Raw genomic sequence first — 72,089 nt, 5'->3', positions numbered from 1 at the left:
GAATTTCTAACTTGACTTAGATTTAGGGCTCTCCTTAGATCCCACATCACTTATAATATGCCTCGTACACTTATTATCATATTTAATTGATATCCATCGAATGAATAGTCCTCGTTTGCATACAAAATAATATAATTAGCGCACATTAACTTTCTTAATAACGCTTAAGTACTTCGAAATTTTTCGGATTTCGGAGTGCTACATTCTCCCCCACTTAAGGATATTCGTCCTCGAATGTTTTACAAGTCACTTCTAAGAATAGAGTTACCATCCTTTTACCTCCAACCATTATGCATAGGCACTTATGACTATATGGGTCTTATACTTTCTTTCCAAAATCTCAACTTACTTACGACTCTCAAAATTTGGCTATATTTACAAATTCTTAAATGTTTCGGTAGAGTTTTTCCTATAACTAGGACTATCCAAAAACATTAACCTATCCAAAATAAGCCCCCATACGGGCACCAATAACAATATAGCTCAACAACTAGAATTATAGAACATGATGAACTCTTTAGGCCCCACACGACCTTACATATACCATAAGTGCATAAAATATATACTTTTATACTTTGAGTATTTACATACCTGCATACTACTGAATATTAATCATAGCCACTCGACATAGTACCCATATCACTACTGAACATATCTGAAGTCCTTCATCTTGAAGATGTCAACTTGTACCTGAAAAGTATCTTCAAGTAAACTAAAATCTCTCTATGATTGGAACTTTTACAAATTTCATAATGTTGAATGGCACATTTCCATGCTGCCTAAATTCTCAACTTCCTCGAAGCTATGGCTCATGCTTGCTGAGAGCAAAATTATATTACCCACTTGGTACCTGTAAACTTATCCATTCCGACTCATAGTCTCGAAATTTTCTTATAACCAATACTTTCAAATTAGTCTGTTGCCCTTTTTGAGTCTTATCTCCAGGAAAAGTTTTCCCACTTAAGACTTTTAATATTCTCTAATTATCAAAACTATTTTGGAATGTTCTTTTATTACTTCCAAAAATTAGTAAGATATTTGTCTCAGATTTATCCATCATATGATAATTTCATACCCCCACTTTCGCTCATACCTTTAGAGCTCATGTTAGATTCATAATTTGATAACTATTGTTACCAACAAGTTTGCTCTAAAAATAATTCAACTCACTTCTTTTGAGTTCATGACACTAGTTTGCCACCTACTCGCGGGCATCCGTCTTCTAGTTTTATTTCTTAACTTTTACCAATTTCTTGACACCGTTGTGTATCTTGTGATATTTTTCTACCAAAAAATTGAGATTGCATTTATTTACATGCACACCATAGACATGCTACCGTAGCCCATAAACTTTCAACAGTCAAGAGTCATCGTTACCACGATGGTACTTGCACCCTTTTAATATTAGTGCTCTTCTTTGAATCGGTGCTTTTTACTGACATACTTTATTTTTGTATAGAAGTCTCTTCTCATTTAAGAATAAGCATTGCATTACCACTTTCTATTTTATTCCGTGCAAAGTGTGCATATATTAAATTTTTGGTCGTGAAAATTTTGATATCGGGGTTGGAAACCAATTCCAGAAGTTGGAGTAGGTTCGTAGTGTTGAATATGACTTGTGTGCAAAATTTAGGGTCAATCGGACGTGGTTTGGTTGGTTTCGGCATCGGTTGTCGGATTTGAAAGTTTCAAGTTCTTAAAGTTTGAATCGGAGGATGATTTGTGATTTTAGCATTGTTTGATGTGATTTGTGGGTTCGACTAAGTTCGTATGGTGTTTTAGGACTTGTTGGTATATTTGATTGAGAACCCGGGGGCCTCGGGTGTGTTTCGGATGCTCAACGGGTCATTTTTGGACTTAGAGAAGTAGCAGATTTTTCTAGTTTTTGTTGCAGAAGTTTGTTCTTCGCTTTCGCGAAGAAGAGCTCGCGTTCGCGAAAGTGTGGATAGTGGAAGCATCACAAACGCGAGGAGTAGGACGCATTCGCGAAGAGTGTTTTCTGAGTGTGAGGTTTTGTTCTTCGCGTTCGTGAAGGGGAGGACGGGAACGTGAAAGTATGGTCTATGTGTGCATCGCGAACGCATGAGTGGTGTCGCGTTTGCGAAGAGGAGTGAAGCTATTGGGGACACCAGGTCCTTGTTCTACGTGTTCGCGAGGTAGTGGTCGCGTTCACGAAGGTCTGAGCTGGTAAATCTTCACATTAGAGAAGCCGTGGTTGCGTTCGCAAAGGGTTAAATTTGTGGGCAGTCGAGTTGTACTTCGCGAACGCGAGGGACCTATCGCGTTCGCGAAGAAGAGAGGTCTGGATAGAAAGTTTAAGTTCAGAAAATGGGACTTCGTCCCATTTTTTATTTTTAATGATTTGGATCTCGGATTGAGCCGTTTGTTGGGAGATTTTCAGAGAAAACAATGGGGTAAGTGTTCTTAACTCAATATTGGTTAAATTACCTGAATCCATGGTTGTTTGTATCATTTAATTGGTGAATTAAGTTGGAAAAGTTTGAAAACCCTCTTGGATTAATTTGAGGATTTGACTGCCGAATTGTTATCGGAATTTAGTAATTTTGGTATGGTTAGACTCGTGGTGGAATGGGCATTCCTATTTTGTAACTTTTACCCGATTCCGAGACGTGGGTCCCACTGGCAATTTTTGAGTTAATTTCGGAATTTTTGTTAAAGTGTTGATTTAATTAATTAGATGTGTCTATTTTGGTTGTATTTATGATATGTAATTGCTTTTGGCTAGATTTGGTCCATTCGAAGACGAATATTCGTGGGAAAGGCATTGCGACCGATTGATTGAGCTTGGTTCGAGGTAAGTGGCTTGCCTAACTTCGTGTGGGGAAAATCCCCTTAACATTTGGAACTATTGTGTATGTGAGCGCCGTGTATGTGAGGTGACGAGTACGTACACGGGCTAGTCGTGGAAAACCCGATTTTTCTTACTGAGCAGCAATATATTTTCCTGTTACTTTGAGTTATACCATTTTAATGAGTACTAATCTATTTTCATTCTTAATTGAGTTATTCCAATATGTGTAGCTATCATGTTTAATCTAATACAACATGTCTATGTGCCTTAATTGTTTATGTGAATTATGTGCAACATGCTTAATGAATTTCCTGCTTCTTCCCTGACTGGTACCTAGTCTAAATTGTAAGAATTTCGTGATGTTGTTGTATTTCTATCGTTCGCGCTGCATATTTACTTTGGGACTATGGAACGGTATTCCGGGAGATCCCCATGTACTGCATATTTACTTTGGGACTACGGAACGGTATTCCGAGAGATCCTCTTGTACTGCATATTTACTTTGGGACTACGGAACGGTATTCCGGGAGATCCCCCCTGTCTTGCATATTTACTTTGGGACTACGGAATGGTATTTCGGGAGATCCCCCTGCACATTTACGTTTGGGACTACGAGATGGTATCTCGGGAGATCCCATGTTGTGATTTCTTTGTACTGAGCTGTTACCTTCTATGATTTCATTGTTGTTAAATTTCAGCCTTTGTTTTATTGCGGTATTACACTCTATATTATTTTTATTATATATTTTCCAGTACGGCCCTGACTTGACCTCGTCAATACTCGACCGAGGTTAGGCTTGGCACTTACTGGGTACCGATTGTGGTGTACTCATGCTACTCTCTGCATATGTTTTTCATGTGCAGATCCAGGTGCACCTTATCAGTCGCACTATCAGTGAACCGGGACAGCTTTGGAGACTTCAAGGTATATCTGTCGCGTCCGCAGGCCTCTGAGTCCCCTTCTACCCTTTCTTATGTCCATTATCTTTTGTATTTTCCTTGTTAGATTCTGATATATAGAGACACTGGATTTTTCCTTTTGTAGTTTGTGATTCACGATGTTTCTGGGTTTTGGGATTACTGTGTATTTTGAACAGTTAGTTGTTTAATTCATGTTTTCATTTCATTATTCCGCAAATGTTAGGCTTACCTAGTCATAGAGACTAGGTGCCGTCACGACGTTATATGGAGGGGAAATTGGGTCGTGATAAGTTGGTATCAAATCCCTAGGTTCATAGGTGTCGTGATCATAAACCGGTTTAGTAGAGTCTCACGGATCGGTACGGAGACGTCTGTACTTATCTTCGGGAGGCTATGGAAGTATTAGGAAAATTTCACTACTTTGATTCCTTGTCGTGCAAAAGTTATTGACTTCAAAAATTCTAAACTTCTGTATTCTATTCTCTCACAGATGATGAGGACACATACAAGCAGATCTCATGACTAGGCACCCGCGCCCCCTGCTAGAGACGCGAGAGGCCGGGGCTGGGGTAAAGGCCGAGGACATCCACGTAGTGCAGCCAGAGCACCCGCACGAGCTGCTACAGAGGAGCCCCTAGTAGCTCCAGCTGGGGGGCAGACACCTGAGGCACATGTTCCTGCACCAGCCCTCCATTAGACTCTAGCCCAATTTCTGAGCATGTTCAGTACCTTAGCTCAGGCTGGTTTGATTCCACTTGCTCCTGCCATATCTCTCCTACCATATCTCAAGCCAGGGGAGGAGCACAGACTCCGGTCGTCGGTACTCCAGAGCAGCGGGTTCAGGTCGACCAGGTTCCAGAGGTTGTACCAATGCAGTCGGTAGCTCCAGCTCAGCCCGAGGTTAGGGCAGAAACTTCTGAGGTGGAGCAGCTTAGACTTGAGAGGTACAAGAAGTACCAGCCACCTACCTTCAGTAGATTGGCTACAGATGATGCTCAGGGTTTTCTGGAGGAGTGTCATCGTATTCTCCGTACTATGGGCGTAGCGCAGATGAGCGAGATTTATTTTACTACATTCCAGCTTACTACATATCAGTGGTGGCGTGCTTATGAGTTGAGTAGTCCGGCTGAGGCAGATTCACTTACATGGACTCAGTTCTCGGACATGTTTTTGAGAGAGTATGTCCCTTAGAGCCTCAGGGACTCATGGCGCATAGAGTTTGAGCAGCTGTGCCAGGGTGCTATGATTGTGTCAGAGTATGCAGTCCGCTTAAGTGATTTGGCCCGACATGCACCGGCCTTGGTTGCCACAGTTCGAGAGAGGGTTCGATGATTTATTGAGGGACTTTACCCCAGTATCAGGATTAGTATGGCCAGGGAGTTGGAGATGGATATTTCTTATCAGCAGGTTATGAGTATCGCCAGGAGATTGGAGGGCATGCTTGCCCGGGATAGAGAGGAGAGGGAGGCCAAGAGGTCTCGATAGACTGGTTCTTATTCTAGTGCACGTGTCCCAGCAGCTCGCCATAGTAGGGGTTAGGTGAGCCACCCCATTCATTCAACTCTTCCAGCTGCCAATGGTGTTCCAGTTCCTTCTAGACCCCAGGAGCCTTATTATGCACCGCCAGTATCTAGTGTGCCTCCTGTATGGGGTGTTCCTAGCGGCCAATCCAGCAGACCTGGCTCGCAGCCACGCCCTCCCACAACTTGTTTTGAGTGTGGCGACACTCGCCACATGGTGAAGGATTGCTCCAGGATTATGAGGGGTGCACCTCCACAGACTTTTTAGCCACAACGTGCTCCACCGGGTCCTCAGGCTATGATTACAGCACCAGCTGCCACCCCACCTGCTCAACCAGCTCGAGGAGGAGGTCAGGGAGGTAGAGGTCGCTCTAAGGGGGGAGGCTAGGCCAGATATTGTGCACTTCCTACTCCTACAGAGGCAGTTGCTTCTGATTCTGTCATTACAGGTATTGTTCCGATCTGTCATAGAGATGTGTCAATATTATTTGACCCAGGCTCTACATATTTTTATGTGTCCTCTTATTTTGCTCCGTATTTGGGCGTATCTCGAGATTCTTTGAGTTCCCGTATTTATGTATCCACACATGTGGGAGATTCTCTTGTTGTGGACCGTGTGTATTAGTCGTGTTTGATTGCTCTTAGTGGTTTTGAGACCAGAGCCGATTTATTATTTCTCAGCATGGTGGACTTTGATATTATTTTGGGCATGGACTGGTTGTCACCCCATTATGCTATTCTTGATTGTCACGCTAAAACCGTGACGCTGGCTATGCCAGGTTTATCGTGATTAGAGTGGAGAGGTACCTTAGAGTATACTCCCAGCAGAGTTATTTTTTTTCTTAAAGCTCAGCGAATGGTTGAGAAGGGGTGTGACGCATATCTAGCTTATGTGAAAGATGTTAGTATTGATGCCCCTACAGTTGAGTCAGTTCCAGTAGTGAGGGACTTTCCAGATGTGTTTCTAGCTGATCTTTCGGGCATGCCGTCCGACAAAGATATTAATTTTGGCATTGATTTGTTGTCGGGCACTCAGCCCATCTGTATTCCTCCATATCGTATGGCTCCTCCTGAATTGAAGGAGTTGAAAGAGCAGTTACAAGAATTGCTTGATAAAGGCTTCATTCGGCCCAATGTGTCACCTTGGGGTGCTCCTGTCTTATTTGTGAAGAAGAAGTATGATTCTATGCGGATGTGTATTGATTACCGCAAGTTGAACAAAGTCATAGTGAAGAACAGGTATCCATTACCTCATATTGATGACTTATTTGATCAGTTATAGGGTGCCAGAGTGTTTTCCAAGATTGACTTACGTTCAGGTTATCATCAGTTGAAGATCTGGGAGCCAGATATCCCGAAGAATGCCTTCAAGACTCGGTATGGTCATTACAAGATCCTTGTGATGTCTTTTGGGTTAACGAATGCCCCAACAGCATTCATGCACTTAATGCACATTGTGTTCCGTCCTTATCTTGACTCATTCGTCATCATGTTTATTGACGACATTCTGATATACTCCCGGAGTAGGGAAGATCATGAGCAGCACCTGAGGATAGCATTTTAGACTTTGAGAGGAAAGAAGTTATATGCAAAATTTTCAAAGTGTGAATTTTGGCTAGACTGAGTGGCATTCTTGGGTCATATAGTATCGAGTGAGGGGATCCAGGTGGATTCGAAAAAGATTGAAGCAGTGCAGAATTGGCCCAGACCATCCTCAGCTATAGAGATTCGGAGTTTTCTTGGTTTGGCGGGGTATTACCGCCGATTTGTAGAGTGTTTCTCATCTATTGCAGCACCTATGACCAGGTTGACCTAGAAGGGTGCTCCGTTCAGGTGGACAGAGGAGTGTGAGGATAGCTTTCAGAAGCTCAAGACAGCTTTGACTACAACCCTAGTATTGGTATTGCCTTCAGGTTCAGGGTCTTATACAGTTTATTGTGATGCATCGTGAGTTGGCCTAGACGCGGTGTTGATGTAGGACCGTAGGGTGATTGCCTACGCGTCCAGACAACTTAAGGTGCATGAAAAGAACTATCATGTCCACGACCTTGAGCTAGAATCTATTATTTATGCCTTGAAGATTTAGAGGCATTATTTGTACGGAGTTCCTTATGAGATTTACACTGATCACCGGAGTTTGCAGTACTTGTTCAGGCAGAAGGACCTTAATTTGCGTCAGTGGAGGTGGTTGGAGCTACTTAAAAACTATGATATCACTATATTGTACCACCCGGGGAAGGCCAATGTAGTGGTCGACGCCTTAAGTCGCCGAGTAGAGAGTTTGGGGAGTTTGGCATATCTTCCGACAGCCGAGAGGCCCTTAGCCTTGGATGTTCAGACCTTAGCCAGCCAGTTCGTGAGATTGGATATTTTAGAGCCTAGACGGGTATTAGCTTGTGTGGTTACTCGGTCTTCTCTTTATGATCGTATCAGGGAGCGCCAGTATGATGGTCCTCATCTTCTAGTTCTTCAGGACAGGGTTCGGCGAGGTGATGCCAGAGATGTGACTATTGGTGATGACTGTGTGATGAGGATGCAGGGCCGGATCTATGTGCCCAATGTAGATGGGCTTCGGGAGTTGATTCTCGAGGAGGCCCACCGCTCGCGGTACTCCATTCATCCCGGTGCCGCGAAGATGCTCCAGGATTTAAGACATCACTATTGGTGGAGAAGAATGAAAAATGATATAGTTGGGTTTGTGGCCAAGTGTCTCAACTGTCAGCAAGTTAAATATGAGCATCAAAGACCGGGTGGATTACTTCAGAGGTTAGATATCCCAGAATGGAAGTGGGAGCGGATCACCATGGACTTTGTAGTTGGACTTCCACGGACTTTGAGAAAGTTCAATGCTATTTGGGTAATCGTGGATCGGCTGACCAAGTCAGCTCATTTTATTCTAGTGTTGACCACATATTCTTCTGAGAGGTTGGCTTAGATTTATATCAGAGAGATTGTCCGCCTCCATGGTATTCCAGTATCCATCATTTTAGATAGAGGTACACAGTTCACATCACGGTTTTGGAGAGCAGTACAGTAGGAGTTGGGTACTAGGGTGGAGCTGAGCACAACCTTTCACCCTCAGATGGATGGGCAGTCCGAGCGCACGATTCAGATTCTTGAGGATATGCTCCATGCCTGTGGGATGGAGTTCGGAAGGTAATGGGACCAATACTTGCCACTTGCGGAGTTTGCTTACAATAACAGTTATCAGTCAAGCATTCAGATGGCACCGTATGAGGCTCTGTATGGTAGGCGGTGTCGGTCCCCAGTGGGTTGGTTCGAACCCGGCGAGGCCAGATTATTGGGTATAGACTTGGTTCAGGATGCCTTGGAAAAAGTGAAGGTGATTCAGGATAGAATTCGCACAACCCAGTCCAAACAGAAGAGTTATGTGGACCGGAAGGTTCGCGATGTGGCATTCATGGTTGGAGAGCGAGTCTTGCTCCGGGTTTCACTTATGAAGGGCATTATGAGGTTTGGAAAGAAGGGCAAGCTAAGCCCAAGGTTCATTGGTCCATTTGAGGTGTTGCGTCGAGTTGGGGAGGTTGCTTATGAGCTTGCCTTGCCTCCCAGTCTAGCAGGAGTTCATCCGGTATTCCATGTTTCTATACTCCGAATGTATCACGGCAATCCGTCCCATGTGTTGGATTTCAGCTCAGTTCAATTGGACAAGGATCTATCCTATGTTGAGGAGCTAGTGGCTATTTTAGACAGGCAGGTCAGAAAGCTAAGGTCAAAGAATATTGCTTCCGTGAAGGTTCATTGGAGGGGACAGCCGGTCGAGGAGGCGACTTGGAAGATCGAGCAGGATATGCACAACCGTTATCCTCATCTTTTTACCACTTCAGGTATGTCTATATGCTCGGTCGAGGACGAATGATTGTTTTAAGAGGGGGAGGATGTAATGACCCGGCCAGTCATTTTAAGAGTTAGAGCCCCGAACACCTATTAACTGTTTTCCCCATATCTATTTCTGCTATTGTGACTTGCTAGGATGATTGGTTTTGAGTTTCGAAGTGTTTTGGGACACTTAGTCCCTAAATGAGAGCTTAAGTCTTAGAATTTGGACCGTAGTTGGAACTGTGAGAATACGGTTCCAGAATGGAATTCCGTCAATTTTGTTAGCTCCGTTGGGTGATTTTGGGCTTAGGGGCGTGCCCGGAATGTGTTTTGGGGGCCCGTAGCTCATTTAGGCTTGAAATGGCGAAAGTCAAAATTTTGGAGTTTAAAACCGGCAGTGGAAATTTTGATATCGGGGTCGGAATCCGATTACGGTAGTTGGAGTAGGTCCGTAGTGTTGAATATGACTTGTGTGCAAAATTTGGGGTCAATCGGACGTGGTTTGGTTGGTTTCGGCATCAGTTGTCGAATTTGAAAGTTTCAAGTTCTTTAAGTTTGAATCGGAGGATGATTTGTGATTTTAGCATTGTTTGATGTGATTTATAGGTTCGACTAAGTTCGTATGGTGTTTTAGGACTTATTGGTATGTTTGGTTGAGATCCCGGGGGCCTCGGGTGTGTTTCGAATGCTCAACGGGTTATTTTTGGACTTAGAGAAGTAGCAGATTTTTCTGGTTTTTGTTGCAGAAGTTTGTTCTTCGCATTCACGAAGAAGAGCTTGCATTCGCGATAGTATGGATAGTGGAAGCATCGCGAATGCGAGGAGTAGGACGTATTCGCGAAGAGTGTTTTCTGAGTGTGAGGTTTTGTTCTTCGCATTCGCGAAGGGGAGGACGCGAACGCGAAAGTATGGTCTGTGTGTGCATCACGAACGCGTGAGTGGTGTCGCGTTCGCGAAGAGGAGTGAGGCTATTGGGGACCCCATGTCCTTGTTCTACGCGTTCGTGAGGTAGTGGTCTCGTTCGCGAAGGTCTTAGCTGGTAAATCTTCGCATTCGCGAAGCCGTGGTCGCATTCACGAAAGATTAAATTTGTGGGCAAAAGAATTATGCTTCGCGAACGCGAGGGACCTGTTGCGTTCGCGAAGAAGAGAGGTCTGGACAGAAAGTTTAAGTTCAGAAAATGGGACTTCCATTTTTAACAATTTAGAGCTCGGATTGAGGCATTTGTTGGGAGATTTTCAGAGGAAACAACGGGGTAAGTGTTCTTATCTCAATATTGGTTAAATTACCCGAATCCATGGTTGTTTTTATCATTTAATTGGTGAATTAAGTTGGAAAAGTTTGAAAACCCTATTGGATAAATTTGAGGATTTTAGGGCCGAATTGTAATCAGAATTTAGTAATTTTGGTATGGTTAGACTCATGGTGGAATGGGCGTTCCTATTTTGTAACTTTTACCCGATTCCGAGCGTGCAAGTTTTGAGTTAATTTTGGAATTTTTTGTTAAAGTGTTGATTTCATTGATTAGATGAGTCTATTTTGGTTGTATTTATGATATGTAATTGCTTTTGGCTAGATTTGTGCCATTCGAAGGCGGATATTCGTGGGAAAGGCATTGTGACCGATTGATTGAGCTTGGTTCGAGGTAAGTGGCTTGCCTAACTTCGTGTGGGGGAAATCCCCTTAAGATTTGGAACTATTGTGATATGTGAGCGCTGTGTACGTGAGGTGACGAGTACGTACACAGGCTAGTTGTGGAAAACCTAATTTTTCTTATTGAGCAGCAACATGTTTTCCTGTTACTTTGAGTTATACCATTTTAATGAGTACTAATCTATTTTCATTATTAATTGAGTTATTCCAATATGTGTAGCTATCATGTTTAGTCTAATACAACTTGTCTACGTGTCTTAATTGTTTATGTGAATTATGTGCAACATGCTTAATGAATTTCCTGCTTCTTCCCTAACTGGTACTTAGTGTAAATTGTAAGAATTTTGTGACGTAGTTGTATTTCTATAGTTCGCGCTGCATATTTACTTTGGGACTACGGAACGGTATTCCGGGAGATCCCCTTGTACTGCATATTTACTTTGGGACTACGGAACGGTATTCCGAGAGATCCTTCTGTACTGCATATTTACTTTGGGACTACGGAACGGTATTCTGGGAGATCCCCCCTTGTCTTGCATATTTACTTTGGGACTACGGAACGGTATTCCGGGAGATCCCCCTGCACATTTACGTTTGGGACTACCGGGCGGTATCTCGGGAGATCCCCTGTTGTGATTTCTGTGTACTGAGCTGTTACCTTCTATGATTTCATTGTTGTTAAATTTCAGCCTTTATTTTATTGCGGTATTACACTCTGTATTGTTTTTAATATATATTTACCAGTAGGGCCCTGACCTGACCTCGTCACTACTCGACCGAGGTTAGGCTTGGCACTTACTGGGTACCGATTGTGGTGTACTCATGCTACTCTCTGCATATATTTTTCGTGTGCAGATCCAGGTGCACCTTATAAGCCACACTATCAGTGAGTCGGGATAGCTTTGGAGACTTCAAGGTATATCTGTCGCGTCCGCAGACCTCAGAGTCCCCTTCTACCCTTTCTCATGTACATTATCTTCTGTAATTTCCTTGTTAGATTCTGATGTATAGAGACACTAGATTTTTCCTTCTGTAGTTTGTGATTCACGATGTTTTCGGGTTTTGGGATTACTGTGTATTTTGAACAGTTAGTTGTTTAATTCATGTTTTCATTTCATTATTCCGCAAATATTAGGCTTACCTAGTCATAGAGACTAGGTTCCGTCACAACGTCATACAGAGGGGAAATTGGGTCGTGACGTGCGGGCTCCCCCAATTATAAATCTATATTTTACCGCTTCAATCTTTCATTGTACATTGGCTTTTGTTTCTTCATTATATCGATATGCTCATTATTCTGACAATATGATATATTGTTTATACTCGTAGGAACTTTCTTTGTACATTTTCGTATCCAAGTATCACGTCGCTACTAGCTGCAACATATATTGCTAAAGGCCATTATTTTCTGCCCTTGTGACATCTTTATATCTAGCACTCCACTCTTTCATGTTCACTCTACCGTTGAAATATCTTCTAATATTTCACCCTTCAATCCATGCTCTAATATAATTCTAGCAAGTACGACTACCTTGCGCCTCTTATCTCATGCTTAAATATGCTGAACAAGTGTGACTCCCTTAGGCTAAATCCACGTATCATTATATAACTTTTCGCAACATATATCATCTTCACAATGCTACATGTAAGAATTACACATTTTATCTTAATGCCACCATCATGTTCTCAAGCTGCATATATATATATATATATATATATATATATATATATATATATATATATATATATATATATATATATTCCGTAGTATATATCTCTGAAATTATATTTCTTGCTCTTAAGTCCTTTCATGAAACTTTATTTTGATGGTATCCCACAGAGTAGGCTAATACTTATGATAAAGATGAAATGCATGTAGGGTCTTATTACCTCATGTCTTTATCACAATGTGAACTCTTTTGGTCGTAGCTAATACCACATATTTATATCAACACGTTTCATACGATAAATATATACTTGCATATTTTCCCATTATTCATGGTATTGTTAACCTCGTCCATACACATTCATGTAGGGATTTATGACACATTATCATGTAGTCTTAGAATTCTTGTAACTTCTCAATCTCCAAATCCATACCATTACTATTTTCAATCATTGTTTTGAGCCGTACGTCGTACACCTTATATGTGTAACTTTCCAAAAACCTTAACTTAGCCAATGAGCCATTTCTATATTTATTCTTCTTGAATTATAAGAATCCGTTCACTCACAAGTTAACTGCTCTTTCAATATCGGGCACATATAGAGTTGCTTTGAGATCATTCTTGGAAATTCTAAAAACAATTTATCATTTCAACATAACAAAATAAGACATACCTCGACTAGAAAAACTCAAGAGTATCATTCCACGTCATTTTCTTTTTCTTCTCTAACAACCTATATTATTTCTTATACCCTCCAAGATTATGCCTTTTGCGCATCTCATGCCTTAATATTTTCACGCTTAACCATTTAAGTTCACATACTTTATCCTCGCATACCTTGGTATGCATAATTAGAGATTGACTTTTATTTGTATCACATTCATCATCTGGAGGAACTCAAGGTTGTCATCCCCATCTTTTACATATGGCATGCTTCGTCTATCCTTAACTCGTACTTACACGTGGCACTTCATTTCTTATGTGTCACTTATATTACGTATGACACAATCATGACGATAACCTATCATGCTCAGAGGAAACTCGGTGTCTAGTATAAATAAGGTTCACGTCCCTCATCGTGTAACATTCCCTTTTCAAATGATCAAGAAAGTATTTTTCTTTTTCTTTTGGGAATGTGTCTTTGTTCATTATTGACATTGTCTTAACTATGCCAAACTTCTTATGAGTCATACTATGTTTACCACAAACTTGACTGATTCACATTCACTTATCAATTAGATCCATATCACCTCTTTATATCTTGTTATGATAATTTAAGATGCAACATCTTCATTTACAATATTTTTTTTGTACCTTTACTAAACTCGTTAATGGTGATTACCATAGTAAACATTCCCTCCAACATCTTGAGCAATGATCTTGAATTGAAATCTAGGGCCTAACATATGTTCCCTTATTCGCATCCTTTAGTAAAATTCTTCATAAGTCAGGACACCATCCTGACAATACTAGTTGACATCATCACCTTATTCTCTTCCATGATTTTTCAGCATTCGACTGATAATTCTTATTCACCAAATTCATATGTGTTGACTGTATCAGTCCCAATCTATTCTTAACTTATCCTTCCATTTTGAACAAATCTGAAACTTTCTGGCTACTAGCCCAAACATCTCGTATTATATCTTGAACATTGAGCTTCATTCTCGTCACTTCAATATCTTCCTCAACAAGAAATCAATACGATCGAGAATCAGTATTTTCATTTCAAGCATAAACGCACGATATAGAGTATGAAAATAGGAAACTCCCTAGATGTCAATGTAGCCTCCCCGTTATAAGTGTGGCCGGCAACACACCGAGAAGAGGGACTATACTTGACACGGCTCCATAGACTTCCTAGGACTCGACTTAGAACCTAGTGCTCTGATACCAAGTTTGTCACGACCCGAAACCATATGACCGACACCCGGCACACTACCCGACCCTAGCGAACCAAACCATGTGATGCACCCAAATCATATGCATGAAAACCAATTTAACTGCGGAAGCTCCTTGAAAATCATATACATTTTCAAGTTAAATGATAAAATATTTTCCAATTCAAAATCACACATGACGTCTTTCATGATAATAACCATGAGACTAAGTAAAATAAATATACTTTCATGTTTGTCGTGTGCAACCCCGTTATTACAACTTTTCACAACTATCTATGGAGCCTATATACCAAGAATAGAACCAACGGTTGGAGTAATTCCAAAAAAATAAAATAAGAAAGAACATGATAGCTACCACGAGATAAAAGTGGTGCTTCATAATACCACGGAAAGAGAGTCAGCCTGACTGCATGCCACGAATCATACATCATCCTGATACATGTAAAGTAAACAGGGCTCTGGAGGGGGGGGGGGCTAAGGGCTGAGTATACCACAATGTTACTCAATAAGTGTCATAAACTCTCTCTAACTTAAGTTCTCGGGACAAACTTTATAAAAATAATGCACCAACATTTGATATAAAACGATAAGAAATTTTATAAATTCACGGCCCTTGTTATTTTAAATAACAACCAAGTGAAATATAATCCACAATATAAACTTTTAAAGCATTTACATCAATCCAAGATTTTGAAAAATATCATACAAAATCATTCCATTTGCTTTAAGTCATTGAAAGTACTTTCGGCTCCTTAAACCTAAACATAAGAAAATCATCCTTACCTTTCACTGGGAGTACTATACCATCACCGACACACGAAGGTCAATTACGTTATGTACCTAGCGGAGAGTATCATATACCCTACTTGCTCAGGTCATCTCATCGTAGTGCCGTACGAATCGACTCAACCATGCTAATAATAGTACAAAATAGTACCCTCTCGAGGGAGAGCACTCTATCATAGTCTATACCACAAAGTGGTCATCTACGCCTACACTGACACGTGTAGTTTCATGACAACGAATACGATATATTCGAAGTCAATATCGGTGAACACAAGTAACTCCCAAAACATTTGATACTTCAAAAATAAATTCATAGCATAGTAGTTTCAAATGATCTATTTTTATCAACTCATAGCATTTATAGAAAATCTAAATCATTTGAACAAAAATTAAATAAACAACCTTTTACATGCTACAACCTTCAGCAATTTAACATCAATCTTTAAAAGATACCGCAAGTGCTATTTTGTTCGTCAATTTCCAAAAGAAGTACTTTCCATGAAAACTTATCTTTAGCACTCAAATATGTATACTCTTGTCAATACGTAAGTTTTGATAAAAACTTATAACATTTACCTTGAGTGTCATTCTGCCAACAAGGTTTAAAATAAAATTTTATAAAACGACATGACACTACATATGCAACATAATGTTCTAGTACATGGAGACATCCATACTTGTTTGTCCCCACAAGCACGAAAGCACATTTGCAAACAACTTAAATATTAACTCGAAACATGCTTTTAGAGAAAGTCCCTCAAGAAGAGCAAGCTTTAATCAACTTACCTTGCTTTCGCTTTATTAATATTCACAAGCTTTCAATCCTCCTCCATCACTCCAATGTTGATTAAAATGCTCAACATCACCAACAAGTCGATATCTACAATTAGATATCCTAATTACATCAAAATATAACCTAAAATATTGATCAACATCCATATATGGCTCACAAGTTGGCTACAATCCCCCCAACAACTCAAATCGCCAAATAGTTTTACATGCTAGACCATTCAACTTCATTTTTATGTTTTAATACCCATTCGGAGTCATTAATGATACTACATCAATTGTCCATTGCAACCAAGTTACTATTTATCGTCTTCCATAATCAACACTTGCAAAATATACAATTCGGGTGATTACTTAGTTGATCACTTCCATCTTTTGCTAACAAATAATTCCATAGGTTCATTGTATTCATAAATTTCATCGTCAAAATTACCATTCATCTTCTCTCTTATTTTCTCAAAAGTACTATTCATGCCATGAACTAGAGTTTTATAATACAATCTTTCAATCATTAAAACTTGTAACAAATGCTTCAAATACTTCTAACTACTCATAATAAACGAGTTTGAAGCATTGGAATTACCTCTAGTAGATAAATCTTGAAAAATCACAACTTTGGTGAGTTTTGTATTCTTGAGGATTTGATGAAAAAATCTAGTATTTGGATGTACGAATGATGTTAGAACTCATGTATATTGAGTAATAATCAACCCAAAATATTATTAACAACTTACCTTGGTTGATTGTACTTGATTTGAGCTCAAAATTGCCCCTTCAACTCAAGAACCCTAACCCCCAAATACTCAAAATACTCTCCTCCCCCGACATTGTATTTATAGGCCCAAATTTCTGGGTTTCGGATGCGGACCTGGACGCTATGGCAGCACTTCACTGCCAGCCTATCTTTCGGATGCGGCCTCGTATGCTTCGCATCTGGAGACTCCTCCACTAGCCAAAAGCAATTTCATACTATAAATATAACTATAAGAAACTAATCTAATTAATGAAATCAAGACTTAACAAGAAATTAGAAAATCGCCCAAAAAGTCGACCCAGACCCACATCACGAAATCGGGTAAAAGTCACAAAAATCTGAAATCCCGCTCAACCACGAGTCCAACCATACCAAAATTAGTCAAATCCGGCCACAACTCGACCTTCAAATCCTCAAGTTATAGTTTATGAAGTTTCTACATTTTTTCCCAAATTTCTATCTCAAAGTACTAATTAAATGGTGAAAACAATAATATATTCATGTATATTAACTAAATCCAATTTAGAATCACTTACCCCGATGAATTTCTTGAAAAACCCACGAATAATTGCCTCAAACCGAGCTCCCAGAGTCCAAATGTGAAAAACTACTCCAACCCTTGTTTATATAGTACACAATCTGACCTCCCATTTTTCTGACCGCACATTTTCTTGTGCGGTCCCACATTCCAGGTTCTGCGGCCGCAATTTCAAATTGTGTGGCCTCAATTCAACGGTGACTGCACTAGTAGGCTTTAGTAAATTGACCATAACTTTCTATACAAATATCCAAATTCAAAGAGCTACAACTTTGAGTTTTGGATTATCTTTAAATTCCTTATAGATTAAAAGATATAAGCTTCTGAAGTTAGGCCATTGAACCTGCATATTTTTCTAAGGTCCACACTTTTACTCTGCGGTCCACAATTTTCCTCTAAGGTCCGCACCTGAGGCTTTGCCTCAGCACTCCAAATTGTGCCCCCCCCCCCCCCGCACTTCAAAAGTTCCAGAACATCATCAGAGTGCCGAAATGCCCAAATTTGTTCAAAACTCACCCGAAACAAACCCGAGGCCCCCGGGACCTCAACCAAACATACAAACAAGTCTTAAAACATAACGTGGATCTGCTCGAGGACTCAAACCACATCAAACAACGTCGAAAGTATGAATCGCATCACAAATCGAACTCATGAATTTCCAAATCTTCCAACTTCCAAAACTCATGTCGAGACATATCAAATTAACTCGGAATGACATCAAATTTTGCATGAAAGTTCCAAATGACACAATAGAGCTAATCCAACTCTCGGGATCACATTCCGATCTATCACCAAAGTCAATACTCCGGTCAACTCTTACCATTTAAGCTTCCAAAACTACAAACCTTCTTCCAAATTGACTCTGAATCATCCGATAAAAGAACTCGGCCACACAAGCAAGTCATAACACATAATACGAAGCTTCTCGATACCTTAGGCCGCCGAATAGGGCGTTAATTCTCAAAATGACCAGCTTGGTCGTTACACAAAGCAACTTCCATGATAGAATCTCTTGGTAGGTAATTTGTACTTACAAAACAATGCCTACCAATCTGAGAAAAACATGTTGTTTACCCAGAAAATCGAATAACAATTGAATTTATACATGGTTTTAAGGATACGTGATCTAATTTGATACAAAGCGAGAAATCAGATTTAATATGAAAGAATAAGTAGAAAAATAAATACAACCCATGCAGATTGAACAACTTAAGCCTCCCAAGGTTAGTTTCCTTCAAATTTAGAAATGATATTATTGAAGCCACAATAATATGAACAAAGCTGGAAAAAATAGTATCTTGTTCTCTTAAATATATTACAATGTGTCTAAAGACTTACTCCATTCCCTTTATATATATCGGGAGATGAAACCTTTCGACAATATGTTATATGAAATTATGTATACCGTTGGCTCCCTTTTTGACTTAATTCCATAATTTTCGCCATAATGATTGATCAGTGGCGAGAATCACGGATACTTGTCGTGTGAGTTGGCAAAGCTTTTCTTCGAGATCATTAAAAGCGGGGCCGGTCGTGCCCTCGATAAGTTCGAGGGCAAATATAATGGTCTTGTTTGAACTTCGATCCTCGATATCGAGCTCAGTCACATCTGTAACTTCGATCTCTTATGCAGGTGTCGAGCCTTGACCTATTATTCCAGATGCCTCGATCAAGCATAGAGCTCGGTTCTACTCGTATACAGATAGTTCTCTCATTTTTCTGAGAGTAAGCAATTAAAAATGATATGAACCCTCGATCCTTACTTCGATAAATCATGACATCGGGTACATGAAGTAGGTGATATAAATAGTGGAAACGTCCCGTCAATCCGGTCTTCGAGGCATTAAATATATGTCAGTTGACGGTCGGCTACCTCGGGAGATGAGCCACCACTTGGGGAACCTATAAATATCCTTTAGTCCGTTTATTTAGAAATTTTACGCTCACATCCTTCTTGCGTTCTAAGAACTTCATCTTCTTCATCTTTTGATTTTTTCATTGCCAACCTCAAATCTTCCCCTTATCAACAATCTCTTTCCTTCATTTTTTGTAAAAATGGCAAAAACTTCAAAGTATGTTCCTCAAAAAGAAGCACCTTCTTCTTCAAAACCTTCTGAAAATGCTCCTCACGCTGCTCCTGACGAACCTCCTCTGAGATCATACATCCCTACTGGGTGCCCTACTATGGCTGATTTCAAGGTTGAGAACACGCCCATGGTACCGGGTCGATGCGAACCGGTCTCGAGGTACATATGTACGATCACAAACAACATCCTCGATAAGGTTAAAGAGGATTGCAACTAGGTAGGCAAACACATAGTGGTCCCTACCCCTGAAGAATCAATTACCACCTACGTGGGGGGTTTCTTAAGTATTTACACTTACCCTTTCACGTTAGGTCCTCTAGACCCGGTTATCATAGCCTTTTGCATAAGGTATGATGTTATGCTCGGGCAGATACATCCTATATTTTGGTGGATCGTTATTCTATTTCGATTCTTTGTGAGCAAGGTCGAGGGATTTCCATTCACCATCGACCATCTCATGCGCCTATATACCCCTCGACTTTACCGAGGAGGGTTAATTAAGCTTGCGTGCCGAGCCACCAAGACCTTGTTCTCGAGTATCGACTAGGATCGAGACTGGGGCTGGTTAGGTAGATTTGTTCGAGTGAGAACCTCAAACTTAATCCTGACTTCGGACATGTCGTTCCATAAGAAATGGAAACTAAAACGTAAGTTTAGCTTTGCCTTCGGTATTCCTTTTATTGCTTTTTATTCCATTTGGTTTCTCATCGATGTTATGTGATACAGCTGTTGCCCAGATGCCCAACCCCGTTCCCGAACTGAAAGAGTGGGTCGAGGGCATTGTGACACAGAGACCTTATTCCGAATTCTTATGGCGTGAGCTCTTGAAGGGCCGATGGGAGGCTCATAATCATGGTAAGGATTTTTCCCTAATGATACATCTGATCTCATTTTTACATCATCAGTCTTTGATCCGTCATATTTTAATTTTGTAGGTTTAGGAAAGGACGTCGAGATGAGGCCTCCATCAACTGGTGATGATATACACGTCGATCCCCTTACTTTGAAATAGGGCAAAGAGAAGAGGTAAATAAAATCTCCGAGTCCCTCGGCCCCTAAAAGGAAAAGACCGAGGAAGCGACTTGCACAGAAACCTAAGAAAACTAGCGCCCGAGAACTTTCATTGTACTCACTCAATCGGTTGAGGGATGAGTCCTAGGAAGAAGAAAATTTTGAGTTAGTGGCCCACGTGAGAAGCGGCTTCGAAACACCTCGAGCCATGGAAGTCGTAGAAGAAACAGCGACTTAAGTCCCCAAGAGGGTTGAGACCAATTTGCCTCAATCCAGCGAAGTCGAAAAAGAAAATGTGATCGGTGTATCTCGGCCAGAATATAATGTCCCCAAGGAGGCACTTGAGGTGATTGATCTTTCTGGGTCGCCTTCATTTACCAATTCAATGATAAATAAGGCCCAGCCACTGAACGGTAACGTCGGCAAGGGGGCCCAATGAGCAATAGATTCTCTTCACCATTTCTTTGATGGCCTGGATTCTACCGCCTCAGAGAATGTTACCGGGTTGGGCGACTTACTGGTACCAAAAAAGACACCATCCCCGAAAGCCGGCAGGCCTTATTCAAGCCCTCGATTAGTGAACCAGTTCCCAGCTCCGAGTGTTAATCCTACTCGGAGGCGGGCAATTTACATGTCCATCCTGGAGGATGCCCAAGTTCTTTCTGCCTCGGTGGGGATTGCCAGTTATCTTCGGTGCTTGGTGACCGAAGATGATCAAATAAAAATGAATGAGGTGGAGGCACTCTGCCTCTTCAACGAATCTCAACATGCATTAAATCAGGTAATTTCGAATGTCCCTTTATTATGTACTTAGCTTTAATCATGAATAATCGTAATATTTTTCCTTTGTGTTTGTAGGCCTCGGTGCTTCATCACGAGTCTTTTCATCGATACCAAGAGGATTCAAAACGTTTTGAGGCCGAGGCTCGGGATCTTGTCGAAAAGAGGGATGCTTACAAGCTCCTTAATGAAAAATCCCAAGCCGAGCTGGAAGCGACTCGAAGTGAACATACTGAACTGGTTGAGCAGGTAAGGAGAGTTTTTGGAGTAAGTGATGATGAGTCAGACTCAGTAGCTAACAATCTGAACTCGCAGGTTCAGAATAAACTTGATGTGATCGAACAACTCCGAGGTGAGGTGGATGCAGTCAAAGTCGAGACCGAGGAATGGAAAAAAATATGGATCGCTTAACCTTGAAAAAAGAGATTGTCCGGACACAGTTTGCTTCTACTGAGGTTCAGCTTCAGGCTGCAAAGGAGAAGAACTTGGCGCAGGCCAAAATGATCGAGGGATTCTAATCTCAGCTGAGCTCGGCTATTTCTGGTCAAGAGAATCTGGCCAAGGAGCTCGAGGCTGCCAAGTCAGAAGTTATTATGGCCCGGAACGAAGCTGATAAGAAAGTTGCCCAGATCAAAGTTGTTGTCAAGGCTATCCAGGAGTAGGCAAAAAACATGGTAAAACATGCAAGGTGGGAATCCCGAAGGGAGACCCTCGAGGGTGTCCATGCTCAGAATTTTGACATATTGACCGAAATTGAAAACGCCAAGACCTGCGAAACCAATGCTCGGAAGTTAGCTTTTCCTGAGGAGGATTTCGAGGCATCTAAAGAGTCAGGTGAGTCCGGTGGTGAAGAAGAACCCATAGACGATGACGTATTCCTCGATGAGAATTAGGCCATTTTTTGTCATTTGTGCTCATTTGTTTGTTGAGGCCATTCGGCCTTTGTAAAAACATGCGTCGGGGCTATCCAGCCTTTGTAAATAAATTTTGATATATATGTATAAGGCTCTTTCCTTTCATCGTTTCTCAGATTTTTCCCTTGCTTTTTAATTTATCTTAACGATGATCGAAATACCTTAGCATGAAATAATTATCTCGAAATTGCCTTAGCCTTTTAACTCGGGTGATGCCAAATAAGCTTCGGGTGCTCGAGTTTATTAACTTGGAACGGCCTTAGCCGTTAAGCTAGGGGATGCCAAATAAGCTTTATGCCCTCGGGTTTTATTAACTCGGAATGACCTTAGTCACTAAGTTCTGGCATGCCAATTAAGCTTGATGCCCTCGAGTGTTATTAACTCGGAATGGCGTTAGCCGTTAAGTTCGGGCATGCCAAATAAGCTTTATGCCCTCGAGTTTTATTAACTCGGAATGGCCTTAGCTGTTAAGTTCGGGCATGCCAAATAAGCTTTATGCCCTCGAGTTTTATTAACTCGGAATGGCCTTAGTCGTTAAGTTCGGGCATGCCAAATAAGCTTTATGCCCTCAAGTATATTTAACTCATAATGGCCTTTGCCTTTAATTCGGGCAATGCCAAATAAGCTTGATGCCTTTGAGTTTTATTAACTCGTAATGGCCTTAGCCGTTAATTTCGGGCATGCCAAATACGTTTTATGCCCTCGAGGTTTATTAACTCAGAATGGCCTTAGCTATTAAGTTCGGGCATGCCAAATAAGCTTTATGCCCTCGAGTTTTATTAACTCAGAATGACCTTAGCCGTTAAGTTCTGGCATGCCAAATAAGCTTTATGCCCTCGGGTATTTTTTAACTCGTAATGGCCTTAGCCTTTAATTCGGGCAATGCCAAATAAGCTTGATGCCCTTGAGTTTTATTAGCTCGAACTGGCCTTAGCCGTTAAGTTCGGGCATGCCAAATAAGCTTTATGCCCTCGAGTTTTATTAACTCGTAATGGCCTTAACTGTTAAGTTCGGGCATACCAAATAAGTTTTATGCCCTCGAGTTTTATTAACTCGGAATGGCTTTAGCCGTTAAGTTCAGGCATGACAAATAAGCTTGATGCCCTCAAGTTTTATTAACTCGGAATGGCCTTAGCCGTTAAGTTCGGGCATGCCAAATAAGCTTGATGCCCTCGAGTTTTATTAACTCGGAACAACCTTAGCCTTTTAAGTTAGGAAATTCCCACAGTCCCCGAGTGCAGTGAATGTTTGAACTCGGATTAAAGTGGCTCTTGGGCTCGATATCTTTAGGGGATCAGGTGCAGGAAATTCCTTGAAAAATGCAAGTGATATTTTTGAAGACAAGATATTTATATGCAAAGAAAAGTCTCCTTTTTTATTCCTATGCATAATAGTTGTACATGTATACACATTTTGTGCTAGGGCGCAAGTGATTTGAGCGGGCATGGTTCATTTGACCGTTTGTCCCTTACAATAAATTCCGTTGATCAAGGCCCTTCAATCACAAAGTCGAAATGCATTGTAAAATATGACACCCGAGGATATTGCCGCCCAGTGTTCGAGGTTGACCGATGAGAGGCCTCGAATGCTGTCGTGATCATTCTAAGTTAGCACGATTACTTGTTGCCTCGTTAAAAACCTTGCCAAAAAATCTATTTGGGACAAAACCGGTTCAAGGTAAAAAGAGTGCAACGCGTGCTTTCAAACCTAGGATCTCATATCATCCTTTGTATCCTGCAAGTGTCAATTTGAAATGTAAAAAAGAAAAATAGAAGAAAGAATTGGGGTCGTACCTTAGCAAAAATATCATTTTAAGTGAGATATATTCCATTTGCATGATAATTGCTCGCCGTTCATTGTCCCGAGCTTGTAGGATCCTTTTCCGGTGATCCCGATAATTTGGTACGGTCCTTCCCAATTCTGTCCCAATTTCCCTTCGTTCGGGTTTTGAATGTTCAGTGTAACTTTTCTTAATACTAAGTCCTAGAATTGAAATATCAAAGGTTGGCCCTTCTATTATAATATCTCTCGATCCGCTATTTTTGGGTGGCCAAACGAACAAGGGCGGTTTTGCGCCTTTCATCTAATAGTTCTAGGCTCGTACTGATAACCTTGTCATTTGATTCCCTTGTTGCATGTCAGAATCTCATGTTTGGTTCTCTGAACTCAATCGGTATTAAAGCTTCGGTGTCGTAAACCAAAGAAAATAGTGTGGAATCGTTACTGGACTTCGAAGTTATACGGTACTTCCATAGGACCTCGGGTAGCACTTCTTTCCATTTCCCTTTGGCATCGACCAATCTCTTTCTGAGGTTTTGGATTATGGTTTAGTTGGTGAATTCTGCTTGTCCATTTCCACTGGGATGGTAAGGAGTGGATAATATCCTTTTGATCTTACGGTCTTCAAGAAACTTGCTTACTTTGCTGCCAATAAACTGTTTTCCGTTCTCGCACACAATCTCGGCCGGTATTCTGAATCGACAAATAATGTGATCCTAGATAAAATGGAAGACTAATTTTTCTCTGACCTTTTCATATGCCTGTGCTTCCACCCATTTAGAAAAATAGTCAGTCATAAATAAAATAAATTGGGCCTTATCGAGCGCCCGTGGAAGGGGGCGACGATGTCCATCCACTATTTCATGAACGACCATGGTGACAATACCAAATGTAACATCTCTCCTGCCCGATGAATCATCGGGGCATGCCTATGGCATCCATCGCATTTTCAAATGAACTCCTTTGCGTCTTTTACCATGTTGATCTAGTAGTAACCGACTCTAATTATTTTTCGAACCAATGATTCAGCGCCTGAGTGATTTTCACAGGTACCTTCGTGGATTTTCCTCAAAACGTATTCGGTATCCTCTGGTCCTAAACATATTGCCATCGGTTCATTGAACGTTCTTCTGACTAAGGTTCCATCCTCGGATAAACTAAATCGGGCTGCCTTGGTACGCAGAGCCCTAGATTCTTTTGGGTTCGAGGGTAGTTTTCCAGTCCTGATATATTCCATGTATTTATTTCTCCAGTCCCATGTTAGGCTCGCCGAGTTGATTTCGACATGGCCTTCTTCCACTGCCGATCTCATAAGTTGTACGACCTCTCCTGTTTTAAGCTCGTCTTATTCGACTGACGATCCCAAGTTAGCGAGCGCATCGACTTCGATGTTCTGATCCCGAAGTACATGTTGCAAAGTCCACTTTTTGTACCGATGTAACGTCACCTGTAACTTGTCTAAGTATCTCTGCATTCGCTCTTCTCTGACCTCAAATGTTCCATTAACTTGGTTTACCACAAGGAGGGAGTCGCACTTGGCTTTGATTACCTCTGCTCCCAAGCTTTTGGCTAATTCAAGGCCTGCAATCATGGCCTCATATTCGGCCTCGTTGTTAGTCAATTTCACAGCCTTTATAGATTGTCTAATTATATTACTTGTTGATGGCTTTAGTACGATACCAAATTCGGACCCTTTGGCATTCGAGGCCCCGTATGTAAAGAAGGTCCAGATTTCCGAAGGTGTCCCCGAGTTAATCAATAACTCTCTTTCGACCTCGGGTATCAGGGCCGATGTAAAATCGGCCATGAAATCTGCCAATTTTTGGGACTTAATGGCGGTCGGAGGTCGATATTCAATATCGTACCCGCTTACTTCTACGGCCCATTTGGCCAATCGGCCCGAGTGTTCGGGTTTATGCATAACGTTCCTTAACGGGTAAGTAGTTACGACACATATAGGGTTATATTGGAAGTATGGTTTTACCTTCCTCGAGGCACTTAGCAAAGCGAGCGCCAATTTTTTCAGGTGGGGGTATCTAGTTTCGGCCTCACCCAAGGTTCGACTAACATAATAAATCAGAAATTGTGTACCTCGTTCTTCCCGGACTTGGACTCCACTTACTGCTATCTCTGATACTGCCAAATACAAGTATAGTTGTTCGTTCATCTTTGATGTGTGAAGCAGCGGTGGGCTCGATAAGTATCTTTTGAGCTCTTCTAGATATCGTTGGCATTTCGGGGTCCATGAGAAGTTATTTTTCTTCTTCAGCAATGAGAAACATCGATGACTCTTATTGGAGGACCTCGAGATGAATCTCCCCAGGGCGGCGATGCGCCCGATTAGTCTTTGCACGGCCTTCACATTGTCCACTACCGTGAAATCTTTGATAGCTTTGATCTTGTCAGGGTTGATCTCGATTCCTCGGTTGGAGACCATGAACCCGAGAAATTTACCTGGCCCGATTCTGAATGCGCATTTTTTCGGATTCAGCTTCATGTTATACTTCTTCAATATACTGAAGGTTTCCTTCAAATGCTTTAAATAATCTTATTCTTGCAGGAATTTAACCAACATATCGTCAATATAAACTTCCATCGATTTTCCTATTTGTTCTTCGAACATCCGATTTACTAGGCATTGGTATATGGCACCGACATTTTTAATCCAAACGGTATTACATTATAATAGTATGTGCCGATTTTAGTGATGAAGGAGGTTTTTTCCTGATCACTCGGGTCCATCCGTATTTGGTTATACCCGGAATAGGAATCGAGAAAGCTGAGGATCTCGTGGGCGGTCGTGGCATCGATCATACGATCGATGTTGGGCAAAGGAAAAGTGTCTTTTGGGGCATGCCTTATTCAAATCTTTGTAATCTACACACATTCTTAGTTTATTCCCTTTTTAGGGACTACCACCACGTTTGCTAATCAATCCGGGTATTTAACCTCTCGAATGGACCCTATTTTCAGGAGTCTAGATACCTCATCCTTGATGAAAGCATATTTGACCTCGGACTGGGGCCTCCTCTTCTACTACACCGGACTAATTTTTGGGCCCATGCTTAGTTTGTGAGTGGTTATTTCTGGTGGGATCCCTGCCATATCAAGATGGGACCAAGAAAAATAATCTATGTTAACTATAAGAAATTGACTAAAAAAATTTCTGAGCTCGAGAGTTAATACCGTGCCCAGGTTTACCTTCCGATCGGGCAAATGCTCGATTAATACAACCTGCTCCAGCTCTTCGACCATTGATTTGGTTGTGTCAGAGTCATCGGGGATTATAAAAGATCGGGGAACCCCGTAATCATCGTCTTCATAAGTCTTTTTCTTATCTGATCGGATCATCACCGGAATCGGTAATTGCTCTTTGGCTTTTGGATCAGTACCAGAATTCGGTTCCTTTGGTGTTGTGAGCGTTGATATCGGAATTACTTCTTCGATGGCAATCATCTCTTTAGCGGCTGGTTGTTCCCCGTAGATTGCCTTGATCCCCCCTAGGACTCGGAATTTTAACACTTTGTGAAGAGTTGAGGATACTGCTCTCATGTGATGGATCCATGGCCTTCCAAGAACGGAGTTGTACCTTATATCCCCTTCGATTACATAAAACTTGGCTTTTCGTACGATTCCAACGGTGTTGACCGGTAACGTTATCTCCCCTTTGGTGGTTTCACATGCCATGTTGAACCCGTTTAAGACTCGAACTGCTGGCATGATCCTGTCCTGTAGACCAAGTTGTTCTACGACCTTCGACCGAATAATATTGGTAGAGCTACCTGAATCAATTAACACACGTTTGATTCTCGTTTTATTTACGAGTACAGATATTACCAGTGCGTCATTATGAGGTTATATGATCCCTTTTGCGTCATTTTTGCTGAAGGATAAGGCTCTTTCAGGTATGTAGTCTCGAGTTCGTTTCTCCCTGGTGACAGAGATTCTAGTGCGTTTCAACATTGGCCCTTGCGGGATGTCGACTCCACCGATGATCATAGTGTTGAGGTTTGGTATCTTCTTGTCCTGTCGGTTTGTTAGAATCCTTGTTTCTAAAGTGGTTCTTGGTTCGATCGCTCAAAAATTCTCGAAGGTGCACATTGTTGAATCAACGGGCTACTTCTTCCCTCAGTTGTCAAGAATCTTCTGATCTATGACCGTGAGTGCCATGATATTTGCACATCTGGTTAGGGTCCCTTTAAGCTGGATAGGATTGTAGAGGTCAAGGCCATTTGGTATCACTGATATGCTCGATAGTAGATACGATGGCGGCGGCATCGACATTAAAGTTGTACTCTGATAGCCTTGGCGCTTCTTTAGGCCTGATGGTCCTATTGAAGCCATTTTTTGTCATGATCCCCCGGTTGCTTCGACCCCGATCACTTCTCCCATCGTTCCTTACGGGGTTCCGCCCCGACCCACTCCTCATTTGATCTCCATCATAGGGCCGATATTGATCCCCGTTTGATCCTAGTTCACGATCGATGTCCCTCTTGGGTCTATCGAGAGTCCTTGCGGGATATATAGACTTCGAAGGTGTCCCAAGTTGATCATCTTCGACTCTGATTTTTGATTGATACTGATTATATACATCGGTCTAGGTAACGTCAGGGTATTCTATCAGGTTTTGCTTTAATTGCTGCGAAGCCACCAAACTTCGAATATTGAGTCTCTGAGTGAAAGCCTGAACAACCCAATCATCAGCGACCGGCAGCAGATTTATTCGTTCCATTTGAAAACGGGACACGAACTCTCTGAGCATCTCGTTCTCCTTCTGTTTGACTTTGAAAAGATCTGATTTCCTGGTTTCGACCTTGATGGTACCGGTATGTGCTTTTACGAAAGAGTCTACAAGCATAGCAAATGTGTTTATAGAATAAGAAGGTAAGTTGTGATACCATATCATGGATTCCTTCGAAAGGGTCTCCCCAAATGTTTTCAGCAAAACAGATTTAATTTAGTCATCTTCTAAGTCATTCCCTTTGATGGCACATGTATAAGAGGTCGCATGCTCATTCGGATCGGTCGTTCCGTTGTACTTAGGTATTTCGGGCATACAAAATTTCTTGGGGATCGGTTTTGGGGCCGCACTGGAGGGAAAAGGTTTTTGCACGAACTTTTTGGAATCCAGTCCCTTCAATATCGGGGGCGCTCCTGGGATTTGATCTACCATGGAATTATAGGTTTCGACCATTTTATCGTTCGCTTCGATCCTCTTTTCCCCTGACTCTATCCGCTTTGTCAGCTCCTTAAACATTTTTATAATTTCGGGGTTAGTCCCCGATTCTTGTTCATTCGACCTTACCATGGACGGTTCCATTCTGCGGGTGACTTCTTGGGTGGATCGGGTTCAACCCTGCTTGGTGCCTGGGTTTGGCTTTGCAACTGAGCTATCGCCACTTGTTGAGCTTGTAGAATATCAAAGATCATGCATAGACTGATCCCGTCTTTTTCAATGTTCTGTGTGTTTCGAACTGCAGATCGGGCTCTACCACGGACGCTATTTTTAGGGTCGGTCCGCAAGTTCGCGTCGATGACCACATATGAATTTACATCGATTAGATCTGCAGTCTAAATCCCAACGACATCAGCGGGTGGCCCTGCATTAGCGGGCGCCATGTTGTTATTCTCACCTTGATAACCAGACTCGTTATCGATATGTAGAGGTGCCAGTTGAGAGTTTGCCATTGTCGGCCTGAGATCAAAGATACTTCAAAGAGAAAGTGTAAAGTAGTGTGTGTTATGAAGATTTGTATCAAATAACCACTATTATCCTTAGCATCACGGTGGGCGCCAAACTGTTTACCTAGAAAATTGGATAACAGTTGAATTTATACGTGATTTTAAGAATACGTGATCTAATTTGATACAAAGCGAGAAATCAGATTTAATATGGAAGAATAAGTAGAAAAATAAATACAAACCATGCAGATTGAACAACTTAAACCTCTCAAGGTTAATTTCCTTTGAATTTAGATGTGATATTATTGAAGCCAAAATAATATGAACAAAGCTAGAAAAAATGGTATCTTGTTCTCTTAAATATATTACAATGTGTCCAAAGACTTACTCCATTCCCTTTATATATACCGGGAGATGAAACCTTTAAGACATTATTTTATATGAAATTATGTATACCGTTGGCTCCCTTTTTGACTTAATCCCGTAATTTCTGCCATAATGATTGGTCAGTGGTAAGAATTACGGATACTTGTCGTGTGAGTTGGCAAAGCTTTTCTTCGAGGTCATTAGAAGCGGGGTCAGTCGTGCCCTCGATAAGTTCGAGGGCAAATCTGATGGTTTTGTTTGAACTTAGATCCTCGATATCGAGTTCAGTCACATCTATAACTTCGATCTCTTACACAGGTGCCGAGCCTTGACCTATTATTCCAGATGCCTCGATAAAGTATAGAGCTCGGTTCTACCCGTATACACCTACACAAATGAATGGGAAATACAAGTATATGATCTGTATGCGTATAACCATTTTGCTTCACCAAATACTGCTCCTCTTTATAGGTTTAAGAGAAATGGACCTACATTGGAGAGAGTAATGGAAGTTTAATGGAGAAGTAATTAAATTCTCAAAATTAAATAGCAAAAACGGGTGTGAAGGATTAATATAGTGTCGGTTACAGAAGATATTTAAGGTGATGTATCATTTCAACTTCCATATCATTAAGTGGTGAAGTTTTTTCAGTTATCATATTAATTGAGCAAAATAAATATCTTCAAATGGCTGGAAAATGTAGAGTAGTAGGAAAAATAAGAGAAAAGACCAAAAAAAGAGAAAAAAGATAAATAGGTTTCTTGGCTATAGAGAGTGCCAAGTCAGATTGTCTAATCCCTCTTTTATATATATATATTTGATTAGCTTCTAAAAGTATACTTAATGTGCTTGCAGACATATTAAGTAAATGTTTAGAGTTTGTTTAGAGTTTGAGAATTATATTTATGTTTACTTTATTTTCCTCGTGTGAATTTTTTAGATACCAATTTTGAGATTAAAATGCTCACTTATTTGCTGGAGGAGGGTTAACTCGCCAGTCTACTAATATTTATTTATTAATAATTCATTTGTTTGTAGTTATGTCTCTCGAATATTTTGAATAGTTTGCTTATTAAAGTACATTTAGATTTTGAAGTTCTTTATATATTGATGAAAGCTTTGTATGTTAATGGTGACATAAAAAAAATACACAAATTAAAAGTGGATCACAAAATAAACAAATAAGATATGAAGACGGAACAAGGTTTTTGGCAAAAATAAGATTTAAAGAAGGAAAAAAAAAAAAGTATAGCAAGAAAGACAAAGATGATGAAATGTTTACTCGAAAAACAGATAACAATTGAATTTATATGCAATTTTAAGGATACGTGATATAGCTTGGCACAAATTGAAAAAATGTATATGCATATTAATATTGAAATTGACTATAAATGAAATGAATGCAAACCAAACAAATCGAATAGCCTTGGCCCTTCAGTTCGATCACCCTTAAACCAAGTGGAGATTCAAGTAATATAAGAACAGAATAACAAGATATTGCAAGCTAAAAGAAGGTAGTATTTTTCTTTATATTGCCTGAAAAGATCTGTCTTTACAAATGATTAGACTCACTTTATATAGTAGGGGAGTCCTACTATTGATACAATGCTAATACAATCAGGAATCTCATGATAGGCTAATTAGTCGGCCGCTCCTTGATTTGCGCCGTGATTCTGGTCTGATTGCGGATATTTTGACTTTTCCTTATTTGGCTCGGTAAGCTTCACTCGATTTTACTTGGTCCCGATCTTGGCCAGTCTTGATCTTGGCCGATCTCTATCTTGGTCAGTCTCGATCTTGGCCGACCTCGATCTTGCTCGGTCTAGATCTTGGCCGACCTCGATCTTAATCGATCTCTGAGTCACGAGCTCGGCAATCTGTCTTCGCACCATGGTTTGATATAACATGAGTTTGAACTTTGCACTATCATGTTCTACTCTCGATAAGTCATGCGAAAGTCAAGTTCGGTTTCGACCGTATACAGATAGTCCCCTCATTTCTCGGAGAGAAGATGACGAGAAACGATATGAATTTCCGAGCTCCGTCTCGACGGGCAATAATGTAAGCGACGAACGTCACTTGTATACCCGATCATGATGTAAGAAATAACTCGAAATGTTTCGTCAGTCCAGTTATCAAGGCATTAAATTCCTGTCAGTCACTGGTCGGCCACTACCGGTTATGAACCGTCACCAGCAAGCTATAAGTACCCTAGTTTTTTCCTCATTCAAAACTTTTCACGCTCAAAAACTCTTCCTGCTCTTGCTCTTTCTCAAAAAGTCCTTTTGTTTTACAACTTTTGCACCCAAATTTCTTGAATTCTCATCAATCTGTATACTATCTTAATTCTCTTTTCTCCTGTTCTTTAATGGAAAAAACTTCTAAGACAATACAGCAAAAGGAGGTTACTTCTTCATCACGGCCCGCCGGCGGTGAGCCTGCGGCGGAACCCCACCCTGAGGAATTCATTCCGGCAGGGTGCCCGACTGTTACTGATTTTAGGGTTGAAAAGGCCTCCTTGGTAGCGGGCCGATGTGAACCGGTCGTGGGATACATATCCACAATCACCAAAAAACTCCTCCCTAGGGTTAAACGGGACTGCAACTGGGTCGATAAATATGTGGCGGTTCCTTCGCCCGAGGACTCCATCACTACCTACGTGGAGGGGTTTCTAAGTGTTTACACTTAGCCCTTTACGTCGGGTCCCTTAGACCCCATCATTATTACCTTTTGAAAGAGGTATAATGTGAACCTTGGCCAAATTCACCCCTTCTTCTGGAGAATAGTGATTCTCTTCCGATTTTTTGTGAGCAAAATTGAGAGATGTACCTTTACCCTCGACCATCTTATGCGCCTCTACAGTCCCCGACTCTATCGAGGGGGGTTGATCAAGCTTGCTTGTCGAGCCAATAAGGCTCTGATCTCGAGCATAGATGGAGGTCGGGACCGAGGTTGGATGTGCCGATTTGTTCGAATAAGGAGTTCAGACTTGATCCCTACTGAATACATGCCATTTCCTGAGAAATGGAATATGAAACGTAAGTAGCATTTCGCTTAGAAGGTTTAATCTCGTTGCTTTTCTTCTTATTTCTTTCTTTGTTGATAATTTTCGGCACTGCAGTTGTGGCCCAGATGCCGGGCCCAATTCCGAATCTTATAAAATGGGTATAAGGCCTCGTGTTACAGAGGTCGTACTTAGAGCGTGCTTGGATGGAGTTGTCGAAGGGTCGATGGGAGGCCCGTAATCATGGTAAGTTTCCTTCTTAATATGGTGATCGTTCAGGATTTTCTTCGAGCTTACTCATCTTTTTTCTTTTGCAGGCCTCGGAAAGGATGTTGCAATGAGGCCCCCATCTCTTGACGAAGAAGTCCTCACACCTGCTCCGAAGCAGGTCAAAGAGAAGAAAAGAAAAGGAGCTCCGAGTTCCCTGGGCTCGGAAAAGAAAAAAACGGCGAGGAAGTCTCGCAAGTCCAAGGGGGACATTGGTGTTATGCCTTCGGAACTAATCAGCCGATTAAGGAACGAGTCCGAAGAAGGAGAAGAGAAATATAATTCCCAACTGGTGGCCTGCGTGCGGGCTGGTACTTCGATACCCAAATCATCCGAACTGGCGGAGGTCGAAGAGGTAGCTTTGGCCGAAATTCCTGAACCAGTAAGAATTGAGGCCACCCCTTCCCAAGCTGAGATGGTCGAAAGGGAGACCATAGATGTCTTGAGGGACGAGCTCGGAGTGATCTATATTTTCGGATCCCCTCAAATTTCGGACGCTATGATCCGCGAGGCCAATATATTGCAAGGTCGTTCTTACGAAGGTATTTAGGGGCAACTGATATCCATGGCTTCTTGGATGGGTTTGAGTCTGCTGCCTCGGAGGATGTCATCGGGTTTGGTGGTTTACCGGTGTTGAAGAAGTACCATTATCGGGCGCTACCGGTTCTTCATCGAGCCCAAAACTGGTGGGCCGATTCCTGACCCTAAGTGTTAATCCTGACCGTAGGCGGAATATAGTGCTTTCTATCCCTGCGGGTGCCCGGATTTTCTCTCCTCCTGTGGGGATTGCTAGCTACCCTCGATCCTTGGTGATCGAGGAAGACCAAGCCGTGATGAATGCGATGAGAGCTGCTTGTCTTTTTAATGAGGCCCAACATTCTCTGAATCGGGTAACTTTGAAGGTTTCTCTATTATTTCTTTTAAACTCGGAGTTGTAGATAATTCTAACATCTTCTCCCTTATTTGTGGGCTTCGGTGTTGCATCACGAGGCTTTCCTCCGAATCTGGGAGGAGCACGAGGTTGAGATTCGAAACCTCACTGAGAAAAGTGATACCTACAAGCTTCTTAGCGAGAAGCTTCAGGCCGATTTAGTGACAGCTCGGGATGAACATGCTGAGATGGTCGAGCAAGTATTTCGAGTTCTTCACGATAGTGAAGATGAATTGGAGATAACTACTAACTATCTGATTCTGCATGTTCGGCAGAGGCTCGAACAAATCGGAAAGCTCCAGGCTCAAGTAGATGTGATACAGGCCGAGGCAGAAGAATTCAAAAAGAACATGGACATCCTAGCCTCGAAAAAGAAGACCGTCCAAGCGCAATTGGAGTTGGCCGATACCCAGCTCCAAGCTACAAAAGAAAAGGCCTCGGTGCAGGTCGAGAAGATCAACGGGCTTTAGTCTCAGTTGGATTTGGCCGTTTCTGATAAGGCAAGCTTGGCCAACAAACTCGAAGTGGCCAGATCCGAGGTGACCGTGGCCAGATCTGAGGTGGCCGTGGCCAACACAAATGCTAATGCTAAAGTGACCCAGCTTAGGGTCAACGTTGAGGCCATTCAGGCCAAGGCCACGGGAATGGTGGATCATGCAAAATGATAAGCTCGAAGGGAAGCTCTTGAGGGAGTTAATGCACAGTGCTTCGATATTATAGCCGAAATTGAAAATGCCAAAGCAGAGGAAGCCAGGGCTCGAAGGCTTGCCTTCCCTGAGGAAGACTCCGAGAGCTCAAGTGAATCCGAAGACGGAGAAGAACCCGAGGATGGAGATGCAACTTGCGATGAAGACCAAGCCACTTAGGACTTTAGGTTTTTTGTTTTTCTTTTGCATTTTTTCTGAGGCTGTTTTGGCCATTTTAAATTTTTGTTTTAGACCGATTTGGCCTTTGTAAAAAAAAACTATATAAATATAAGGCTTTTCTTTCCCTTTCGGCTCTCATATCTTTCCTATGCTTTATTATTTGCATTTGCAAAGGTTGAAAATGCCTTAGCATAAAATAATAAGGTTGTGTCCGAGGGTTCGAACAAACCTTGCCTTTATTGCTTTACTGGATTAAAGCGTTATTGGGGTTCGGTGTTACCAAAGTTTTTCCCAAAAATATCTTAAGTTTTAGCCTTTGTCAAGGGTAGCCTTTAGAACCGGTTTGTGAAAGAAATTTTTCTTTTTCGAAGGCCTATATTTGTTACGGGTTTCGGACGTCTCCGAACCGTGTTAAGTTGGTCATAGCCTTTTAGTTCGGGATCTAACCATTGAGCTTGTTTTCCCGTTTTATCCGGGCTTGCCCGAGATAATAGTCCCCGAGTAGGGTGGTCGTAACCTTCAGAAATCGGGGTGTTGCCTATTAGGTCTTTTGCTCCCGAGGCCCGATGACTTGGGCTGTTTGAGTCGGACGGCAGTCCCCGAGTGAGGGAGCGATCGTTCTTATTCCGGTTAAGTATTGCCCTTGGGCTCGTTATTTTTGGAAGTAGGAAGCCTTTTTAAAAAAGAATTTTAAAGCATAAGATATTTTTAAGGAAGGTACTTCCCTTTATTCTCGATCAAAACAAGGCTCGAGCAATCTATGTGGCCACGATTCGTTTTGACCGTTCGAGCAATTTACGTGGCACGGTTCGTTTTGAACGTTTGGACCTTACAATAAATCCTATATATTGGGACCCTCCTTTTATGAAGTAGTTTCCTCGCTAGAGTTTATATTCGAAGATAAATGCATAGCCGAGGGTAGCCCCCCAATATTCGAGGTTGATTGCAAAGGAACCTCGAATATTGTTGAATTGATCTTCGATGTCGATTCGTAATCGGGCTTGATTCTAAGTCAGCACGATTCATCATTGCCATGTCAAAAACCTTGCCGAAAAAACCCATTTGGGACGAAAATTGGTCTGAGAGAAAAAGAGTGCAGCACGTGCTTTCAGACCTAAAGACTTCGTGTCGTTCGTTGAAAAATCCATCATTGTTCCTTGTCGGCCACATGCAAGTCTTAATCTAAAAAGGAATGGAAAAGGGGGCGTACCTTAGCAGTAGTATCGTTTTAGGTGATATATGTGCCAATTGCTTCGTAGTTTTTTCCCATTCATCCTTCCGAGCTTGTAGGACCCTTTTTCGGTGACCTCGAGAATTTGGTACGGTCCTTCCCAATTTGGACTCAATTTTCCTTCATTGGAATTTCTGATGTTGGGGTGACTTTTCTTAGCACTAAGTCCCCGACATTAAAATATCGAAGATTGGTTCTTAGATTGTAGTATCTCTCGATCCGTTGCTTTCGGGCGGCTAATCGGATGAGGGCGGTTTCATGCCTTTCATCCAAAAGTTCTAAGCTTGTATTCATGGCCTCGTCATTTGATTCCTTTATTGCATATCAGATCCAGATACTCGGCTCTCCGACTTCGACTAGTATTAGAGCTTCGGCGCCATAAACTAACGAGAATGGGGTAGCCCCGGTGCTGGACTTCGCGGTTGTGCGATATGCCCAAAGAACTTCGGGTAGAATTTCCTTCCACTTTCCTTTGGCGTCAGTTAGCCGCTTCTTAAGGTTTTGGATGATGGTTTTGTTGATTGATTCGGCTTGTTCGTTCCCGCTAGGATAATAAGGTGTTGATAGGATTCTTTTGATCTTCGAAGAATTTGGTCGCTTTGCTGCCAATGAATTGTTTCCCGTTATCATACACAATTTCTGATGGTATCTCGAATCGACATATGATGTGCTCCCAAATAAAGTCGATGACTTCCTTCTCCCTAACTTTTCCGAAAGCCTGCGATTCAACCCACTTAGAAAAATAGTCAGCTATAAATAAAATAAATTGAGCTTTACCTGGTGCCAATGGAAAAGGGCCAACGATGTCCATTCCCCACTTCATGAATGGCCATGGTGACAAGACCGAATGGAGCAGTTCCCCGGGTTGGTGAATCATTGGTGCATGCTTTTGGCATTTGTCACATTTTCGAACAAACTCTTTTGCATCTTTTTCCATGTCGATCCAGTAATAGACGACTCTGATTACCTTTTGAACCAATGATTCAGCACTGGAGTGATTTCCGCAAGTGCCCTCGTGAACTTCCCTTAGAACATACTCGGTGTCTCCCGGTCCCAGACATATCGCTAATGGACCATCAAACATTCTTCTAAACAAGGTTCTATCTTCGGACAAAGTGAATCGTGCTGCCTTCGTGCGCAGGGCCCTCGATTCTTTGGGATTTGAGGGACGCTTTTCGGTTTTCAAATACTCTATGTACTTATTTTTTCCAATCCCAGGTCAAGCTTATGGAATTTATCTCGTTGTGGCCTTCTTCGACTACTGACCTTATGAGTTGCACGACGGCCCCCGATTTGAGCTCGTTGTCCTCGACCGATGACCCTAAGTTTGCGAGGGCATCAGCCTCACTATTCTGATCTCGAGGCACATGTAGCAAAGTCCATTCTATAAACTGATGCAAAGTTACTTGTAACTTATCTAGGTATCTTTGCATTCGTTCTTCCCTAACCTCGAAGGTTCCGTTAACCTGATTCACCACAAGGAGGGAGTCGCATTTGGCTTCGATCACCTCCTCTCCCAAGCCTTTTGCTAGTTCGAGACCTGCAATCATGGCCTCATATTTGGCCTCATTGTTAGTCAATTTCACAATTCTAATAGATTATCTAACCACGCTGCCTATGGGTGGTTTTAGTATGATGCCAAGTCCAGACCCTCTTGCGTTTGAAGAACTGTCCGTGAAGAGGATCCATATTTCTGAGGGCATACCCGAGTTTATCAATAACTCCCTTTTGACCTCGAATACTAGAGCCGACGTGAAGTCAGCTACGAAGTCTGCCAAAATTTGAGACTTAGTTGTTGTTCGGGGTCGATATTCAATATCATACCCGCTGATTTCTACGACCCATTTGGCCAACCATCCCGAAAGCTCAGGTTTATGAAAAATATTTTGAAGTGGATAAGTTGTCACAACACATATGGGGTGACACCGAAAGTACGGTTTTAGTTTCCTAGATGCGTTTATCAAAGCGAGCGTCAACGTTTCTAGGTGGGGATACCTAGTTTCGGTTTCACCTAAGGTTCGGCTAACGTAATAAATTGAAAATTGCATACATTGTTCTTCCCAGACTAGGACTCCACTTACCGCTACCTCTGATATTGCCAAATATAAGTATAGTTGTTTGTCTGCCCTGAGCGTGTGAAGCAGTGGCGGACTCGATAAGTAACGTTTAAGTTCCTCCAAGGCATGCTGGCACTCCGGTGTCCATGTAAAGTCATTTTTATTCTTTAGTAACGAGAAAAATCGATGGTTTTTATTGGAGGACCCCGAGATAAATCGCCCCAGGGCAGCTATGCGTCCGGTTAACCTCTGCACGGCCTTCACGTTGTCAACTGTCGTGATGTTCTCGATAGCTTTAATCTTATCGGGGTTGATCTCGATTCCTCGGTTGGACACCATGAATTCAAGAAATTTGCCTGACATGACCCCGAACGCGCATTTTTCCGGGTTCAGCTTCATGTCATATTTCCTCAAGATACCGAAGGTCACCTGCAAATATTTTAAATGGTCCTCTGCTCGCAGGGACTTAACTAACATATCATCAATGTAAACTTTCATAGATTTCCCTATTTGTTCTTTGAACATCCGGTTTACTAGGCGTTGGTACGTGGCACCAACATTTTTTAATCCAAATGGCATTACATTATAGCAGTAGGTTCCGTATTTGGTGATGAACGAGGTCTTTTCCTGATCATCCGGGTTCATTTGTATCTGGTTATACCCGGAATAGACATCGAGAAAACTGAGGATCTTGTGGCCGGCTATGGCATCGATCATGCCATCGATATTAGGCTAAGAAAAAGAATCTTTGGGGCATGATTTATTCAAGTCTTTGTAATCTACACACATTCTAAGTTTGTTTCCTTCTTTAGGAACTACCACTACGTTTGCTAACCATTCGGGATATTTTACTTCCCGGATGGACCCTATTTTAAGGAACTTGGTTACCTAGTTTTTTATGAAGGTGTGCTTGATCTTGGACTGGGGTCTTCTTTTCTGCTTCACCGGATGGAATTTCAAGTACAAGCTTAGTTTATGGGTGGTGATTTCCGGTGGGATCCTTGTCATGTCGAGATGGGACCAAGCGAAACAATCCATTTTAGCTATAAGAAAGTGAATAAGCTTTATCTTGAGCTCGGAATTTAACCTCGTGCCTAGGTACAGCTTTCGTTCGGGCAGACGTTCGATTAGTATGATTTGCTCTAGCTTTTCAATCGTCGATTTGGTGGCATCAGAAGCATCGGGGATTATGAATGATCGAGGAACCTCGTAACCGTCGTCTTTGTCAATTTTTTGCTTGTCCGATTAGGTCGAGGCTGGAATTGATGATTGCTATTTGGCTTCCTGTTTCGCTTTCGAACCTGAGTCCCTTGTCGAAGAGAGTGTTGATATCATAATTACCTCATTGATGGCAAACATCTCCTTTGCAGTAGGCTGCTCCTCATAAACCGTCTTTATTCCTTCTGGCGTCGGAAATTTTAATACCTGGTGAAGGGTCGAGGGCACGACCCTCATGTTGTGGATCCATGGTTTACCGAACAAGGCATTGTACCTCATATCCCCTTCGATCACATAAAACTTGGTCTCCCGGACGGTACCGACCACATTTACTGGCAACATTATCTCTCATTTAGTAGTTTCACAAGCCATGTTGAATCCATTTAGCACTCTGGCCGCAGGCACGATTTGGTCCTGTAGGCCGAGTTGTTCTACGACCCTAGATCGAATGATGTTGGACGAACTACCTAGATCAATCAACACACGTTTAACTCGAGTTTTATTCATGAGTACAGAAATTACCAGTGCATCATTATGGGGCTGCATGATTCCTTCTGCGTCTTTGTTGTTGAAGGATAAAGTTCCTTCTCGTATGTAATCTCGAGCCTGTTTCCCCCTTGTGATTGATACTTTGGTACGTTTATCATCGGACCTTGAGGAACACCGACCTCACCGATGATCATATGAATGACGTGTTGGGGCTCGTCTTGTTCACTCTGTTTATTGGAATCCCTGTTTCTGAAATGATTCTTAGCTCTGTCGCTCAAAAATTCTCGAAGATGACCATCATTGAATAACCGGGCTACTTCTTCTCTCAATTGTCGACAATCCTCTGTTCTGTGGCCATGTGTGCCATGATATTTGCATATTTGGTTGGGATCCCTTTGTGCAGGATCGGTTTGTTGAGGTCGAGGCCATTTAGTATCTTTGATGCATCCGATAGCCGATACGATAGAGGATGCATCGACATTGAAGTTATATTCTGACAATCGTGGTTCTTCTTTAGGTCCGGTATGCCTGTCGAAACCATTCTTGCTCATGATCTTTCAAGAGCTCCGGCCTCGATCATTTCTCCTTTCACTTCGCATAGGGTTGCGCCCGGGTCTGTTGTCCCTACGGTCTTTATTATACGGCTGATATCGATCCCTGTCCGACCTTGGTTCTCGGTTAATATCCCTCTTAATTCTATCGACGGTTCTGATAGGATAAACTGACCTATGTGGAGCCTCGAGTTGGTCATTTTCGACCCTGATCTTCGATTGATATCGATTATGGACATTGGCCCAAATGACAGCCGAGTATTTTATCAAATTTTGCTTCAACTACTGCGAAGCCACCGAGCTTCTAACATTGAGTCCTTTAGTGAAATCTTGAACTTCCCAATCGTCGGCGACCGGTGGTAGGTCCATTCGTTCCATTTGGAATCGGGACAAGAATTCTCTGAGCATTTCGTTGTCCTTTTGTCTTACCTTGAAAATGTCTGATTTCCTGGTTTTGACCTTGATGGCTCTGGCGTGTGCCTTTACGAAAGAATCTGCAAGCATAGCAAAAAAATCAATAGAGTTAGGTGGTAAATTGTGGTACCATATCAAAGTTTCCTTTGACAGGGTTTCCCTGAATTTATTTAGTAACATGGATTCGATTTCGTCGTCCTCTAGATCATTCCCTTTAATTGCACATGTGTAAGAGGTGACATGCTCGTTTGGGGTCAGTCGTTCCGTTGTACTTAGGAATTTCGGGCATGCGAAATTTTTTAGGGATCGGCTACGGAGCCGCACTCGGAGGAAAATGTTTTTGTACGAACTTCCTGGAATCCAGGCCCTTCAATATCGGAGGTGCTCCTGGATTTGGTCTACCCTGGAATTGTAAGTTTCCACCTTTTTGTCGTTAGCATCGATCTTATTTTCCCCTGATTCTATCCTTTTCGTCAGTTCCTCAAGCATATTTATAACTTCAGAGCTAGCCCCTGATTCACGTTCGTTTGATTTTTTTGTAGGACCGATACATCCTTGCGGGTAGCTTCCCGGGGAGGATCGGGCTCAGCCCATCTTGGTGCGCGGCTTTCATTCTGTAACTGAGTTATCGCTGCCTGTTGGGCCTGTAGCATTTCGAAGATCATTCGTAGGTTGATCCCGTCTCCTTCAACATTTTGAGCGTTCCGAATCACCGACCGGGCTCCACCACGAACACTATTTTCGGGGTTGGTAGGCAAATTTGCATCGATAGCCACATGTGAATTAGCGTCGATTGGATCTGTGATCGGAATTTCAACGGGATCAGCAGGCGGTATCTCATTACCGGGCGTTATGTTGTTATTTTCACCGTGGTGACCGGACTCGTTGTCAACACATAGAGGCGCTGATTGAGGGTTTGACATTTTTGTTTTTTTTAGCCTGGAACCAAAGATACTCACAGGAACAAGCGTAAAATAGTGTATGTTATGAAAGGTAGTACCAGCCAATCACTATTATCCTTAGCCCCACGGTGGGCGCCAAATTATTTATCCGAAAAAAGAATAACAATTAAATTTATACACAGTTTTAAGGATACGTGATATAGCTTGGCACAAATTGAAAAAATGTATGTGCATATTAATATTGAAATTGACTGTAAATGAAATGAACGCAAACCAAACGAATCGAATAGCCTTGGCCCTTGAGTTTGATCACCCTCAAACCAAGTGGAGATTCAAGTAATATAAGAACTGAATAACAAGATATTGCAACCTAAAAGAAGGTAGTAGTTTTCTTTATATTGCCTGAAAAGATCTGTCTTTACAAATGATTAGACCCCATTTATATAGTAGGGGAATCCTACTATTGATACAATGCTAATACAATTAGGAATCTCATGATAAGCTAATTAGTCGGCCACTCCTTGATTTGCGCCGTCGTGATTCTCGCCTGATTGCGGATATTTCGGCTTTTCGTTATTTGGCTCGGTAAGCTTCACTCGATCTTGCTCGGTCCCGATCTTGGCTAGTCTTGATCTTGGCCAATCTCGATTTTGGCCGACTTCGATCTTGCTCGGTCTCGATCTTGGCCGACCTCGATCTTAATCGATCTCTGAGTCACGAGCTCGGCAATCTGCCTTCGCACCATGGTTCGATATAATATGAGTTTGAACTTTGCGCTATCATGTTCTACTCTTGATAAAGTCATGCGAAAGGCAAGTCCGGTTTCGACCGTATACAAATATCAAAGCGCCACGAGTGTTATTCACTCAATTTAGATTTCAACTATCAAGTCTTAAAATTTGTTGGTGTCAATGGAAGCTTCCTAAGATTGATTCTCAAAACCTTCATTCTCGTATATTCTTTGATGTGTTAATGTGTCGCTAGACTCATGTGATGTTCCATCCATGGCCGATCTCACGTGAAGTTTGATGGTTTAAAACTTCAAAATTAAAATCTTTGATTGTTATTATGTAGATAGAACGTTTTTGCAATTGATAAAAATATATTATGTGATGTTTATGGTGCCTGCACCATAAAAATGTATCACTTGGAAGCTGACCATGATAAAACAACAACAACAACAACCCAGTGAAATCTCACTAGTGGGGTCTGGGGAGGGTAGTGTGTACACAGACCTTACCCCTACCCAAAGAGATATAGAGGCTGTTTCTGAAAGACCCTCGGCTCAAGAGGATAAAAGGACAAAATAATACAATATTAGTATTACTATAGAAATCATAGGAAAAATAGGAACAATATTAAATGCAGAAGAAAGATGCAAAGCAAAGACGAAAAAAGCAAAAACAAAAACAAAAACAAAAACGATAGCTAGTAAATAGGTCCGACACAGAAACGCAAATCTAAAACCATGATAAAACAATAATGTAATTATGCCAATCTAAAACCAGGAGGAGAATATTACATCAGATCTCTAAAACTAAAATATATATTAGGTAGGATGTGTCATTTAAATTTTTTAAAACAAAGTTATATATGAATTTGCGGAGGGATAAGTAGCATGAAATGGAGTATCATTTATCTATATTGGATTCGGCATATAATAAATTGCCAATTATAATATACCTAATGTAGGACTAAGAATAACAAAACACTTTTTTATTAATGTGTAATTCAATATCAATCATCAAATAAGTGTCACACCTCCTTTTTATGGGGAAATGACCAAAGGAGTTTTTCCAATTTAAGTGACACTATTTGAAAATTGATTAATTTATTTTATTTTTAAAGAGTCGCCACTTGGAATAAATGTTTATGGTGTCCCAAGTCACCATTTATTTTAAAATTCCAATTCAAGAAAATTGACTCTGTTTAAGTTTGCGAAACACAGAAGACCGGGTAAGGAATTCTGTTGACCCGTGAGAAGGTGTGAGGCACTCCCGAGTTCTGTGGTTCTAGCACGATCGCTTTAATAATTATACATGGCTTAACTAATTCTGGATATTTTATGTTCTAGAAAAATTTATGCATTTTTGCCTTAAAATCGCTTTTAGTTGCTTAATTATTTGTAATTATGGAATTATCTTGAAACGAATCATGCGTATGTGTATTCGTTTTGTTTGGTATGTCAAGAATTATGTCACGCGTACGTGTACATAATTTATAACACTTTATTATTTTAAGGTTGTTTCGCCCTAAGTTGCGCGAACACATACCTTGATTTTAATTTTGGGAATCGTAATTATGTCACGCGAATGTATACATAATCAAGATGATTCAATTAATTAAGTGCGCCTAAAGCATTCTAGCGCATTCATGATTTGTTTCTTTCCTAAGTTTGAGATTATTGCGAAGGCCATAAATTATGAAATTACTTGTGGAAAAAGTGTATGATTTTAGATATTTGAATAAATAAACCATCATATACCAATACCCTACAGCCTAACAATTGGAGCCCAAACTTATTAGGGTCCAAATCTTCCCAACTTTAAAGCAAGTTTGAATACCATATTTCCAAAAACATGATTAAGCATATAGCATTTAAGGACTAACTTACATTATTATTTCTAAAGTTTAAAGGTAAATAAATAAAATCACATGAAATAAGATAAAAAGAACAGAGGGAAGAATAAACCTTTAATGCAAAATTTTTAATTAAATGAGTCTCCAAAAACAAGTACAATAACTCAGACGAACGTCGAACAAGTATAAGCGAAGAAGAATATCAAGCCTAGTGAACGGAGCTCCAACGGAATCCTCGACCTCGACTATTGACTACATTGTTTGGCGTGTAAAAGGGGATGTTATGAAGTATTTTTGTTGGGTTTTGGGTGATGACTTGATGGATTTTTCGGAAGAAAGACGAAGAAAGAATGACACGAGTAGAAATTCCCTTAGCGTAGAAGAAGAAAAATAATTTTTCTCAATTCCCTACTCTCTTTTTTTCCTCTCCTTTTCTCTCATTGTTCTCTTCTATTTATAGAAAAAAATTCAAAATTTTTCAGATTTATTTTTTATTTTTAATTAAAAAATTCTCACTTCCCATTTTCCTTCTTTTTTTAAAAAATAAATAAATTTCCCACCTTCCTTTACTTTTATTTTTTAATTTTTCACTTTCCTTACTTTTATTTTGTTTAAATTTCCACTTTCTTTTACCTTTTTTTTAAATTTTCACTTTTTTACTTTTCTTTTACTTTTGTTTTTTAATTCCCACCTACCTTTACTTTTTTTTTTTCCACTTTGTTTTAATTTTTTTTTCCCCACATTCCTTTACTTTTTTTAAAAAAATTTCCATTCTTTTTTACTTTTCTTTTTAAATTTCCACATTTGCTTACTTTTATTTTTTAATTCCCACATACCTTTACTTTTATTTTTTAATTCCCTACTTCTCTTTTTCCTCTTTTTTCTTATTTCCAGCCGAAATTTTATTAATTTTTGTATTTTTATTTTTAATTTTCATTTAATTTATTATTTTTTATTTAAAAACAAATAAAGATAAAAATAAAAAATATTAATAATAATAATAATATTTGACCTTTTTAAAAAAATATTTTCTAAATTTTTTATCCTATAAAAAAAGTTGAAACAAAGCTAAAAACAGTAGATTAAACCCCTAAAAATATTTACACAGTAAAAGGTGATAAAATTTTAAATATGGTCAAAAATTAGGTGCTCACAATAAGTATTTTTAACTTCCAAGAAATACTGTCAAACAATCTATTAACGATATTTTAAAAAGTAAAAAAAGTTAATTAATTAGTAAAAATGAGTAATTAAGGCAATGGGACTTCAAGAACTAATTTGTTTTAATCCTTGGATTTTTTAAAACTTTTTGATAATTTTTGTGGTAAGTCGGATGTCAAGTGATCAAGATAGTCATTTAATTTCTTTTGTACATATGGACAAGTTTATATGGTAGTGAATCTTGTAATTAAAAAAATAAAAATAATTGAAGTAAACGTAAAGATAACGAATACGAGGGGTTCAAAGCATAAAAATTAAAAGAGTCAGTAACTATTAAGGGTACACTAAGACTTCACTGCACCCCCAACTCCTCCCCGATGGCGATTGCCTCAGACAACAACCATCATCTTCTTGTTCCTCTTTGCAATGGTCTTTCTTCTCGAATATATTAATAAAATTACATTATACAATTTAATAACTGATAAAAATATATTATGCAATATTTTAAATTTCTACATACCATAAAAATTTATTATCATAGCTGATCAAGGTAAGAGAATAAGGAGGATATTCCAATCTAAAGTATATTTAGGTTGAATATACCATTTAAAATTTTAAAAATAAAATTACATGTTCTATAATTCATTATAGGGATATGTAGCTCCTAAATGGCTTATAGCATGAGATATATCTTTATTCTACATTGAATTCGGTATACTATAATATGTCAATTACAATGTACCTAACGAGATATTAAAATAAATATTTTTAACTTCCAAAAAGCTTGACCAAATAAGCTAGTATTAATTAGATATGAAAGACATCCTTCAACACAATTTATTTCACTTAAAATCAATTAAGTTTGTGTTGTTACAATTAACAGACAATCAATAAAATCAGTAACTAAGCCAATGACTATTTGTTATAGTCCTAAAAAGGATTTACTTTTTTGATAAATGTTGTGGTAAGTAGGATGTCATGTGAAGACGCCAAACTTGGAACATTTTGTACATATGGACAAGTTTACATCTTATTGTGTTTTCTTAATAAGAAAACAAAAGTAATTGGAGTAATTGTAAAGATAACAAATAAGAGGGTTCAAAGCGCAAAATAAAAAGAACTTAAAAGACTACGAAAGTTGTTTAAGATTTCCAAAATTTTCACTCCACCCCTCAACTCCTCTCCAATGGCGGGTCTGTACACCTCCCTCAGACCCCAACCACCTTCTTCTTCTTCATCTTCCCAACAATCATTCTTCTCGAAGGTTCTTCTCCTCCTAACAATCCTTCCTCTATCCTTAGCTGTCTTTGCCTTTGTTCTTCAATGGCGTGGTGGCGGAGTTGACGATCCAATCTCCCGATGGTCACCTGAAGAGTCTCACAAATTTCCCGGCATGGACAGCTCTCCTCTGTCCACTGTCGCTCACTCTTCTTCTCACTCATCAGATTGCTCTCTCCTCGCTCATAGTAACACGCCGTCGTTTCCTTACTACAAAGACTGGAAATTCAAACTTCATTCAGATCTCAAACCCAAGGTTTCATTTTTTTAAATTTGCTTGTGAGGGTTTTGGCTTTTGATCGATCTCAAATGGGTTCTGGTCGTTTTTTTAAGTGATTTACATTGTTGGTATCTAAAGTTCATGCCATTTGTAAGCTAGGATTTAAGTTATATAGACGGACTATGTAAAGATTTACACTATAAGTGAATTTTAACCTGTGACAATAGGTTACCATTTTTACTAAATTACCACTTAATGCATATCAAGAGATTTACCTGTAATTAACTACCTGACAATGTCAATAATTCTTACATCGTCAATGCATACAACTTAAACTCATTTAGCTAAATGAGAAATTCTCACTTTTTTTTTTTGCATTTTGTAGCACCTTCCGGCAAATGAGTGAGTAGTTCTTAGTTAAGTTTCTTCTACTGCATAACTGAGATTAAAAATTAGCTATTTTACTAAGTAAATAGAACTTTATTCAGCTAAAGTTTTTAATGCCATAGAGTGCATAATTTGTATAAGGAAGAAGCATTAGGAGGACCTTTAGGATATATATTATTCATCCAAATTTCACAGAAAGGATCAGTTGCAGGTTGATCATCCTTTGCTTCTTTCCCCCACCCCCCTAAAAAAGAAGTTATGTAGGAAAAGTATCTTGAATAATGACATATTGCATACTTCAGAGTTTCTTTTTCTGGCCAAAACACAACAAAGTAAGTCCAGTATCGGGATGCTTGGTCATGATGGTGTGCTTTCGTTCAGTCGAGGGTTGCATTATATGTCAAAGAAACTTTACAGAACTTCTAGTATTGGAAATCTCCAACTTATTCATTCGGAGCGAAATAGAGCTAAATGGATAGTGAGGATTCATATGCCGACCCCACCTAGCCTGGGATTGAGGCATAGTAGTTGTTAGCACAACAAAAAATTTATCAGGAAAAAGGTTTCTACAGCCTTTTCCTTTTTGAAATTCCAGGACCTTGAACCAAACGATATCTCCTTAACAGATTTCTAAGTGCATTTGTCCCTAGTTAAGAGTTGCTAACATGTTTTCTCTATACTCATTGTTGCCCTATAACAGAACACTAATGTTTCTCTATATGCAGATATGTATTACAACCAGTACATCTGCTGGCCTAGAGCAGATCTTACCATGGATGTTCTATCATAAAGTAATTGGGGTAACATCATTTTTGCTTTTCGTGGAAGGAAAGGCCGCATCTCCTGATGTTTCTAAAGTCCTTGAATCCATTCCCGTAAGTTCCCCAGCCTGTATTTTCCTTTTCAATGAATTTAAAGATTCATCAATACGATATTTAAATGGTATTGGGCACGATTTTATTGAGCAGCTGCATCTCCTTGCCTTGCCCTCAATTAGCTCTATCTAGATGTTTTCAAGAATAGCGATCCCGTGGCTGCTCTTATGAAATGATTACTTCTAATGCATTTTCACGTATTTCTTTCTTTTCTTAGATAAAGCTGAACTATACTGGGCCAAATCCAGCTTACCCATTTATTTTAAGACTCAAGTGGCATATTTCAATTTCCTAAACTTGGGTTTTGTTTGATCTGCAGGGAGTAAAAGTAATATACAGAACTAGAGAGCTAGAGGAGCAACAAGCCAAAAGGTCTGTCAATTCACATTTTCTGATTGTTTCAAGGACTGGCCATTATTTCTTGTATTCTGTTTGGTTGGATTCATGCCGAATTTGCGCGACAGAAGTTAATGCTGCAATTAATTTCTTGCCTGTTGGCTCCAATTGTGTGAGAAACAGTTAGATTACATAGACTTGCAATTTATTTTGACCATGGAATATTTCTAAAAATATAAGAATTTGTTGATTGGTTTTGGTGAGGCTGAAATGTAAGAAATTAATAGAAAAGGGCTATGAAATATCAAATGATACTTATGGTGCTTAACTTTGTTTCTTCTTATGTTCATATTTTCATTATTTCTGTAACTGTAATAATTGCTTTACGTTGAGTTGTTGAAAATTGGCTAAATGTCTCATCTTTTAGCATTAGCATGTCATTTTCTCTGCATACATTTCGTTGAGCCGTTGACATACATTTTCTAATTTTGATCTGCTTTGATGGGAAGGAAATGTGGCCTTCAAGTTTCGTTAATGGTTGTACCTTTCACATTTGCACGTCTAATGTTGTCCACCTATGTTTCACTGATGTCCTTTTTTTCATTTTGTCCTAGCCGGATTTGGAATGAAACGTGGCTGTCGAGTTTCTTCTATAAACCTTGCAATTATGAGCTCTTTGTGAAGCAATCTCTTAATATGGAGATGGCCATAGTGATGGCAAGGGTATGAATTCTTCTACTTTTGCATTGTCTATCATTCTAGTCATAGCTGATGATCCACATACATGCTGAAATGTCAGGATGGGGGTATGGATTGGATAATTCATCTAGACACAGATGAGTTATTACACCCAGCAGGTGCTCGAGAGTATTCTTTGAGGCAGTTGCTGCTTGATGTGCCTTCAAATGTTGACATGGTTATCTTTCCTAACTATGTAAGTTAGTTGGAAAAAGTGTTCCAGGAAATAGATATTTATAGACAGTCTGATTAGTTCTCAGAACATGTTGTTTACAATGTAATGTCATAAAGTGTTTTAATGCATTTTTTTTTAATTCAGGAGAGCAGTGTTGAACGAGATGACATCAAGGATCCTTTTACGGAGGTAAGCTGGAACTTGCAATTCATTATTTTGTTACTGAGCTACTGCACATTGTCGTTTATGGGCAAAACTACTTCGATCACAGTGATATGATATGATACAGGAATATGTTTCCGTTGATTCAGCTATTTAAGTGCAGTGAGCAATTGAGAGATAATTTGTCTAAATCAGCAATGTTGCATCTTCCTATATTTAATTTTCTTTATATGTTTGACCATGACAGGGATCTTTGAGGTAAATAATGGAACTCTTATTTTGTTCTGTTATTGGCCTCATGATCAGAATTTTTTCAAGCGTTTTTTTTTGTCATATCTTTTGTTTTTCAAAGCTATGTGAACTTAGCTTCGCCTATGACACCTAAGACTGTTTTTTCTTTTGTTTTCTTTTCCAATGTACCCATCACAATAGGTGTCAATGTTCAAGAAGAATTATGACCATCTAACGAAGGATACATATTTTGGCATGTATAAAGAAGCAACCCGTGGCAATCCAAATTACTTCTTGACGTATGGCAATGGTAAAGCAGCTGCTCGAATTCAGGACCATCTTCGTCCCAATGGGGCTCATAGATGGCATAATTACATGAAAACTCCGAAGTATGTTTGGCCTCTATAATCTCTCACATTATAACCTGTCAATTATGCTTTTGGCCCTAAGGTCATGCAATCTTAAAGGGATTTTCAATTGTTTCCTGATGCTATGAATATTCCAATGCTTTTCCTTGTAATGCTGATATTCTAGAAGAATTCTGTCATATATTTTTTTTTTTCATATGGCAGGGAGATCAAATTGGAGGAGGCTGCTGTTCTGCATTACACATATTCCAAGTTTTCTGACTTGACTTCAAGACGAGATAGATGTGGTTGTAAGCCCACAAAGGATGACGTTAAGAGATGCTTCATGTTGGAATTCGATAGATCTGTGAGTTTTTGCTCTTTTTCTATTTTTTATTTATATGTATAAGTAAGAGAATATTTTTTCTTATTGTTGTGTTTAGTACTGTTTACACGTTACTGCTGGATAGTGTAGCTCCATAATTTTTACAGCTTCATGGTTGTTGCTGGAGAGGAGTTGTTTTGTATCTAATCCATTATTTTATGCTAGCTGCTAAATTTGCTACTGGGTTTCAGGAAAGATGCGTGGGTGGTGGAAAGGGAAAGGGGTGCGGGGTGGGGAAGCTGCCAACTTGAATTCTTTAGAGCAATGCTAAATGTCTTCAGCCTTTGGAAGCCTACTTTAAGGTCTGATAGAATCTGTTTCAAATAGATTAGGCTACTGGTATTTACCCTATTTTGGTTCCTTAAGAGTAAGGTAAGGTAAGGGGAGAGGCTCATTAAATTACTTTGTTAAGTGTAGTAATTATCATAATCTTCCCTTTGTTTGGTAAAATTAACAGGTGAATAGAGAAGGGATATACTTCAACCACTCTATTTCTTTTTAAAATTTTAAAAAAGGGAGTAGGTGAACCACCAGAAAAAATGAAAATAAAATAAATAGATATAGAGAAGTATTTATGTTATGTCCACAATGTTAACTCAATATTTCTTATTCTTTTCATAGTTTTTGATGACACAATGATATTTTGATGGTAATAACTCGCTTATTGCCCTCCCAAGTTTTGTATCATAGCAGTTGACAAGTTGACAAGTTCAAACCTAAAGATAATCAAGATATAGAATAAAACGACAAGTGTGTTATTAGAATATCTTTTGTTTGCCCTACGAACAAATATGGAGAGCAGTATTCACAACTTACAAGTAAGCCAAAGAATGATATGGATCATGTAACTTGTTCTATCTCTTGTCTGCAGACTAACTGACCCCTTTTTGCGCTTTAGCATATTAAGTCCATGAAACTAAAATAACTTCTATGCTCGCAAAATGAAAATATGTCTAGTACTAATTTTTTTAACCTATTCCATATGACGCAGTGTTTTGTTAATTGGAATATTGTTATAGTGTCCAACACACATCATGATAGTGTGAATGGTGAAAGGGTCAACACTATTTATCTTCAGCTTAAACCAGCTTCGTTCAGTACCAATGTCGTTTCCTTCAAACTTAGACAACTTAGTTTCCCATCAATAACTTTTTTACTAGCATATAAAGTAGGGGACTTTATGTTGGCAAAACAAGTTGAGTGTCGGAATTTGGCTGTCTAAGTTTGAAAAAAAATGACGTTGGTACTGAACCAAGTTGGTTTAAGCTGGAGATAAATGGTGCTGAATCTTTCACCATTCACAGATGTGTGTTGGACACTATAACAATATCCATTTGATAGTGAAACACTGCGTCATATGGAAGAAGTTCAAAAAAATTAGTGCTAACATATTTTTATTTTGCTTGTCATTATTTTTCCTCTGATGCGTGGAAGCCATTTCAATTTTATGGACTTAATATGCTAACGTCAAAAAAAGATTACTTAGTCTCCCGACTTGGGATAAAATACAACAAGTCTACAAGCTTTATGATCCATTCAAGTCTTTGGCTTAATGGTAGGTTGTGGATACTTCTCTGCTTATTAGTTAGTAGGGCAAATAAATGATGTTCTAATAACATAGTTGCTTTATTTCATATCTTGATTATCCTTAGGTTTGAACTTGTCAACTGTTACGAGACAAAACTTGGGAAGGCATTAAGAAGCGAGTTATTACCATCAAGAAACTATGAAAAGAAGCACTTCGCCATGAAAGATCTTGGTGTTCTTCATTTCTTTCTTAGGAATCGAAGTCAAACGTACATCAACTTCTCTCGTCTTGACTCAGACTAAATACACCTTGAAATTACTCGAACTCATTTGTATGACTCCAAGAAAAAATATTGAGGTAACATTTTGGACATAACGTAATTACTTCTTTATATCTACATGGGGATAGGACATGATCTCTTTTTTACTTCACCTTCTATTTTACTTACCAAACAAAGAAATAACACGACACTTTCTCGCCCCCACGACCTTAGACTAGTGGTAAGATCGTAGCGCTGGTTATGCACATCATGCAGTTGAACTTGTCGCAGACAAAAATATGGTATTTAAGTGGAGAAGGCTAGAGGGCAGGCATATATTGATTGCGTTTAGAACTATGCCTCACTAGTCCTCAGTGAATTCTCCGTTATAAAAGATAACCAATGACACCTCTCTCTATTTCACCTCCCATCCTCTTCTTGTTGCATCTATCATAGCATTAAATAGTTTTTGAAAAGAGTACTCTTTGTCAAAGGCAAAAAGTGTAGAGTTGTCTACCTTCACATATTATCTCATTCTCTTGTTGGACTGAATCTAGATCTTATAATCTACATTTTTGGCATCATAATTCCGTCTAATTTCTCCTTAACTTGATCCTTCTTATACTAACTAATCTTGCAATGCCAATTTTAGGCACTCCTCGTGTACGCCTTAAACAAGTTTGCGAGATAAGTTATGTGGATGCGATAATCAAGTCTTAGCGATGTTGTTGCTGTGACATTGATTGTAGTTATATATAGTTGTGGTAGCTCGTTATTAGGAATACATGTGGCATTATAGTGGTAGAATAAATGACGGAAAAACATTCCTAATGGCATGCTTTGTTTAGATTCTTTTACTCTACATGTGGTTTAAATTATTTAGGACGAGAAGTTTTTTTGCACCCAAATGTGTGGCCTAGTGGTCAATGAAGTGGGTTGAGAACCATGATATCTCAAGTCCAAATTTCTGCAGAGGCAAAAATACCAGGTGATATCTTCCCATTTGTCCAAACTTTGGTGGACAAAGTTATCCGGTACTTGTGCTAGTGGGAGGTAGCAAGTACCCCATCGAGGTGCGCAAGCTGGTCCGAACATCACGATTATTAAAAAAAAGTATTTCCTTTTTAAACTATTGGTAGTCTGGTTGTTGGAGAATCAATCTTAGACAATATCCATAGTTTGGTTTTGTGCAAATAATTTTGTTCAGCCCTCTTTTATGATTGAATTTTGAGCAAATCGTTCTAATAAAATGTAGTCTTCCTGCTCTCCTTCTATGGAAAAAATTACTATCAGTTGATGGTTTATTGATATAATGTCAACTGTTGTGTTTTATTTTCTTGACTTTGATAGCTTATAAGCTAATATGGTGTGATAATATGCTGTATCTTCTGCAGGCATTTATTATTGCTTCAACTGCCACAGAAGATGAGATGTTAAACTGGTAATCACTATTTTAAATAGCTGCTAAATCCAATTTAATCTCGGTCAGCTCTCTTTTTGTAGCACTCAGTTGGCTTTTTGGATTAGTTATGTTCTTGATTTATTCATCAACATAGATATTTTGAAATTCTGAAGCTGCTATATGTTTCCACTTTGTAAACTCTTGTTGAAGAATATATGGTTGTTAATGCTAGTAAAGATCTATTTGCCTTTATCTTGGTCAGGTATCGTGAACATGTGGTATGGACTGACAAAGCGGTGAACCTGAAACTATTGAGGAAAGGCATTTTAACTCGTATTTATGCTCCCATGGTAAGCCTGGACAACCTGACTTTGGAATTCTTTTTCTTTGGGTCCAAAAGTGCAATTTTCTGAATAGGAAAAAAGAGAGGAGGTTACTCTGGCGAAAGAGTCTGAACAAGAACGATTTTAATAGGTCCTCTTAAAAGAATATCTTCCTATCACATTGTAAGTCCTAGAACACAAGAATAGTGTAGCCTTTGAAATGAGTACGTATCTCTAACATCAATTTCGATCAGAACCATGTGAAGGTGAAGGAAATATGTTATATATATATATATATATATATATCATTTATTGTGTGTGAAATGGAAATACGGTATTGCTCGGGAAGAATTTCGGTTGTGGGAGGACATCCTTGGAAAAGTAATTCTCGTAGGATGGACTAGTGGTCAATGAAGTGGGTTGAGATTCACGAGGTGTCGGGTTCAAATCCCAGTGGAGGCAAAAACACTAAGTGATTTCTTCTCATTGTCCAAGCCTTGGTGGACAGAGTTATCCTGTACTTGTGCTAGTGGGAGGTAGCGTATACCCGTAGAATATCACCAACTTAAGATGATGAAGATATCAGCAACACGATGCAAAATTAAGAGTGCAATGGTATGATAAATGAAACTTGTTTACTGATACCAAAATTCATGTGGTACCTGAAGGGAGGAGGGAAAACGAGGAGAAGAATAAAGCGAAATAGGAGAAATGAGAGAGAAGAATAAGAGAGAATCTATTTATAAACTGTTATTCGTCAACTGAAGTGTGTCTAATCAGGTTTCACAAAAGAAGTCCTAATTGGTAGGTAACCTTTGCATATGCTAGACTCATAAAACAAAGAACTTTTATAAAAATAAAATTAATGATAAAGATAAATTCAAACTAAAGGATAATCTTTTAAGATAAACTCTAAGAAAATTACTAATAAAGATAAAGTTTAATCTAAATAGATTAAAAATAAATGAAAAAATGTGGAAGAAATTTCTACCGCAGCCCATCTTCTTCTACCATAAAAAGTTGGGAGAGGATGAGGATGAGGATCACATAGTCTCTGTCAACGTGGACACTTGTGTTTTCTTCGTTTGATATTTCATGCATATTGTCAGGACAATGGAAGAAGTAACAACAAAATGGAAAATACAGAAGAGCATCATGAAAACATCGTGGTTGTGTCATTTTTGGATTATATGCAAGAAATAGGAGAATGTGTTTAGAAACGGTGTAAAATGATGTCGGAAGTATTAAAATATTTTCTCTATTCCATTATATGTCTAGAGAGAGAGACTGCCGCGCAGAAAGATTAGGGATTATATTTCATGCATATTGTCACTGACAATGGAAGAAGCGGCTACAAATTGGATAATACAGAGACCAACATGAAAGCATCATGTTTGTGTCTTTTTTGGATTATATGGCATGCAAGAACTGGGCGATTGTTTAGAAACAAGTGTAAAAATGATGTAGGAAGTATTAGTATATTTTCTGTATTCCAATATATATCTAGAGAGAGAGAGACTGTCCCCCAGAAAGATTAGGGATGAAGTGCTCCCAAGGCTTTGATTTAGGGGTAAAGACGCAACACGGGATGTGTGAATTGGGCATAGTTTGAACCTTGTCATTTTTTTTTGATGAAGTAAGTTGTATATTAATTAAAAGGCATCCAGAAGATGCAATGATTACAAAAGAAAAGGAGATATCAGCTCCTAGGAAGGACAAAAACCTATTACAATACTGTGGTTCACCCAGCAAAAAAGTAAAACTAAACATCCAGCCTTAAGTTTGTGTCTGGCAGTTGAAATGCCATCAAAGCATCTTTGATCCCTCTCTGTCCATATGCACCACAAAATAACAGCAGGAACCATAGACCAGATTCTCTTGATGGACTTCTCAACCTTCCAGGAGCTCCAGCTCACAAAGGCATCCCTGACATTCCGAGGCATAGTCCAATGTAGACCAAAAAGTGAAATAAACATCGACCAAATGTCTGCTGCCACTGCACAGTGGAGGAACAGGTGATTGATTGTTTCATGATTGCTAAGGCACATATGGCATCTGTTGGCAAGTTGGAAACCCCTTCTGAGAAGGTTATCCTGAGTTAGGCAAGCACCCTGTAGTGTTATCCAACAGAAACCACTAACCTTAGGCGGTAGGGTTTGAACCTTGTCATTGACACTAAACATGGTATTTAAGTGGGACTTTGGGAGTAGGGTGCAGAGGCGTGCCCATGCTCCCTCGAGTTTTTAACCTATGAGGAAAATTAGGATTGGACCAACTATATCTTCTTCTTTTTTTCGAAGCAACTAACTCAGATGGGTTTTTTCTGGCTATAAAAAGAATTAGGAATGAAGTAGAAAATCAGTGTGCGATATCTGGAAAATGAAGAGGTTTATGGCAATGGCAAGTCAAATGCAGCCATGAAATGACAACTTTTGAAGTCCCTGAATGTAGAGTAAGAGTTAGTGTTGGGGAAATTTAGATCCTTCCATCATCTGCTCAAACATTCTGTTCGTCTTTATTCCAGCAAGACAATGCCTGCATTTTGTTCTCCTGAGATGGTCGAGATCTCTTGTGCAGTTTCCCTAGAATGTCAGAAACATTGTTATAACTCATTCCAACTGTAGCTTTCTTTGTTCATTCTTTTCTGTTTTACATGTGCAGGTTATTGTCCAAGGTTTGAGGGAGAGTGGTGTTTTCAGTTCTATAGTTTCATCTGCTCAGAAATCTCTATCAAAGGACAAATTTTTAGCATCCATTGAAAGTAGCAATTCATCAAAGGCTGCTGCCTCTGAGACACTTCCTTCGAGAAAGATTGGTAGAAATCAACAGTCTCAAGCTACCAGAAGGATTTTAGAGGAAAGTGCTTCCCACTTTGAATTTCATGAAGAAGCCGTTCCACCACGGCCACCCCCAGGCATAGATGAAGATGTCATAACCGAAGCGTAATTGTTCTCCTTTCATGGCTTCTGCTGCTTTCTTTTGTCAACTTGACGGAGTGGATGACGAACATGCTATGTTTTCATTTGTATCAGAGTGTAGTATAGCTAAAGATGTAAGCTAGCAGATTCATGGGTGGGAGTTCGTTCTTGCTTCGGTTTTTATGGCTATTCCCGATCATTACCCAAGCGGAGGTGTAAATTTATGTTGTAATACAGAGAAGCATACAGATGTTGGAGTTGGGCGGGGGAGGGTGGAATTAGAAGGATTTTAGTTTCAGAGGTCCAACTTTATGGTATGGAGATGAGGGGTTATTCTTAATGTATAGTAACTCGACCTCTAACGAGTTGATTATTTTTGAGGCTCTTGTTTTCTGAAGCACATGCTTTGATTGGCTGTTTACTAAAATCATTTCTTATCTTGAATCCGGGGTTCGGGTCATGATAAAGCCTTGACAAAAGAAGATAAGAGAAATGAGAAGATTACTAAGCACTGATTTCTAAAGAGTGAAGTAACTATGAAGGGATGGAGTTATCTAAAGGCCGTTTGGTTGGCAGAATTCGTAAATGATCTCAGCATAAACTAATATTATGTTTTGTTAGAGGGATTAATAAAAATTACTTTTGATATAGCTTATGCTGTATTTGGTTGATGGTATAAAATAATATGCACATTAAGTTATGTGGGTATCTAATAGATTGTGAAATGGAAATAAAACTTTTAAGACAAAAGTCCTTAGAATATGTAACCAGACAAAAGTCCTTCTTTATCGTCCTTGTATAATAATTCATACATTATTAATCACCACATAACAATTCAATTATCACCATTTAAACTTCCTTACCATTATAATCCTTGCATAACTAACATGTAACCATCAACGATCCTAAGTACATGTTTGGCATGTGGTAAGATGGCTAGTTCCTAAATGAATATGGTAGATGTGGCAACATCAACACATTTTTGTAGTAACTTGTCAAGTCTAAATGGATTGGATTTTACTTGTTTGTATATTTGACCAACAGAGTGAATTTAAAATGATCTATTATGTCAAAATATTGAAATATCCGAGCCAAGATGTAATCCAATCTAAATATAAAATTTAAAGATTCAAAATTATGTAAATTTAAAAGTATTTAAGTTTAATAATTTAAAAATATACACCTTTCACATTTTTTCCAAAAGAAATAGAATAGAAAAGTAGATTTATGTTGGATGGGTTGGATTTTAATTTGTTATTTGACCCATCTTTATTCATCTTTTTGCCCAAGTAGAGGGGCAAAAGAAAAAAGTGAAGTAATTCTTCAAAATAAACGATAACGAACTGAAAACCAACCAGTCTTTGATGGCGAGTATGATACTCTCCAACTCGCTCTCTTCTTCTACTTTCCTCCGATTCAATGAGCCCCAACATCAGCAGCTCTTTTTGGGTTCTTCTTCCCGAAATACGCCGCCGTTTCTTCAATTGCATAGCCGGAAATTGAAGAAGAGTAGCAGAGGCTTATCAGTGGTGAGGCGTGCAGGAGGAGGAATAAGTAGCAGCAGCTATATATTTGCTTTGATATTCCCACTTTCTCTCCTTGCTATCACCATCTTCACTTCTGCCCGTATTGCTGATAATCTCGACAAGAAATTCCTCGAAGAGGTAATACTTCCATATACTTTTTTTTTCTCCCTCCGTCCCTTAATTTTTGTCCCTACTCTGTTTTGAGACTCAATTCGACCAATTTTAACTTAATTCAGACATTATTCAGTTCACTTTTTATATAGATAAATTTAGATGTTTATAAGCGTATTAAAAGGTTATTGATTTCCTTATATTAAAATGTGTTTGTCTGTCTCAATATAGGTTCATGGTCCATTTTTTTAGGTTACTTAAAATTCTTTGGAAGTGACGTAAAGGAAAATTACCAAGAGTAATTGTATCGGCATCCAGTTATATTTACACTTCTTATGTTATCTAATTAATTGTTTTAGTGTTCTGATTTTGTTACTCACATCAGCATTTATTGGTCTTGGATTATTTCTTGAGTGGAGGGAGGGGCTTGATGAAATTTGAAGTCTACCTGAAATTCTCTTTTTCTTTTTTTACTGATATGTTTTGTCAGATTTTGCATTACTTGCCATATTTAAGACATCTATATTAACATTAGACAATAACTATTGTACTATAATGTGTTGGAGGAAATCTATACTTCTTTATTTTCTTTTGCTGGTGAGACATGTAAGGTCTGTGGTGTGTGTGTGTGTGTGTGTGTTGTTGGGGGGGGGGGGGGTGTTGGAGAAGGGGAGACGGGAGGGAAGTGGATAGAAGCTATGTTGCTCAGACCCTTCAGAAGATGCTGCTATGCCCGTGTCAGATCCTTGAAATTTAGATTTTGGAGGATCTGACGCGGGTGTGGCAACCTTTTTGGAGGATCTGACAATATCGAGTAGAAGTGAGGGCTCAGACGAGGGAGCTTATTAGATAAGGTTATGAATGTATAGCCAGGGAAGATGCTAATGCTCGAGCCAATGCCAACTTCCTTAAAGCTTGGGGGGGGGGGGGATGCTTTTGCATGACAATGCAAATGCTACTCGACAGACTTAGTTGGGTTTTGTTTCAGAGTTTGCAGACTTAGTTTTTGCAAATTCTAAAACAATTGCCATCTTAAGACTTGAATCAGCAATTCTTGGTTGACAGTGTGCTGATATACACTATCTTCTGTGTCTGTAGTCTTTTCTTTGTCAAACTCTTTTTGTTCTAGTGTGGATCATGCTACTTGATTGATAAGGGAATGACGTATAGTATTTCCCCCCTCAATTGGACATGGTGCTACAAAAGAGTGCAAACCTGTTAGCATAATTCTGTGAAGTACCAAGGCATCAGTCATTCCCTTGACAAGGAAAGCAGACAGGTCTATTTGGCTCCTGGATGATTAGCAGTGTAACTGTAAATGCCACTGAATTGAGAGATGATGCTATGAAAATGTTTATAGAGCGAAGTGAGCATTACTTGATGCATGTCTTTAAATTTTTGGACAGTCTTTGCTAGGAGGAAACCAAGAACAATTGGACATATATTCGCTGCAATATGAGAAGACTAGATTTATAGATGGCAAAGCTTCACACAATTTGCACCTATTTTGCAATTTGATTTATTGAGCCCTTTATGGAGTAGTCAGTATGTGCAAAACTAGATGAAGAATGTTCATGAGTGTACTATCTTATTTCGCGTTGGAAGAATAATGTATTTATGCTTGTACTCTCCCTAGACAATACATCAGCCAATGCATTGAAGGTCCCAGTGCATACCCTGATTTTCTGGTTGATAAGAGTTCACATATACATTGTTTAGACCTAACACACACTTAATGTCTTTATAAAGTACAAACTCTGCCAAAGATCTATGTTTTCCAATGATACATGTTGGACACTTAGAAATTGGTGGTTTCTCATAATTACAAGATGCATGTCTTTGGCATATGTATAGGATGTGATTTAAATGGGGCATCAGATTTTAATGACTTTACAGATCCGATTGAGTATTATTAGATAGTTATGTGTAAATAATCCTAGTCCCATATGTAGTAGGAGTAGAATATGTCCTAGTCCCCTATGTAGTAGGAGTAGAATATGTATTATATATATGACTCATTGTATCATTGTTAATAAATAAATTTTTCTCCCGTGCATTCTCACATGGTATCAGAGCTTCAGTGAGAAAATTATCATTGTGCGTCATTCCAACGACATCCGGGAAGAAATATCTCATCGTCGTGCAATTTTCCGGCAACTTCGTCTTGTTCCCAGGGTTCATCACTGCTACAGTGGTACTGTGCATATACCAGTACCACCATCAGATTTGAAACTCTTGTGCGACCAAACCCCAGAAATTCCAATCCCATCTGAACAGAAAAGTCAGTCACCGTGTGTCTTTCCGGTTGACCACTTAAGATTGATTTGTGTTATCTCCTCATCGGTAAGTATTGTGCGAAAAACTAACATTACCATCTTGTTCGGAAAAGTCAGGCGACAAAATCCCGGTCAATCGCTCCAGCAGAAGTCACGCGCCTCCACGCGCTGCCAAAACTAGGGTTCCGACGAGCTACAATAACTTTTCCGGCGCGTGTGAGCCATTCCGGTCACTTTTTGACAAAACTTCTTCAGGACAACTTACTCGTCCAGTGATTCCGAGCCTACCCATACAAATTATATCAAATTCTGACAACTTTATTTTTCCGGCGTGAACAGTGCACTTTTTTCCGGCGTGGACAATGATTTTCCAGGAAAGTTTCTGTTTTCTGATTGTGTTTTAGAACCAATTTTGTAGTGTGGAATTCGGCTTAGTCTCACTATTTTCAAATTTTTCCGGCGACTTTTCGGCCAACTCCTGGTTTTGTTGCTCAGGAGGAGTCTAGTGGCCTTGTATGTCGAATGATCAGCTTGCAGATATTTTCACCAAGTCTCTGTCTAGTCATCGTATTAATTACATATGTAACAAGTTCGGTACATATGATTTGTATGCACCGGCTTGAGGGGGAGTGTTAGATAGTTATGTGTAAATAGTCCTAGTCTCATATGTATTAGGAGTAGAATATGTCCTAGTCCCTTATGTAGTAGGAGTAGAATATATATATATATATATATATATAGTTCATTGTATCATTGTTAATAAATAGATTTTTCTCCCGTGCATTCTCACAAGTATTAGTTGGAAGTGGAAGAAAAAGAAGAAAAAAAGAAAAGAATCTCTCAATCATTGGAAGAAACTCAAATGGTGTTCATGTCCTTTAACTGGATCAAAACCTTTAACATGTACACATACATACACACAGGCAAGCGCGCGCGCGCACACATGCATGCCCATTATAAGCTACAAGAGAAAAATATAGTAATAAAATGTTCCCTTGTGAATTGTGATCATATCGTTTGATGAGAGTTGTTTTTCAGTTATTTGTGCCCTACATTGGTCATTACTACTATGCATTTAGAGTAATTGCAGTGATCATAATGATCATAGTTGTATTTTTTCAAGCACTATATTTCAAATTGATTCCATTGCCACCCTTTTTTTTCCTGTTTTGCTGGGGTATCACACTTCTGGATTCTTTTTTTGGCCTTTTAACCTTTATTAGCTCAACAGTTAAGAGAAAGAAATGGGACTATTTTGAGGTAGTTTGTATTTTCAGATTCTTTCTCAGCAAATTGTTGTGTGCACATTATAAAATTTGCTTTTGACTGTATGAGGACTGTATTTGACTTCTCTTGTTGAATGGACAGCTTGCAGTAAATAAAGCAATAATGGAAGGCGAGGAAGATGATGGCATTGTGGTTACTCCGTTAGAGGAAAAACCTGCAACTCCTCGTACACGTAACCGACCCAAACGGGAAGTTGAACCTTCATCTAAGTAATTTGTTAAGGTGAAAAAATTATGATCTACAGAGTAGCTTCTTGGTCCAATTTAGCACTGCACCACTATATCATCATTGACTACAAAAATGTCTTTATTCAGCCGAACTCTTTGTACTAAAGCTATCTAATTCAAAATATTACAGTATATATGTTCATGAAGCGCTATGTTTCCTCCTGCTATTTCTTTACCAAATTATAAAAGAATACCTTTTGGTTACTGAAAAGCAAAAGGTGAAATGATTCATATAGCACCAACTAAAATGTAAATTTCTACTGCATCTGCTTTACCCTTGATTGCGTTTTGGCCTTTTATGGACGGCTCCTTTAGTACTGTTGCTTTACTTTGTCTTTCTTTTGATTTCCTTTTCTTGCTCATGAGCTGCTTAACTTCAATTACATATCGAAAAGGAGTGCATGAGATCTGAGAAAACCTACTATAGAAAAGGAGTGAGCAGAAACAACGCCCCATCAGTTAACAAGTTTTCAGAACAAAATTTTCAAATGTATCATTGAAAAACCATCCTTAGCAGTCTGTGTGTTACTTTGCAAGTTATACAGTATCAATCAAAAGTTAGCAAAATCAGCATTTGCATAAGACGTTCTGCCAAGATGTATTTGTTTTTTGTTTTTTTTTATAAGGTAATATATTTGTCTCATCTTTAAGAAGTTTAGAAAAAAATATTTATTACATATAGTTACAAAAATCGGATTAAACTGACAGATCTTTCTGCAATTGCACATATACATTCCCTTTCGTAACTCGTCCATGATGCTGTTCTTGAAGCATGATCCATTTCCTCTAATCTGTCAAAACCAAAGGTAAATTATTGTTCTCGAGAAAATCAAGGGCACAAGTGAACATTTAAATCTTCAAAGCATGAAAATAACAAAAAGTAAACAAATACTTGCCAATCTTCTCTGACCAAATCATTCAGCTTGCGCTTAGACACTGTTAAACCATTCCACATCACCAAACAACAAGATGGTCTCTTTCACTTTCACTCTCTCCCCCTCTCTCTCCTATACCTGCAGCAACTTAGAGAGAGAGAAGACAAATACTTCCATGTAAATGCTTTCATCCGGCCGAACATATACTTCAACATGCAGTCAGTTTCTGCATAAGCTCACTTTCCAACTTCAAGTTGCAACTAAAAAGATCTGTTCATAAATCGATAGGTGACTCCCAACTAGAACATTTTTCACTGAACATGTCTCAGTGGAGAAATGCTCCAAGAGGAGCTGACAAACCCTTGGCAGTTAATCCACCAAAATTGTTTGAGAATGATCATCTTTTCTGCAAAATCCTGCAGCAAAGTCAAATGGATATCTTGTCTTTATAAGAAGCAAATACTTGGATAGAAGAATTTAGCTCTCGCCAAGACAACCATGAGATCTATCCCTTAGCTGTGCATTTGGATGTAAACCTTATTGCGATAGGCTATGGCCTGTAAGCAGACAAAGACATGATAAACTTATGCAAGTTCTTTTACTCATCTGGTATTTCCCCGTAATCCTAGTGATTGTCAGGCCAACCTTTCAGTAGAGAGTGAACACCTCAAGCCTTCACATTTTACAAATGAAATAAACTGACAGCTGTGCTCGGCTGCTAATCAAACAATTTCACTCCTTTATAATTTATAACCAAAAAGTTATTAGCAAACTGGTTATTAGACGGTGCTACATTGGCAGAAGTCATCAATGCCGCTGCTAAACGGGCCTTCATAGCAGGGTCATAATCCAGCTCACTGCCAAATCAACATTTCCATTTTCCTATGTCAGGAAGCTAGGGAAAGACGGAAAGCAAAGAGAATAGCACAAGTATGGAGTCCCTAAGGGGATGGCCTAGTGCTTGAGGCATGAGAGTAATAACCTGGAGATCCCAGGTTCGAATCTCAACTACAACATTTTGTGTTACTCCATCAGCTCCAGCCTTGATGATCAAGATTACCTTGGCAACTTGTGTTTGTTAGCTGGACAAGCTGCCTGGTGGATTAGTCAAGCTGACCTGACAACACCGATGTAAAAAAAGAGAGCACAAGAGTGGAAAACAATAGGGAGATCGGAGAGAAACTAGAGGACTTTAAAATGAAAATCTATCTATCTTTTGCCATTTCCCTTCCTTGAACCAAAAAAAGAAGGCAAATTTAGGTACATTTTCCTTCTTTCCTTTAGTCTCTAGACAAAGGGTTAGTTTCTTTTTTTTTTTTGGGCCGAAAAGTTTGATTCAGTTACCAATGAATTGCTCAATCTCCAATTGAACAAAGTTACCTTCAAAAAGCATCGGAGTAGTCTTTCAACGCTCAAAGAGAATATGCACTTATAATCCTCCTGTGGATAGATTGGCCCCTCCAACAACTACAGACAGAATCTGTTTAACAAGTTACCTGTAAAGTTGAAGTAGTAACATGTGGGAAACAGTGAAAAATCTAAAGTGGTTTTTGTTTGAAATTTTCCAAAAACTAGGGTTGTGAACTCAAAGAGATTTTGGAAAGTGTTTGTTTGCTCCTGTTTTTGCAAAACGTGTTTTTAAGATTACCAAACTTGTTTTTTCAGAAACCTAAAAACTCCAAAAACTAGTTTCCAAATTACTGAAAAACTCGAAAACTTAAGTTTGGAAATCTAAGAAAATGAAAGACCTTTACCCCCCCCCACCCCCCCACCCCCCCCCCCCACCCCAAAAAAAAAATTTAAAATCAAGTTTGCAAACTCAAGTTCTGGAAAACTTTAGATGCCACATCAAAAAAGGGCGACAATTCCTGGCAGTTCATATCACATACAAGTTAAAAGATGCAAACGAATGACAAGTTTATGATTTATTACCTATTTTCATTTTTCAACCTGCTAAAAGGGTAGACCCCTTTGCTTTTAACTTTGACTCCAGACCAAAAAATTTCAATCCAGACAACACCAAGTCTGCAGTCGTCTTCTTCATGTGGTCAATAAGCATCTCATCATAAACAACTAAGTCGGCTTCAGTAAGATGTTTTCGCTTTCTCATATTTGCAAAAAATTTCCGTGCTTCTTCAATTGTTCCATGTTTGCACATGCCAGAAATTACAGCACAATATACAGCATTATCAGGAGAATAGCCCTCTTCTAGCATTTCATCTAAAACTTTCATTACCTTCTCAGCATCATTCATTTTACAGACATGAATAATAGTGAGAATATACTTAAACTCAATAGGGCCACTCTCCACATTGCCTAGGCAGTCACGAATTAGCATCATTGCTGGATCAATCTGTCCAATTTTGCAAAGCCCTTTGACAAGAGAACGATACGCAGCAACCGACGGAATCAAAGACATCTCTTTAATTCTGTTATAGCAATTACATGCCTCCTGTACATCTCCGACCTCTACAAAACACTGGATAGCATTGCTGTAAGTCGATGAATCGGGTTTATGATCTGAATCGCGCAATTCAGAGAACAATGTGAGTGCCTTGGTCACCTCGCCATTCCTATAGAGAGCTTCCATAAGAATGTTATATATTGGAACACCACAATAATCTTTTTCTTTCAAATATTCAAAGACTTCTAAAGCAATCATAATCCTATCATCCTTCTCTACCATAAATGTAAAGAATTTGGATAAATCATCACGAATGCAATAGCTCAATCGCTGCAGTTCCTCAAGCAATTTGCAAATCTCATCCATTCTCTTTGACTCTGCATAAGACACCAATATGGGCCTTACAGTGGAAAAATCAGGTTGAAGATCTTCTTGAACTGTGATTTGGAAAAGTTTATAGGCCCTATCGATCCGTTTTGCATTGCAGAAACCTTCGATAAGAGAATTATAGATTGCCAAATCAGCTCTATAGCCCGATTCCATCAGATCTTTAAGCAAATCACAAGCGAAACCAACTTTTCCATTTGCTACAAACGATTCAATCAAAGATCCATAAATCGCCCTATCTATTAAATAATTCTTTTGTTTCATTTCCTTAAACAACTCATAGCCTATGTCAACCTGATTAATTTTACACAAACCTGTAATAAAAGTTGAATAAGCAATAACATCAGGTTCAACTGCATCCCGCTGCATCTCTTCCCAAACCTTTGAACAACCATCCAAGTTCCGCTCTGCAACCAATATCTTTATCATTGCTGTATAAGCAAACACATCAGGTTTGCAAAGATTCCCTCTCATCCGACCCAAAAGCTCAAATACTTCATCCATCCGCTTTAACCTGCATAGTCCCTTTATCAAGATCATGAAAGTCATACTCTCCTCCACCAACCCATCCTTCTTGAAATCATCATAAACTGACATAGCCAAGTTCAAATGATTGGTTTTAACCAAAGCATCCATTATTCTGTTATACAGAAAAACTCTTGGTTTTACCCCAAATTTTTTCATTTTCTCATACACATAGTACACTCTAAGACCCCTGTTAGCATCACCATGCATTCTGATCAAGATTTCAAATTGTTTCTCACTAGGCGGCTTTCCTTGCATATGCATCAGCTCGGGAACCTGATCAGCCGCCCGAAATTGATTCACCCGATTCAGACCATAAGCAAAGGCATTGTAACAAGAGAAATCATGCCTGTAACCTTTTTGCTTTCCTGTTAAGATACATTATAAGAATAAGCAGATACACATACAAGAATAATGCTGATTATCATTCGTTTGTCTATTACTTCTGCTCATTTTTTCTTCAACCATTGAGAATCAGAATAACAAAATGCATAATTTTGGGTTTCTTCTTTTTTGTATGTAGAACGATTTAAGACATAGCAATCTGCCAAAAGATCAAAACCATGACAATCGCGGTCGTTGACTGCCTCAAATCACAGGTTGTATCTACAACAACAACAACAACAACAACAACAACGACAAACCCAGTGTAATCCCACAAGTGTGATCTGGGGAGAGTATTGTGGACGAAGCCTTACTCCTACCTTGTCTAGATAGAAAAGCTGTTTCCGGTAGACTCTCGGCTCTACATACTCTCTATGTCCCACAAGAATTTTCCCTTTTCATTTTTTTGGAGTCAGATTGACACATTTTTAGACTAAAAATGAAAAACAATTCATATATATTCAACAACTTGCAGAAAAATATTACAAGTATGCAACTTTAATGTCATTAAAATAAAATTGCTGCTCAAATGTCACGTTCTTCACAAAAAAAGGGTAAGCACTTAAAGAAGAGTAGCATACAGATTAAATATGAGAGGAAGCCTTGGCGCAATAGTAAACGTTGCCCCATGTGACCGGGAGGTAGCGGGTTCAAGCAGGCAGAAACAACATCTCGTAGAAATGCAAGGTAAGGCTACATACACCATACTCAACATGGTGTGGCCTTCCCCGAATCCCGCGCATAGCAGGATCCAAGCTCCCCTTCTTTATACAGATTCAATATATTTTCAAAATAAAATTTAAATACACAAAAAAGTGCTCAGCATTAAAAGTTGAAACTTTTCCCATTTCAAAGTGACAACATAGCACATTATATTTGCAGACAAGAAAAAGAAAACACAAACAATAAGAAGCCTCATTGATTAAAAGTAACAAAATTCAAAAAGGTAAAAAAGGGTGAATTTTTAATACCAGCCCAATGGAAGAACTTGGAGGAAATTTTAGGATCAATATTAGGGTGCTTGAGAACTTCAGCTACAAGCTTAGGAGTGACACGTCGCAGACGATTAAGGTCAGCCACAAGGGGTGGCCCCCAACTCTTATGTTTCCTGAAAGAATCAACTATATACCTACCAATTGGTGATAAGCGCTGAGCCAAAGAGAAAAAATCATGAGATGGGTCTTTCTTGGATTTTAGGCCTGAATCGTCATCTGGGTCCCATTTTTGGAGCTCAAAATCAGCAGAAGAAGAAGGTGAGTTTTTGGGGGTGGGGCGATTTGGGTTTATGGTTTGGCGATTAGAGAAAAGGCCGCCTTGTACTGTAGGACGATGCTGTGTCGGTTTCCGGTGGCCGTAGAAAAAGTATGGTTTGTATTGTACTGCAGATTTGGGTGGCATTTTTAGGTTCTTTCAGAGTTTTTTGCTTCTTCTTCAGAAACCGAAAGCGGCGAAACTCGAATGAACTACCACAGACATGTAAATGTGCTAGTGGAGTTGCTTTGGAACTATTTTCGCACTTAGTCCCTTTTTTTTAAACACCAAAAATTTTAAAAGCTTATGCCTGTAACCAAATGTAAAAGAATAAAAGTGAAATTAAAATAGCGAGTAGAACCCAAATTACTTACAATATTTTTATATTTATTTTTTAAAATTTATTAAATGAGCAGTAATGCAAAATGATAAAGGAGCGAGAGTTCGTGAAAACACTGCATCAAAGTGTAGAATTTGAACTTAAAATACTTTAAATAGTTCAATAAGTTTAAGTTCTTAAAAATTGTAAAATAGTAGAAAAATATTTTACTTTTGTAATGTATTAAATTGATAGATTGATCTTTCTTGATTCTATGAGTGGTTTGCATAACCTTTTAGTTGGTTGAGCGATTTATTAGTTGGTTTCGTTAACGAAAAAGTTACATAATCAGAGTCGGACTTGAGTATTGGATAAAAACTTGCTCATTTTGATTCCCTTGCTACCTAAGCAAGGTCACACTAAAACTAAAAGCACCAATGACGAGACTTATGTACAAAGAACACGTGAGTGATGTTCGGTTTGTATGCTATGTTGGATCTCTTGGTTGTCCAAAGGCAGTCATGACCACAGTTGAGAATCTAGAGATGTTTACAGAAAATCTGCTAACAACTGTGTCCTAACACAAACATAACATCACCATTTAATAGAACATAATGTCACGTCCTTAGTTTTTAACTAAATATCCTGCTCACGATTTTACACAATTTGTTCATGTTCTTGCTATGCCAAGTCAGCCTTACTACATTAAAGATAGCTAAGGAAATATTAGAACACAGGAGAATGGCCAAAGGAAGCTTTTTATTGTAGAGAACTTGATTATTTTTGTTTGATAAGTTACAAATGAATAACCTCCTTTATATAATAGTTTCACAGGGGCTAGTGAGTAAGTAATAATTATTACACAAGGCCCTTGTTAGTTATAAGTAAGTCTTTCTCTGGAATATTCTACATAGCTAGAATCTTCTAAGGACTTTTCTAACAATTCCATAGGGTTCTAAGGTCCTCCATGAGAAATCTCCATATTTCTCTGGAACCTTCCCACATGTACTAGTCTATTTCATATGTAAGCTTCCACAGGGCATTAATATGTGCCAAATAGCACCTAGGTAGTATGATGATGTGGCGGGTCATGACACTCTCTGTCACGCCCCGATCTCGGGGAGCGCGACCGGCGCTCAACCGAGATACCCCGGTTAAGCAAGCTTGTTAGATGCCTTCTACCCAATCTTGCCCATTAACAATATAAGAATCAGTACAGGTGATAGACACGAGAATGGTCAAGTGTTCCACAATATTTTCCATTACTAAAGGATATTCATTTATGATTTCCAAAATATAACAAGTTTACTGATATGATGAAAACATGTTCGCCCAAATACCAACACTTACTAGTTTAATTCCCAAAATCATATACCACTCACAATCTGTCTACGGAGCCTCTAAGTACAACAGAAGAGTAGTATGGATGTGCCGGCGACAAGGCCTCGGCTATACCTCAAAATGTAACATACAATGTCAAATGACATGAAGCCCGAAACAGAGTATGGCTCACCAAAATCTGTTGAATAGAGAGTAGTTGCTAACAAGAGTCAAAACCACATGCTGACGAACCACCTGTATCCATTGAAGATGCAGAGCCCCCGATAAAAAAGGACGTTAGTACATTTAGAATAGTACTAGTATGTAAAGCTAAATGCCCACTTGTAAAATAGAATGCCAACATAAGAAAGGAAAAACTATATGAACAACAAGCCACAATCAACAATATTCAAATGCCTATTTAAAACATACCAATTTTCAAAATACGAAATAGTATATATATTTTTTATTGGGAGTTCATTTGCACCGATATACCACCATATTTTTAGCACGGAGTCCGATCACGCCCGATCGGCTAGGCTATCTCCCCATGAACAATGTGGTTTGACATGTGGTGTGAAAGAAATGTGTTACCAAGAGTAGTACCACCATGTGCGCAACATGGCGTCCGATCTCCACCCGATCGGCTAGGCCACCTTCCTACATAAGTCGTGTGGGTTGACTTTCTAATTCCAGCTAATATCAATCTCATCCCAAATAAGGGAAATAATCACAATCCACCACAATCCACCCTTACACCAGTACGTGTAATTTCGGGTGTGGTCTTATGACCCACCCTTCCTCGGTTTGCTAATGATACTCCCAAAAATATTTTTTGTTTTTGCACACAAAGGTAATATAATTACAAATATATTCACCTCATCATCTTTCACATTGTATAAACCTTCATTAGTATTTTCAACCACTCAAAACCACAATAATTTCTTGGTTCTTTTGGCCATTCACAAGATTCCTTATTCATGGCACGACGACCGTATTTCATATTCCACACTTTCTTTTCTTTACTTTCAAGGATCACCATCAAACATCAATATATAGAATATTCCGGAAATCATAACTTTAAGTTTATTAACAATGAAGACTTTAAACACAATGAATTCCTTTCCAAGAAATGGAGTAAAATGGTTGGCAATCAAAGCACAAGTTAGAAGCATAAACGAGTAGCACATCATTTAATCTTGAAATACCTTTCCCAAAAAGGGCAATACACAATTTCAACTAGGGGCGGCATGTGGGTCGTGCCCGGTCCTAAGTGGATTTCGCAGGCCCGGTCCTAGGCGGGCCGGTCCTAAGTGGTCCCGGACTTCGCGGGCTTCTCGTTGGAACCGGTCGGGGACCGGGACCACGAACTAGCGGTCCCGTGTTAAGCGGGTCGGTCCCGGGCCTAAGCGGGCCCAAACGATCCTAAGCGGGCCCAAACGATCCTAAGCGGGTCCAATGGAAACTTTCTATTTTTTAAATTATTTTTATACAAGTTACAGGAAAAAAATGGTAATAAAAATATCTATGGCAATTCCTAGTAAATTATATTATAGAATTGTCACCTAAATTTTTTAATTCAAATTTAAAGACGAAAAAATTATAAAGAGATATTCAAAGCAATGCGTTATAATATATATACTATATATACATCTTATTATATTAAGATGTATATATAGTATATCGTAAGATGTATACTATCGAATATGGCTTATATACTATGTATATAGTAAGATATATATATATATATATATAGAGAGAGAGAGTATAGTATATATATATATATATATGAGAGAGAGAGAGAGAGAGAGAGAGAGAGAGAGAGAGAGAGAGAGAGAGAGAGAGAGTATAGTATATACTATATTATACTATATGTATAGCTTAAGGTATATAAAAAGACAAAAATATTGTAAAGAGATATTCAAAGCAATGCGTTATATTTTTATTATAGCATTAAAAAATCCTAACAATATCTTTCTTAGTCTTCCTCCCCCCTATGGAATGAGCACAACAAGGTGCTAATACCACCATTGAGAAGAAAAAAAAACTAATCAAGATGTGCCAAAATACAAGTTACATATTAATTTACATGGTATCTCTTACAAATTTCATAAATTCTTCAAGGTCCGGAGAAATTTTCGTTGGCGGTGGCGGAAATAAA

General features: G+C 39.3%; 3 protein-coding genes across 19 annotated transcripts; 2 read left to right on the top strand and 1 right to left on the bottom strand.

Annotated features, from left to right (window-relative positions):
- Positions 1 to 46,608: 46,608 nt before the first annotated feature.
- LOC104099654 (glycosyltransferase-like KOBITO 1) lies at positions 46,609 to 57,433 on the top strand. Its single transcript, XM_009606706.4, has 11 exons — positions 46,609 to 47,006; positions 48,083 to 48,232; positions 48,552 to 48,604; positions 49,183 to 49,291; positions 49,368 to 49,502; positions 49,626 to 49,670; positions 50,076 to 50,263; positions 50,447 to 50,588; positions 53,788 to 53,834; positions 54,058 to 54,145; positions 56,780 to 57,433. The coding sequence occupies exons 1-11, from the start codon at positions 46,659 to 46,661 to the stop codon at positions 57,062 to 57,064; spliced, it is 1,590 nt and encodes a 529-aa protein (XP_009605001.1). The 5' UTR covers positions 46,609 to 46,658; the 3' UTR covers positions 57,065 to 57,433.
- An 864-nt stretch (positions 57,434 to 58,297) lies between these two features.
- LOC104099653 (uncharacterized) lies at positions 58,298 to 62,609 on the top strand. The gene is made up of 2 exons (XM_009606705.4): positions 58,298 to 58,700; positions 62,318 to 62,609. The coding sequence occupies exons 1-2, from the start codon at positions 58,401 to 58,403 to the stop codon at positions 62,447 to 62,449; spliced, it is 432 nt and encodes a 143-aa protein (XP_009605000.1). The 5' UTR covers positions 58,298 to 58,400; the 3' UTR covers positions 62,450 to 62,609.
- A 440-nt stretch (positions 62,610 to 63,049) lies between these two features.
- Positions 63,050 to 68,559, bottom strand: LOC104099651 (pentatricopeptide repeat-containing protein At4g20740). Of its 17 annotated transcripts, none has more exons than XM_070187281.1 (5): positions 68,010 to 68,559; positions 65,271 to 67,022; positions 64,719 to 64,834; positions 63,360 to 64,455; positions 63,050 to 63,254 (listed from the first exon to the last, which is right to left on the bottom strand). In XM_070187281.1, exons 1-2 carry the CDS (start codon positions 68,434 to 68,436, stop codon positions 65,284 to 65,286), a joined length of 2,166 nt encoding a protein of 721 aa, XP_070043382.1. In that variant the 5' UTR covers positions 68,437 to 68,559; the 3' UTR covers positions 63,050 to 63,254; positions 63,360 to 64,455; positions 64,719 to 64,834; positions 65,271 to 65,283. The 17 variants fall into 17 exon arrangements, with proteins under 17 accessions (XP_070043382.1, XP_070043384.1, XP_070043392.1 ...); XM_070187283.1 differs by having other exon boundaries at positions 63,360 to 64,450; XM_070187291.1 differs by having other exon boundaries at positions 63,360 to 63,754.
- Between the last annotated feature and the right edge of the window lie 3,530 nt (positions 68,560 to 72,089).

This window comes from Nicotiana tomentosiformis, chromosome 1, assembly GCF_000390325.3.
Source record: "Nicotiana tomentosiformis chromosome 1, ASM39032v3, whole genome shotgun sequence".
In the NCBI taxonomy this organism is placed as follows: domain Eukaryota; kingdom Viridiplantae; phylum Streptophyta; class Magnoliopsida; order Solanales; family Solanaceae; genus Nicotiana; species Nicotiana tomentosiformis.
The sequence above is the reverse complement of the archived record's forward strand: the minus strand, read 5'-3'. Positions and strand labels throughout refer to the sequence as shown.

Bases quoted from the DNA above. Each gene is read 5' to 3' on its own strand.
- LOC104099654 (XM_009606706.4), top strand. From the start codon at position 46,659: ATGGCGGGTCTGTACACCTCCCTCAGACCCCAACCACCTTCTTCTTCT. The intron at 48,605-49,182 runs GTCTGTCAATTC...ATTTTGTCCTAG, and splicing joins GAGGAGCAACAAGCCAAAAG to CCGGATTTGGAATGAAACGT. The intron at 53,835-54,057 runs GTAATCACTATT...TATCTTGGTCAG, and splicing joins GAAGATGAGATGTTAAACTG to GTATCGTGAACATGTGGTAT.
- LOC104099653 (XM_009606705.4), top strand. From the start codon at position 58,401: ATGGCGAGTATGATACTCTCCAACTCGCTCTCTTCTTCTACTTTCCTC. The intron at 58,701-62,317 runs GTAATACTTCCA...TTGAATGGACAG, and splicing joins ACAAGAAATTCCTCGAAGAG to CTTGCAGTAAATAAAGCAAT.
- LOC104099651 (XM_070187287.1), bottom strand. From the start codon at position 68,436: ATGCCACCCAAATCTGCAGTACAATACAAACCATACTTTTTCTACGGC. The intron at 67,023-68,009 runs GTATTAAAAATT...GTATCTTAACAG, and splicing joins CAAGTTCTTCCATTGGGCTG to GAAAGCAAAAAGGTTACAGG.